Source organism: Lissotriton vulgaris, chromosome 4_1, assembly GCF_964263255.1.
Source record: "Lissotriton vulgaris chromosome 4_1, aLisVul1.2, whole genome shotgun sequence".
NCBI lineage: Eukaryota > Metazoa > Chordata > Amphibia > Caudata > Salamandridae > Lissotriton > Lissotriton vulgaris.
The window spans coordinates 685406163-685478251 of NC_141691.1; the positions used below are offsets into that span (position 1 = coordinate 685406163).

The window sequence follows — 72089 nt, forward strand, 5'->3', positions numbered from 1 at the left end:
TCTGCTCCAAGGTAGAAACTTACAAGTGGATGCCTCAGTCGGTCCGTTCCTGCTGGGTCTTGGTGGAGTTTGATGGTTGCTTGCCAGGTTGTGTTTCAGAGTCTTCTCCTGTCCCGGATTTTGGCGGGTCATTCTGTGATGGTGCCATATCTCTGGAGGTTAGCGGGTAAAGAAGCCTACAAGGGATGTTTTTTTTCTACTTAGTCTAATATCTGTAAGCAAACATTGGTGGTAAGCGCTAACCAGTAGATTACATCAGGCTATTTCAGTAGTTAAATTTACTTATTTCAACTTGAATAAATCTGTCAAAGAATATTTCACATGGGTGTAAACCTTTTAGAACATACATTTATAATAAATAATTTCTTAGAGGGTACACAAGACTGTTACGTATATTATCAGAAATCCACACATAACGTCTGAGATTTATGAATCATTTGTTGTTATAATCATCTCATAGTCACTGATGTGGACATCTATTTCAAACAATATACACAAAAAGAAATTGTGACTGATTAAACAGAAAACAAATCCTTTAGTGAAACAATTCACAAAGAAAATAGGTGTAATTGTCAACGTTTCTGTCTAGGTAGTGAAGCCATCTGTTAGACCATCTTCAGGATGGTAGATTCATATGTTAAATGACCCTTAGAAAACTACATAGTTGACTTGAAAATTGTAAATGTTGTCAAATGTGTTAAAATCGAGTGCTCAACGTCAAAGAAATAGCTAATGACTATCTAGCTGTAGGATCACATTTTTTAGGTCTTTGTTGTGTAACGAGCATTGTGCATTCAGAACGCCATGACCTAAGGCATTCTGAATGACATGGGGTAAAGTATTGGAATGTATGGGTGGCAAGCTGGGAGAGGAGCAGTTGGTGAATGACGGTGTTTCTCTGCTCGGTACCAGTAGGTATATTTATGACACTTGAAAAACTACTTTTATTCTACTTCTTGACTTTTTGAAATTACTTGAACCACGTTACTACAACAGTGATGAGTGATGGTTCATGTTGTCTGCTCACTGTCAAGATCATCAGAAAAACCAGGAGTTCTGTCTTGTGAGGAATTTTGATATCAGTGGTGAAATATTTGGAATGTCTGGGGAATAGTAGTTTTCAAATGCACTTGGAACATTCTGTGCATATTTGAAACCCGTCTATGCAGGTATTGTACATTTTAAGTTACCTGTGGTCTGCATGTATATTTGAAATTTGGTGGCTGGAGATCACATGCGCACTACGCTGTAAGGCACTTAAGTTAGCCGCTTGAAGAGCAGTGTTCTATGCTCGTATACTAGGAACAACGTCATCATGCCAAAGGAAGTAACACAACGGCCATCTTGGATTGGGATCCAAGCAGTATTTTTAGGAGGCACAGCATCAGTGATGAGCACACTTCTTTAATGTAAGCAGCGTCTTTTTTTCTAAGCACAGCGTATCAGTGATGCCCACACTATCTGTTTTGAACCACATTGCTCTGATCTGTGATGTGCACATACATTCAAAATTAACTGTAGGCAGTGCGTGCAGCGTCAGTGACATACACACTTCTGATTAATTGAAAGTTGCCAGGTGTTACTCAAGGTGACATGCACACCCTGTTTGAATTCTGACTCACTTGTCCACGCATCTGCCTTCTCTCCAACACTAGCATCAGCATCAGAATCAGCATCAAGCTCAGCACTTGTTGAAAAATGTGCACACGCCTTATGAGGTCAGTGATGCACAAACTGTAACACTGGTTTATTTACATAATCATGTTTAAAAACGTTTTCTCATTATACTTTACGAAATACATTTTGCATATAATCCATTTTTGTTTACACGTTGTCATGGCTAATCCACAAATGTTAAATCAGCCCTCCATATTCTTGCAAGTGTCTGAAAAAACCCAATTGATGTGGAAAAAGCAGTTTAAAACCTTTGAAAACTATGTTGTTTCTATTGATGGCAAAGCATTACCACTTGAAATAAAACCTTAGTTTTCAGTATTTTAGGTACTGCAGCAATGTAAATTTCTGAAAATTGACAACTTATTCCGGCTTCTGGGGGTGAAAGAGTGCCTTAGAATGTATTTTTACAGGCAATTGCAATACTTGAGAAACAATTTGTTTATGAGCCTAATGTCATGATCGAGAGACATGGTTTCTTTAAAAGGAAACAATTTGTAGGGGAGTCAGTGGAGGAGAATGTAACTGCATTAAGGGTGCTTGCAGCAAATTGTGTGTTTGGCCCTAATATAGATACTTGCATTACAGATCAGTTTTTATTTAACTATGAATCTAAGAAAATTCAAAAGAAACATTTGCCATGTTTCTATCCTAAGGTTTCAGAAGTTCTTGATATTGCTAAACGCATTTAAAGGTCTATGTTATCTTCAAGAGTGCTAACAGTGGAAGAGGTAAAAGTGAATTCTGCAGTATGTGCACTTCAGATCAAGAGGAAGATTACCACAGCTGATAGTACCAAGTCGCACACTATCTCCTACAGATGTGGCGCAAGATAGCATCTTGATATTTTTCCAGGCTTCCCAGCAATTAAAAGGAAATGCAATTAATGCAACAAGGTTGGACATTTTCAGGGTGTATGTAGAAGTGTGAGAATAGGAAAAGGGGTACGCATGACTGCAGTGAACGATACTAGTTATGTTTTGCAGAACATGAATTGAACAGTACATAATGAACAGTATGATTTTTAATGTAAATGCCATGAAACCCTTTTTTAAAGCACCATTGGCTAAAGTTCATATTGGCATGGTACCTTTAGATGTCATTGCTGATTCGGGTTCTCCTATCACAGTATTCGGGAGAAAGTTTAAAAAATAAGTGGAGCAATGTAGAGTTGAAGAAGTCAGATGTGAATCGGCAAATGTCTTCCGTGCCCTGATTGGTTAAGAAATGGTCACGTGTGATCGCGAGTGTTCTTGAGCAAGAATAGCTATCAAGGTGTATTTAATCCAAACAATGGTCAGCGTAAGATAGCGATAATGGTAAAATGATAAAAAATACACATAAAGTTTTAAGACTTTCACATTATTGCGGAGTCACGTGATCAACCGTACAGCCTATTTCGGGCGAGACACTTTTTCCACAGCACACAAGAGGCGCACTTTATCGTTTCTATTTTTTATCATTTTACCGTTATCGCTATCTTACGCCGATCATTGCTTGGATTAAATACACCTTGATAGCTATTCTTGCTCAAGAACACTCGCGATCACACGTGACCATTTCTTAACCAATCAGGGCACGGAAGACATTTGCCGTATCACTTGACCCGGCACATCCATTTAGAGCACAGCATCTAGCGTACGAACAACGTCGGAATCCTGAACTCTTTTTGAATTCACGAGCGCGGAACACCATATTCTATTACTTTCCGGTAAGCTACGCTTTTTAGAAAAGGACAACGTTAGTCCATCTGCATATAACAGCGAACACGCCATCGCGCTGATTCGCTAACTTGACCAGGTCTACCCTTTTTTTACAGGCTCATAGTTACATACATGCCAACAGACCCGATTCAGGCGGGAGACTACCGATTTTCCAAGCCAAAAATGGCTTTATTTTAGCTGTCTCCCGCCTGAAATTGCATTTTTTACAATAGAAGTCAATGGGGAATTTTCATTCTCCCGATTTTTTATTTTAAATCTCCCACTTCCCTGTCCTTAAATGTTGGCATGTATGTAGTTACCCGCTGAAAGAATCTGATTCACAGTTTTTATCAGGTTTGAAGCGCCGTCTTAGTAGTCACTGCATACTATTCACTGTCAGAAAGGGAGCACGTATTTCCGAATAGTACCGTCACACCACGCGCTCACATCAAAATCTCCATTGTTTCACGAATGGCACCCTCGTGGACATATTCAGTTCATGCATTTTGTTACTCTTCGTGTCACACAGTCACATTTTCACCTCTTGATATGCATGATGATAAACGTGTTATACCTCATGACTCACACTGGAATCCCCCTCTCTCTCCCTTATGCATGATGACAAATGCTTTATACTTAATTAACCTGTATACAACCATGTAATGTGAATGAACATTTCATTAGATATTGTACTTGGTCACTTTCAGAAAACCACACGGCCCCTGAGGAAGGGCAAAGCCCGAAATGCATTGTGCCACTGGGCCACTTGCTTGAACATTATGAAAGCAATCATGTGATGAATCAACAAAAAAACAAAAAATAGAAAGAATGAAATCAACCACATAAGAGAACCTTGATTACCTTCTTTGAATAAACTTATGAACATTTTTTCGAGTGCCCTGGAGGGACACTGATCTCGAGGGAAACATTTTTCATCATGCCTGACTGGCCCGAGTAAATTCCAAAAATGTTGACCTTTATGAATTCAACCAAAATGTTCTGCTTTCACTTGACTACACGAGGCATGGTTAAATTATAAAGTCCTAAATTCCACAGATCCATTTCCGGCACCAGGAATTCCTATGGGTAGGACATCCTGGTGCAGAAAATTGTGGAAAGAAGCTGCACCCTCCCATAATCATCAGAGAGATATGTCGAGTATGGCAACAAAAGGGGATAGAGCAAAAGGCAGGCTGATACAGGATGTGGGTGGTGAGCCAGCGCAACTGGCAAAGTACTAGATCTGATGAGGTGTGTGGCACAGGAGAACTAGGCCAATGGCCAAGCAATAAAGCAATGCATACAGTGGATAGTTGTCAAGCTGCACCTGTCAGCACATTACTCAGACTGGTCCCTCAGGGACAGGGCACCATATTCCACTGCCAAAGAGTGCCCAACACTGCCTCTCTTTTTTTCAAAAACCTTCAAGATCTTCATGTATTTTGCAAAGCTTTTAAAGTTCATATACTATATTCATGGTTGGAAATCAACATTGTCACACATTCCTATTATCAAATGTACATGATAGCTCTTTTTATGTTTTAATTCTAATTAAGAACAAAACCATGTTGCAGGCGTACAATACGGAATAGAATACAGATTGCAATGGGTAGTGAAGGGAAGGAGCGGGGTAGAAATAAGATTGCATGATGCAAGTAGTGTTGACAACAACGTGAATTGTACATCTACCGTCATCAGCTGTTGGTGGTCCAACATCCCCAGTGGGGAAGAGAACATAGTCAGCTGTCAGAGAGTGAAAGGGTGCCCTGGATATCAGTGTGGGGGAGTGAAGGGGTAAGAAGGGGTAAGAAGAGATGGTGGAAGCAAAGAGCGAGGTGTGACCCATGTCACCAGCCTGTAGTGCCCCACAGTACACTAGGAAGATGACACCCATGTCTACGCACATGAAAAAAAGGGTCGGGAGGCAGCAGAGGCCCATGGGATGAGAAGGGGTTTAAGCGTGTCTGAGGGAGAGAGCAGGAATGAGAGAGCAGAGGCAGGAGATGAAGAGGGTGGCACAGGTGTGGAAAAGAGAGGGAGAGATATGAGTGATTGAGAGATAGTGGCGGAGGCTAGGAGACAAGGAGGGGGGCTGTGAGGAGGGAGGAAGATGAGAATGCAGGAAAGAGGTGCGGAGTGGGTAAGGGGTGACAGAATGAGAATGTGCAGCTAAGAACTCCCAGCAGGTCTCCGAGAGGGATCCTTGTGGTCTATAGACATACAGACACTGTCATTTAGGGTTTTAGGGGTGCTTAGATGACGCATTTGGGTATCATTCTGCAGGAAAGGAGCCCACATCTGCTTGAACACCTCTGATTGGTCTTGCAGGTTGTGGATTATTCATTTGTGCATCGCTGTCTGTATTATCGCCACTGCCAAGTCTTCTTTTGATGGAGGCGTGGGAGACTGTCATTGGAGGAGAAGCCAGATTTTAACTGTTGCCAGCACTGTGTGGGGGAGGTGACATCACGGGCAGGAGAGTTCTGACAGGTTCGCTACATCATGGAGGAGGATCAAGGGGGGAGTGAGTGGGAGTCACAGTGGCATGGATGCCCCCAGTGTAGCCCCGACGGCCGTCCAAAAGGGTTGGATTGAGGGGCATTCGCTGAGGGTGTGGGTAAGATGGCATCTGGTGGCCATTCATCTCCAACAATTCCCATGAGGTGGCAGCCCCACTCTGTTCAGTATCACTTGGATCAAGTGTCATTCGTGGAGCACCTCGAAGAGGCCGTTTGTTTGTTTGTTTAAACTTTATTGTTTAGTTAATTAAAACCATAACAATTTTAAATGAGTTAAAATACATCTTCAAAGTTTGCATCTAGATAAAATTCAAATACTCATTTTAAAAGGACAAAGAAATGAAGTTTAGAAAATCGCAGTACAGTTTTAGAAGTATTTATTAATTATCAAGCGTTTTTCAAAGGCAAGCAGAAACTTTACAATCTTACAGTTGATTTGTGTGTCCGTAGAGTCCAAGCAGCCTATAATAGCTGACCTGCAGGTGCGTAATCCCTTAATCAGAAAATGATTCTTTAAAAGAAGCATTTGCTCCTGTTTCAACTTTGTACAATGACAAATAATGTGAATTATATCCTCTTTGGTATAATCACAGAGCCGACAGGTAACGGATCCCAGATGTTTCCAGGCTGGTGCATCAGCCAGCGTTGGGTATTTTCCGAATCTTAGAGCCATCAGCCTTTTTTTGGTAAAAACTGAGTATGTAGAATCCAATTAGAGCGCCGGAGTAAGTAGTTTGTAGCTGTTAATTACAACCCAAGAGTGGGAGCGATGGGAGAAGATTTCCTTATCAATGAGGAGAGAATGTAATGTGGCGGCTCTGTTTATTGCCTGTTTAAATGAATTATATGGCACATTTTTATCCCATAGATGGGCGGTACATGTTAATTCCAATGCTTTGGTCAGGAATTTGTTTGCCTCTGATCTGTTTCCCGTTTCGACTTATTGCCACAAAAATGTGTTTAAGTTATTGTCAGTGGCGTTCATTTTGATGCAGTACCAAGTTTTAATGCACGTGTATAGTCTTCCCACTGACTCGTTCATGAGACCAAATTCTAGGCGCATTTGCGCTGGTGAAGCAGTGCAGGGAAGTTGAAAAACGTTCTTATAAATTTTGGTAATCAAGTTATTTAACAAGGCACCATCTTTACCGTGCATTGCTGCACTTGCGTATGTTAAGGTTGGAAGGGCTTTAATAGCAATAACCGTTAGTAGTGGTTTGAACGAGGGGCCCTCTAGTTTTTTATACAGGGAGCTAAATGCAAAGATCAAGGCTCCAGTTTGTTGTGTAAGGTACTGTTTCTGGGCTTTAAGAGTCATCTTATCGTCAATATAATATCCCAGATATTTATAACTTGAGACCTTTTCAAGCCTTTTACCTTCTATGCAGATATTGTAATCTATTGAGCGTCGATTGGAAATTAGCAATATTTTGGTTTTAGATAAATTCAAAGTCGGTTTGTTAGCAGACAAGAAAAGCGAAAGTTCTGTTAATAGTCTAGTCATACCGACTTTTGTTAGGCTCATAAGTACAATGTCGTCCGCATATGCAAGATGTGAGAGTTGCAGGTTAACTAGTCTCAGGGGGTGAGCATTGCAGGTGTTTAGTTTGCTGGAAAGATCCGAAAGAAATAGGTTAAACAAGTGAGGCGCCAGGACGCATCCTTGTTTTAATCCGGTTCCTGTAGACACTTTTCTTGACAGTCGCGTACCATCGCCTAGTTTTACTTGTGTCCATGTGTCGGTATAGAATAGCAACAGGCCCCTTAGTAAGCTCTCAGTTATGTCCCATGATCTTAATTTAGCCCATAGTAGATCCCGATCCACACTATCAAATGCGGCTTGCAGATCAATAAAACATAAGTTCAGCTCCTGTTTGTTACGCTGGCATTTATCAGCTATCAAGGTTATTGATAGAATATTTGAAATAGTTCCGATGCCCGCTCTGAACCCCGTTTGATTGAGTGGAATCAGATCTCTGTCGCCTGAACAGGTAACCAGATCTATTAATAAAAGAGATGCAAAGTATTTTGCTTCCACATCCTGCAGTGTTATTAGTCTGTAGTTAAGTGGGTTGGTTCTGTCACCACCTTTGTATATAGGCGTTATTATGGAACCGTGCCAGCTTTTAGGTACTTGACTGAATGTGTGAACGTCAGCAAAGAGGTTCTCAAAAAAAAGGCTCCAGTATTCAGGTGCATGTTTATATACCGCGTGAGGAATGCCGTTTGGCCCTGGGGCCCCGTTACTCTTGCCCTTACTAATTACTTTTGTAATCTCCTCCGTAGAATAGGTTCCGAGTGATATGTTCGAAGTTGATGCTTTGCTTGGATTCGTTGGCGACTGTTGTGTACTATTTTCCGCCTCACTTGTCTTTTTATTATGATGTTGCACGTAGGGTTGGTTCCCTGGTATTTTTAATATATTTCCTTTAAATTTTAGCTGGAGGAAAGAAACCCATTCATTTTCCTGCACATTTGATGTAAGAATGTTCAGCGGTCTGGTTAGTTGATTTATGATTTTCCAGAATGTGATTGCGTTCGAGGTTTTAGCACTATGGAGCAACTTGGTCCAGAATTTTTCCTTCGTAACTTTTTTGTGCTCCCAGACATTCTTTTTATAGCGCTTCTGTAGGGCCAAGAAAGCGTCCATTTGACACGAGTCTGTATTATACGTTTGCAACTTCTTATGTGTTTTTCTCAGTTCCTTCCTTAAGTCTCTCAAATCTTTCGGCAATGTGTTGTTTACGTTCGTTCCTTTGACCTTCGTGGCTGAAGATTTCATTTTCAGTTTTAGACACTCAAAGAAGAGAGACCATGCTTCTATGGCATTCGTTGGGATATCACCTAAGTTGTTCATCGTCTCCACTATTCTCGAGAACCATTCTAATTTATTTGAATTACACCAGTTTATTCATTTTTGGTTAGATGAACTTAGTTTGCCTTCAAGAGTATATGAAGATTGAAATCTTTCTACGCGCAGATTGAATTTAATGTGTTGCATTGCGTGATCGCTCATAGGCGAGTTTTCAATATAAAAACTGTTTAGTAAAGGAAATAACGAAAGACTTGCAATTGTATAATCCAAAGTTGATTGGGAATGCGGGCAATAGAAAGTTTTTTAGGGAGGATGATCTTCGTTGGTCCTGCCATTCAGGACACGCATACCTAGATATTCTAACTCTGTAACCAATTTTATTCCTATTCGGTCGATTCTGGTCCTGGCCCCTCCTTGAATCTGTTCTGGAACACTCCAGTGCATGTTATCCGCTGTTAGGATGTCATCCTCCTCCAGGGAGTGTATCAGATTGGAATTAAAATCACCAGTTATTATCTCATTCCACGCTGGCTCAGTACTACGAAGGTCAGTTATTACCTCGCATAATAAAGAATTTTTTATATTTTTCACTCGAATTTTTGGTTGCGTGTAGTAATTGATCAGAATAGTTGTCACTTTGTTATTTGCAATTAATCCTGATAATTTGATTATTTGAATACTAGGGTCTGGAGATTCAAGTTGCTCTGAATTAATTTATAGAGCGGATGATATGTAAACTGAGAGGCCTCCGATCGCTCTACCATAGGTTTTACATTTTTCTGCGGCTACCGAATGGTCTGTAAAGCCTGCCAGTGCAATTTATTTTTGCAGCCAAGTCTCTTGTAAAGCGATTATATCGCAATCCGCCTATTCATCTCGGGCTATTCCCTCCTCCAACAGTTTTTTCGCTCCAGCGATATTCCATGATACAATATGTATGCCTTTTTTGTCAATTTGCTTCATAGTATCTTTATTCGGTCAATTTTTCCGCTTCGCATTTAACAAACTGGGAAGCCATTTCCAATCCTCTGTGGGAGATCTAATTTCTCCCCCTCTTTCTTCATCCTTCTCTTCCTGGGAGAAGGCTTCTTTGCTTCTACCTTGGGCATTGTGTAGAATTGAGTAAACGGGCTTTTGGAGAGTCACTTTGGCCAATTTCTTGATAAATTGCGGGCTTCTGTTTTTTTTTAATGGAAACGAGTAATGCGGGGTTACGGGCTGTGATAATCGAATACCCCATTTTTGAAATGAATCTGATCTTTCCAATATTGATTGTGCAATCCCGGGGGTCTTCCATGTTGTCAATGTTTGTTCGTTTATTAAGTTTGTAGATCCTGCTAGGAATTGCACTCATTCAAGGTCTGTAGATCCAATATTTCTTAGCTCGCTAATCTCCGCTATTAGTTTCAGGACATTGCATCTGTTAAAAATGTCATGACATCCCTGTGTCTTATATTCGGGTGCCCAGATAATTTGATGACTCTCAAGATCGGGCTTAGATGAATCTAACATTTGCTCATTACAATCTGTTTGAGTTAATTGCCTGTTGTCCTTGTTCGGTATATTAAATCTTAAGTTACCCTGGGTCGAATAGCTCTGTGATCCATTTGCTGATGTTATATTATTTTCAGCCGTACCCTGATCTCTCATTCCTAGCTCAGTTCGTGTTTGGGAGATAGGGTTTAGTTGAACTCCTGTTTCACTTCGATGCTCCGTGTGTTGTCGGCTGATAACGCTGGCTGAGACCCCTGCTTTGCAGGCAATTTGATTTGTTATTTGCAAAATTTGTGGTGTTGATTCAGTTTCTATAGCCTTAGTTTTTATTGGCCCCTCTGTGTTGTCTTTTTCCGGTATTGGAGTGGTATCTTCTTGGTGAGTACTTGATCGACTAGTTTTTGGCTGTGTGATTTCGTTGAGGTGAGTATCACTAATTTTTATCAAATTTACGGTTTTAATGGACTTATTTCTTGTGCCGGTGTCAGGCGAAAGTTTCACCCTTGGAAACCCGCCTTGCTGATTTTTGCCTGTATGTAAGGATGGTCTCACGCTTCCTAATGACTGGGAGCTCTTGATTTCTTGTTTGTTCAATAGTTGGCCATTAGCGTAACTGGTGTCTTTTTCAATTTCTTCTGATAGAATCTCCGAAATGTCCTCCTCTTTTATTGATCTTGCCTTTGGATTTAAAAAGATGCGGAAGAACACAGGGGCATATTATCAAGGGGGTGTATCTCCGCTTTTTTGGCTTTAAAAGCCAAGAAAACGGAGATAAAATTATCTCCCTATTACCTAGCTGTCCCTAACACCAGTTAGCGACAGCTAGTAGGAGATAGCGACCATCTTGGGCCCCACTTTGCATTTCAGTGATATTTATCACTAATGACATGCAAAGTGGGTGTGCCAAGATGTTAGCGACTGAAAACAGTTGCTAACATCGCTATCTCCTATTACCAACTTTTGGAGATATTCGCGCTAAGCGTGAATATCTCCAAAAGCTAACACCTGCCCTGAGCAGTTCTTAGCCATGTTATCCAATGGGAGGTGGATAACATGGCTAAGAGCATTAGCTCGGTAATGCATGAATATCGCTGACTTTTCAGCGATATTCATGCATTGCGGCGATTTTTATCGCATTTGCGATAAACCTTGGTAATACCAAGGTTTATTTGCGGTAAAAATCGCCGCAGCTCAGCGGTAAATTTTTGTCTCTAACCAAGCAATAGCGATAATTATCGCTATTGCTTGGTAATATGTCCCACAATTCCCGTCTTTGGGTCTTTTACGCATTTCTTGTTCCTAGCCTTCCTTTCCTTTTTCTTTGTCGCTTTGATAATCCTGGCTTTGTTGATTCTAGGTAGATTGCATCGGTTGAAATTGCCTCAGTTGAAAATGTAGCATTTGAATCATCAACTGTAATTGCGCTACCAGCCCTGAGTGTGTTATCTGCTGGTTGTTGATGCTCTATTGTAGGTGGGCCTGTTTGATCTCACTCCAAGTTGTGGCTGATAAAGCGTTTGTTTAACGTGAGTATCTTCTCTAGTACAGTTGGTAATGAGCTTAGCTTTTCTAGGACTGGACCACAGGTACAGGTAGGTTCTAAATAGCGTGAGTCAGCTTGTGCTCTTTTAATTAGAGAATTCAAATTATCTAATTTGGTATTTATCCCGGCTATGTAGGATGCAATAACATTCATCAGATCGATCTGGATGTCCAGTTTATCAGACTGCATGATTAAGGTTGCTGTGGATGTCTGCAATGCTTGTAAAAGAGGAGCGGCCAAATCCAAAGGGCCTGCTTCCACGTAAAGTGCATTCTTGTCCCCATTACTCAGTGATGTATCCTGCCTAACGTTTGCGGTTGATGATGACATTTTGCCATTGACGATCGATCTCAGTAAATTCCCTGAATTGCTTGAGGTAACTGATTGCTGAGACTCTCCATAACGGCCCTTTTCGTCGGCTGCTAACACCCCTGCTTGGACTGTACTTAAGTCAGCCAAAAAATCATTCGCTTTACTGCTAACAGTTGGATTATTTTGGATAGGGCGTGTTGGAGAGAGCTCGTCAATGCTAGATTGCGATGATTGTAAGTGATTTTGTTTTATATTATGAATTTTTCCCAAACTTTGGCTTTGTTTTGTTGGACTTATCGTAAACGACTGTTGAGTGGATGTCGTGTTAGGATCGTCAGCTTGAAAATGTACTGTGGCAATTGTAGTTAGGCTGTTCTTTTCCTTAAATAGATTTTTATTGCTGTCTGAGTTCTCCAGTTGATCTGTGCCTATGGGTTTACTGCGATTATTGCTGAATTGAGGCTTTGGTTTCCCTGAAATGGGTATGTGAAAGGCATCGTCTTCTTGCCTCAGTTCGTTTACTGCGTGGTTTATTGCAGGAACTATAGGTGTTGATAGGCCAACAACGTCCCCTGTTAGGGAGAACAGTGCTGACCCTGGGTCCTTCAAAAATTGAAAGCGTGAGCCCCATTGATTGTTTTTGTTTAACACAGTTTTTTCAAAGAGCGAAGCTATTGGAGAGATTAAAGGATTTTTCAGATTGATGTTTGCCTTATTTGCTGTTATTTTCTCAATTCTTCTCCGCTTAGCCGGCCCTTTTGGGGCAGATGACTTTTCTCCGGGGGCTTTCCTTACTTTGCCGGACCTCATGTTGAGACTGAAGACTGATTGTAACTCTTTTTGGTTGACTAATACGCTGGATGATTTGTTTTGCTTGACTTGTGCACTGTAGAAGAACGCAATCGGCTTATGATCTTATGGGCTACGCGCTGCAAGCTCTCTCCTAACGTATCAATCCGTGGGTATCTCTAGAGTGTCCAGAGGAAGGGGCACAAGCAGGCACTTATCCCTCTTCGCCCACTTAGCTGTTGGCTCGGCTCCAATTCGAGGATAAGACAGCCGATACACACTTATTATGTTTGTCGCCACTATTTACAGCTATTTCCTGCGCTTGACTATTGGGTGGACTTTTGGATGGGGGATGGGGGAGGCGAGATATGGTGAGAGTGAAGCTCGAGGGGGTAGATCTTAGAGAGACGAGCGGAGAGCTCAGAAGGAGCCTCCAGCCAATTAGACTTAGTCAGATTGGCCTGGGCTGCCCCCCTGGCTCTTACTTGGCACCCGCCTCTAACGCGGTCCGCGCTCGTGTTGTGGTCCTGGCCCCTGCCCTGTGTTCGGTCGGCCAGCCTCACTCGCTTAACCTCTCCCTTTGCCCTCCTGTGTCCCGAAGCAGTAAGGCTGAGCTGAGCTTTTGGTCGGTGATAACAGAGGCAGAAGTTACACTATTACTTGCCTGCCCGCAGTAGACACCGGGCTCCTGACACCAGTCGCCAGTCCCTGCTCCTTGCTCCTCGAGTAACCCGCTCCTCGCCCTCCTCACCTTTGCGGCTCCGAGTGAACAGCAGTCAGGCAGCAGACAGGCAGGTCCCTGCGAGGTGAGGGTGGTGAGGGGCATCGTGGGAGGCAGTGCCAGCCTCTTTCTTTGCCGCAGCCGCTTGGGTCGGGTCAGCTTTAGCTTTCTTTGACTAGTATGAGGCTATTATGAGGCTGTGAGTCGATTACAAGCGGGCCGGCCCCCCCCGAATTTGGACACGGTGGGAGAAGACCGGCACACTCCTTTCGACTTCTTTTCGGCTCCGACGCTCAGGCACTGCTCCGGCACTACTCTGCTCTGTGCTGCTCAGCTCTATTGCTCTGCTGTGCTATCGCCCACGCTATCCGTGAATGACCAAGCTCACCCCTCACTGCCACTCACTGTCCACTCACTGGCCGCTGACCGCCGGTCCTCTGTTTCAGCTGGGCCATCCCCGCAGCACAATCCTCGAAGCTGGGGGCCATGCTGCGGCAATATCGATGCAGGGAGCAGGGAGCCGCAAGGTAGCGTTCTGTAGCGTTCGGCGGCTTCCGTACTCAGCAGCAGCAGTCGGTGTGAAAACACGGAGCAGAGTTTCCTCGGAAGTCAATACTGGGAGTTCCAGCAACAACAATGAACATCCAGTGATGAAAAGCGCCAGGTGTGTAGTAGGAATCTCGAAGAGACCGAACATCTAAAGGTGCCTCCACAAGCTCCCTTATCCAGGGCTTCCAGGATGTCAGCCCAATAGTCCTCCTCGAGTGCTATCTGTAGGCTTGTCTGCCATTTGACGCAGAGATTATGGAGGAGGGGCTGTGAGAAAAGGTGGCCCGTACTTGTGCTGTAGAGTCCCAACATCACTCTCCTGTGGCTGCCTCAGGTAGTGAGGCAGGACAACACAGGTGACTTCTGTAGACGTGATCCCAGGCAGCATCTCAAACAGTGTTTCAGCTGCAGATGACACTAACCTGTTGAAGCTGGAGGCCGAATTCTTTCCTCTTGTGCCCGAATGATTTGAGTTCACTGTCAGTCAGTCAGTCAAAGAATCTTTATTCGATTTAGTTAAAAATCATACAAAGAGAATTAAAACATTTGTGTACAAATAAAACACAATTAAACAATTTCATACCAATCAAATTCATGTGGCGAAATATTTGAGCTAAAAAAAGTTTTAAAAGAATGTTAAAATGTAATTCATATGGGGAAATCTTATAGTATCTTGCGTGATCTAGATCTAGCCGCCGCCACTAAAAAGTTTGCCATACAAAATGTGATACGGATGTTACACAGTGATTGAAGATAAAGCATGGCTGGCCTCACCTGGGAGAAACCAGCTTCCCTTAAAACAGGTAACAAATATCTTTTTCTATGATCTGAAAAGAAACCACAAAACATAACAAAATGCAGGGTATCTTGAACAGAAAAATTATCACAAAATTATCACAAAAATGTATAAGGTTAAATCTGAATTTAGTCAAAAGAAACCTATGAAATGGCCTGGTGACAAAACATAAATAAGGTTCTAGTGCGATGGAATTCACTAGCAAATAATGTTGTCTCACTGCTGGCTTCTGCAGTTCCCTTTCCTCACGACACACTCTTGCCCTTATCATGAACTGTTATCCAGAACCTGGTTCAGGCTGTGTATGCTCACCTCTTTCCACTGGTCCCATTGGAGGGTCCTACTATTGATGTGTAGTCCGTCATTTCCCCATCGTCGCGCCTTGTCATGCATGTAGGGGGTCCACACCGAAGAGGTGGTGTGTGTGTTGCCAGGCCCTTTGTGTGGCCTGTAGCAAGGGGTGGTTAGGGTGAGACAGGAGGGAGCATCTTCTGTATAGAGTGCTGAGGCCCGGACTACTAGATGGTAATAGTCATTATATTTGGATCTATTGTGGCGGGTTTGTTGTGTCGGGAGCAGGTACGCAAGTTGCGAGAGGTGTAGGGCCAAAGCATAGTGTTCCACTGACAGGAGGGCCAGGCCCCTGCAGGAGCGCCATGCCATGAGTTTTACAGCCATCAGCCGGTATCACAATGAGCCGCATATAAAGGGAGTCTATAAGGCGTAAATCGGCCAGAGGCACAGTCAAAGGTACCATGCTGAATGTATATGTGACACATGGCAGCTTAACCATCCTTCAACTGCCTGTACTCTGCTCCACATGGAGAGCTTCAAATGGGACCATTTCTCAAAATCCAGCTACATTTGTGCCTCTTGTCCTAGTATACTCTGTGACCTGACAGTGCCTCAAAGCCATTGGCAACCTTCGGCAGGGCTGGCAGGGAATGATGTAGGGCCGTCAGGGTGAGTAGGATGTTGTCTGTGTATAGGTAGATCTTGGTGTATGGTGGCTGCCAGGGGTTTCATTGCCAAGAGGAACAGGAGGGGTGAGAGGGCGTACCCATGGCACCTGCCTCTCGGATCTGGAAGGTGTCCAATAGGAATTCCCCACAGTTGACTTGGGCCATTGAGCAGTCATACATCAGGTAGACCCTGCCAGACCTTTTCAGGGTTGTGAAGAGGTATCCTCACTCAATGCAATTCAATGCCTTTCTGGCCACAAGGGATAGGGCCAAGGTGTCTTTAGGCAGATCTTTGGCCACCCAGAGGTTGTGGGTGAGGGTACACAAATGGTTCCTGGAAGAGCTTCCTGGGAGAAATTCCACCTGCATGTAGTGTATCAGAGGGGGGATGACTTTACTGAGGCGTGCAGCTAGAATGCTGGCGAGGATTTTAATGTCTCTATTTAGTAGGGATGTGGGCCTGTAGCTGCCACCCAGAAGACAAGCCCTCCAAGGCTTGGGGAGAATCGATATCACAGCTCTGTTGGAGAGGAGCCCTAGAACCCCATCTGTGCTGCCTCATGAAAGGCAGCATGCAGGAGTTGACAATCTCCTCGCCAGGCCATTTAAAAAACTCAGTGGGAAATCCATCCTCCCAGGTTCTTTGTAAGAGGGCAGTTTGGAGATTGCCTGCGCAATCTCCGTTTTGCTGAACTCCACATTCAGTAGTTCCCTACCCTGGTCCGACAGCCTGAGAAGGCAAATGCCCTCCGGGAAGGGCTCCACCTATTATGCACTAGCCTTCATTTCTGGGGTATACAATGCCTGATAGAATGATGCGGGATCCTTAGCAATGTCCTGCGGGCAGGTGAGGATCTCTCCACTCTCCGGGCATTTGGCTGGGATGGACATAGCTGCCTCCCATTGGCCCAGTTGGGCAGTAAGTACCTGCAGCGCCTTTACCCCATGTTCATAGTGACGTCCCTTTACTCATTGCAACTCATATTTAGAGGTTTATAGGCTGTTGAGGACCATAGAAACCTGTTCTAAATGAGAGCGGGTGAAAAGAATAGGTCAAGCAGAATAGAGGCAGGTTAGGGATGCAATCTTCCCCTCCAGTTCTGTCTGGCAGAGAGCAGTCTGCTTGTTTGACAAGTCAGCATCCCTCATAAGCTGGCATGGTATTGTTGCTTTTGCAGCCACCCAAAGTACCATATTGGAGACCACCAAGCCTTTGTTTTCTGTCATGAACATGTGTTTTCAGTTGGGACTTCTTCAGAGGGTGCAGTATCACTGTACATTCAGGTGCCAGAATTTGTTTCCTGGAGAGACCAGGCCCATGCCAAGGGACAGTACGACCGGGGAGTGGTTGGACAGTGCATTGTCCAGTATCTGGGACTTCTGAACAAGGAACTCTGCCATCCAGGAGATGAGGAAGTTGTCCAGTCTGGGGTCTGTGCCATGGACCGGTGAAAGGAGGGTGTAATCCATGTCTGTCAGGTGACCTAGTCCGAAACCACATCCCTAGCAGAGGGCCTGGAGGGTAATCCCTCAGACATAGCTTGCTAGGAGCACCCCTGCAGCGGCCCCACCCAGCAGCTCCATGTTGCAGTCAAAGGGGAGGGTTGCTCCGCTGCGTGCTCCACAGACTCAGGGGTCTAACCTCCAGGGTCATGGTCTGCAGGTGTTAAGGCGTAGGATGAGAAGGCTCAACTTGAGATGGGTGTAATGCTATCTGGGCCGTTTGAGGCAAGGTTCCTTGGAGGTCTATTTCCTGAAGCCTTATACAGAGAGGCACTAATCAAGTGCCCCACTGGGTCCCCCTTCAGGGTGCACCAAGCGCATCACAGGATGGTCCATATGTAGCGGGCAGCGAAAGTGGGGTCACTTCTGCCCATCCCTCTTGTGCCAGATGGGGGAGTTACTGGTCCATGCCCTGTGTCAATCAATAGGCCTCTGCGGGTGGAGGCCTGGTGTCCTGCGTGAGAGAAAGATGGGCAGGTGCCTTAGAGCCCCAGGTGCAGGCAGGTCGTGGGCAGGGGTGGGATGGCCCTTTCTACAGGCTGCGGCCCAGGAGGAATTCTAGTTTCAGGTGAGACCCCTCAGACAATTGCAGGGTCATTGGAGTGGCTAGTGCATCTGTACAGTGGGGCCTTGTTGTAGGCAATGGGCCCTCAAGGACGTTGGGGCCCTCAGCGCAGAAGCACCAATCTGATTAATTCCGGAGGCGGGGGTACAATGGCAGGTATCGGGAGGATCTGAGGAGTGCAGGCTGGTGTCTCTGATATTCAGTCTAAGAGCTGGAGGCGGGGTCGAGCGCACATGTTGGCGGTGGGCCGCGGCTGACGAGGCGGAGCCTGGTCATGAGCCGAGATTCCACCCATGCCTCTAGACCCGATGCGGGCTCCAGTCCCAATGCTCCTCCCATGCCTCTGTGTCTAACGTCATCTGCCACGCACAGAAAGTGCTGGCATACCAGCAGACGATGGCCCCTCTCACCAGGTGCAATCTGCTGGGTAATTCATGCTGCCCCCGCTGTTAGTGAGGGTGCCACTGCCACCGTCCAGGGCCCGTCGGTACGCAGAGCTCGGGCCGCAAGTGGCCATCACCTTCCATGGCCATACCACACCCCATGATAGCTCTTTTGTTATATCTATGTATTGAGCAAATTTGCTACTGCGCATTTTGGCATCTTCATATACTTATAGAGGGTCTTGTTCATAGGAGAATGGTAATGGGTGATTCTACAAAAAAGGTAGATCTTCATCTACTCCTTTAGTGATTGAAATACAGTATTGTTTTCAAGGTGGACATCATCTGGCCCCCTAGCATGATGCTAAATTCATCCACGATGGTGGTTGTCTACTGCCCATCTGCCATTTCAGATTCACCTCCAGATTTGTCAGGGTTGGCCTGTAGAAAGATCTCTATGGAAAGTGTTGCAGAGATTCACAGAATTGTAGGTTTAGAGTTTCTAAAAAGTTGGAAACGCTTCCCAACATGTTAGTGATGCAGCATAGGTGGACACAGATGAAAGAAACATGAGAATTGATGGAATTTTCACCTGAAGTTACTCTTTTTAAAATTGTATTGAGCAGCATCATAACAGAAACCATACATCATCAAAAAATCAATATCACTATGAATGTAACTAATTATAGCTCATAAAATCAAATGCTTCTTCTTATCTTAAACCAGTGAATCAAGCATTTTAAAATTGTATCCCTTGAAGAAGTGGTAACGCCAGAAATTCAGCCTAACCAAAGTGCAAATAGTAAAGTGCAGTTCTTTCCTATCCTTCAAAGTGCCAGACCAACATATAATATGAGAATTCCCCAAAAAATTATACAGAATCTATTAAAGTGGTTCATGTCATATTCCGCTCTTATCCATTCATGAAGTGAAATAATAAAACTAGTTAATTGGGATATTGGATCATATTAATTACTCAACACAGAGAAACATACACAATAATTATAAATTATTGGGCAGAAATCTAGCCCTAAGCTGCATTTAGAAAACCCCACACCCCAAAAAAATAAAAGCATCAGCACTGTCCATTCAATCTTATACACGAGCACACTATTAGTTTCATCTTTATATATGCTAATCTACTTCATACTATTTAGAGCTCCTATTCCTACAATATTACGATCATTATTACCTCTTGTGCCAAGGCAATAAACCTTAAAGAAAAATAAATTTTTTAAATAGCTCTTCATACTAAAGTGCTGTGCTTTGAACTCCCATAAAGTGCTTTCCTTGACTTTTTCCGATGAAGTTAATCTATATCCTACTTCTGTACCCTGATACCCAATTTCAACTCATCTCCTTCCTCCCCATACCTGACTATGAATAAACACATTTTTTTATCAATAAAGTGCAATGCTTTCAACGATTCCATTGATATTTGTATTTCTACCATCTAACTTAACTACTTGATTTGATTTAGAAATTTATAAAGCATGCGATTGCCCACAGGCGTCTTGGCACTAAGTCCGATGCACAGAGGATTATTTACAGGATAATGTGCTGCCTTAACAGGTGAAAAGCCGTTTTTTAAGGCTTTTCTGAAATGCAGAAGCGAAGGACTGCTTTTTAACGTAATAGCGAGAAGGTTCCAGTGCTTGGCAGTCCGCAGCAGAAAGCTTCTCCCTTCCCACCTTAGGAACTTGCAGAAGTTTTGTGTGGGCTGATCTCAGACTTCTGTCCAGCACATACCATTTCAAATTTGTTCTCAAGAAATGTGGTCCTGACCCATGCAGGGCTTTATAGGCCAGGCACAGTGATTTGAACATAATCCTTTTTTTCCATGGATAACCAATGGAGGGCTCTCAATCTGTGTCCAGATGGCTCAGCTATGGGAATGTCAAGCACCAAACTTGCAGCAGCAATCTGCAGACTCTGCAGTTTTCATAGATGTTGGACTTGGATCCCTGCATACAAGGCGTTACCATAATCCAATCTGGGCACGGTCTATGTCGTAACCAACGTTTTGCGTGAGTCGAGGGGAATAAATGGGCATACTCTTCTAATCATTTTTAAAATATACCAGATGGTCGAAGAGAGGTGTTTATTTGGGCTTTGAAGGTCAGTTTATTGTCAAATATGGCTCCCTGATTTTTAACCTTGCCCACTGGTTTTGGGCAGTCGCCCAGACTGGCTGGCCACCATTTGGGAGACCAAAAGTCTGCCTCTTATCCCAGCAACATAACCTCGGTTTTATCACCGTTCAACTTCAAGCAGTTTAGCTGCATCCATTGTTCAACCTGCAATGCTGTACCTTTATACAGTCATTGAAGCGCTCAGCTGTTTCCTTCCTCCGCATTACCTGCGACTGACACCACTATTTGGGTATCATCAGCATATGATATCTGTTATCGGTAGAAACCCACACTGCCTGGTAATCGCTGCCAGAGGAGCAACATAAACATTAAAGAGCGTGGGGCTTAGGGGGGAGCCCTGAGGCACTTCACAAGGTGATTTAATGGATTTGGATGTAAATTCTCCCAGTTTGACTGAGAAGGACCTATCCCTTAAAAAGGATGCCATCAAGTGAGTGCAGAATCTTGGAGCCCCAGTTCTGCTAGACGAGCATAAAGTGTCCCGTTGTTCACAGTGTTGAAGGCCACCGAGCGATCCAATAGAATCAGGGCGGCCTTCCCTCCTGCATCTAATATACTCCTGAGTCGCTCTGCTGCCATAACCAATGCAGTTTCTGTTCCATGCTCCTCCCTAAACTCATATTGTGATTGGTCCAAAAAGCTTTTAGATGCTATATATTCTGTCAATTGAATTATTAAGCAGTTTTTCAAAATCTTTAACTGGGAATGGAATTCTTGATATTGGACGGTAGCTGCTGGGTTGTTTCAGATCCAAGCTAGCTTTTTTAAAACGTGGGAGCACAGATTCTGTTTTCCATGTATCTGGAAAGTAGCTTGACTGAATTATTTTCACTACCATGGGCTTGATTATGTTGGCGGTCGAAGTTGCCTCCAACCCACAACATTGTGGACTCGGGACCTACCTCCAGTCGGCGGTCCCAACCGGGTAATTATGAAGCGACCGCGTATGGTATGGTCACATACTCCAATTTCCCTAAGGGAGCTTGTGCTGTAGCCGTAAACCGACCGTAGCACAAGCTCCCATAGAAAAATGGGAGTTTGTGCAAAACCATGCAGGCATTTACAGGGGTGCACCACAGGTGCCCCATGGACCCCAGCCAAACCTGAGACCGCAGTGAGAAGGGGGCCCAAAGTCACTTTCCAACAGGCTTTCCATGTCAGAAAGCCTGGCATGGAAAGCCTGTAGGAAACTGACATTGTAATCCAGACGGCGGAAACGCCATCCTATATGGATTTCTGCTGGTTCCAACTAGCGGACTGGCTCCTTGAACCTGTCAGAATCCAGCCAGAATGACCAGCCGGTTTAACTTTACCATCTACATTGTAATTAGGCAGTCGGAAGTGAAACCGTAGATGTCAGTCGGAAAGCCTCCAACCAACATCAAAATAGGCCCCTATGTGTTGTCCTCCTCCCGGCCGACTTACATCATATCTACTCCTGCTTTAAGCACTGTTTCAAAATATTGACATGGACTAGCAACAGACAGAAGACAGAGAAGAGAGACCGGTAGCAGCACAGAAAAATGAGCAACCTCTCCGGTCCAACTCTGGATGGATCTGAAACACTCAAACAAAGATCCTAAATGGGCTATAAAAAGGGTTTGAAATAACAAATCCCCAGGGGAAATGCATTATGATTATTTACTATCCGCCTGAATTCTTTGGTCTTTGATTCCTTCTTCTGACAGTTTGTTTTGCAGTCTTTTTTTCCTGCCGGTATTTTCATTTTTGGGCTATCTCTATCATATTTGCTTTTCCAATTTTAAGATGACTCCCATTGGAATCCACTTGTCTCTATGGGTTAACTTGGATCTCCTGGGACTTTTTCCTTTCACGCAATATGGGAATATATGTTTTCTTATTCCCTCGTTATGTTGAGGACCCATTTTTTGTGTGCATCTGGCACCTCCTTTCTGTTTTACTTTGTTTACCTACCCAAGAGGGCCGCCAGCTTAATCCATATCTTTTTCACTGAGTAAATGAGAGTCCCCGTGGCTCCTTCCCATTCCGATTCACAGGTTTATCTGCCTCTTGTATCTGGTTCTGAGTTACCCAGCCTGGACTACCCCTACCATGGCAGCAACCATAATGTGGAAAGATGTAGTCCCACATTTTAGGATCGCAAGAAATCTCCCTCTGGTAAGGGTGTTTGCGCTACGGTGCTGCTTTTGTTTTTCTCTCCCGTCTAGGACCGTTATGATAGAGGGATTTCCCTTCTGGTTTTCTGTATTCTATCCTTGGGTTCGCTTCCTTTATTCTTATACATCTTATCGCAGTCTTCGGACTTGTGAGCAGAGTGCCCCTACCGACCACTTATTTGACTGTTATTATCTCATGTTGTCCTAGCAGACTAAACTGTGGAAAGGTTTATCTCTGGGTCTCTGACGGGGCACCAGTCAGTATCTGATTGGTTCCACCAGCATCCCCGCTAAGTCTTATCTCTTTCAGCCTGAGTAGCAGGGTGGATGAGTGCTTGTGATGAAAGGTATAGTTTGTTTAACGTGGGTGGGGTCCATTCTAGCCTTTTTTTCATTTCAGCTCGCTGTCCCGTCTGAGTGTTGTTATTCCTGGGTATAGTTGTTTGGATTCAAGCCGTTAAGAATTGAAAATCTCCTTTACCCCCATATTAATCACCGAAGGCCATTATGAGGAGTTGATGCTGGACTGCATTTTTCTTCCATAGAGTTTATCCCATACCCATGATGGGATTTATCAAAACCTTTTTGGAGTCTGTACCCGAGATGGTTTTTTAGATACCTATTAGGCTGCTTTTGCTGTGCTTTTATGCCAGTGTCGCCTCTCCATCTCTCCCACCTTGAGTTATTTTCTGGCTCCTACTGATGCTATATGCCTTTGATATCGTAGTTGTAATTTGTGCCATTTTCCTTATTAAGTTAATTCCATCTTTTATTAGGTCTTCTGCATCTGTGGCTTGGTAGATGTGTTTGCATGGCCACGGCTTTATTTGGTCTTTTTTGCCTAGATATTTCCAATGTCCAGGTATCAGTTCCCTTATGCGAAATAAAATTCTGCCTTCTAGGGTTACATAAGGTATCCTTGTTTCAAACACTTGGATCATTTCCCTATCAGTCTTTCACTCTTAATAGATAACTATATTGCCTTTTTCATGGCACTCTCTGGGGTCTCTTCAAAAGTGATCTTTTCTCCTTGTTTTTTTCCCGTTCCTGTGACCACCCTTTCTAATAGTTATCACATAGGGTTATAAGGTGAACCCAGATTATATTGTTCTTTGCACTATGCATGGCTCTGTCCCCCTTCCCTTATCCTTTCTGAGGATTGAGTTTGTACTTCTGGAGCTTTAGTGTGCATCTCATAAATATGGTATTTTATCCCTTAAACCAATATGATTATGGACAAATTGTGTTGTTTTCGGACACCTCCATGGATTTATAGCCCCCCTTTTCTGCTGCCCCATACTAGAATCCTTGAAGCACCCCGAAGAAGGTGTGACCATGTCATATGGTCCTTCACCGAAACACTTTCCGGCACATTTCAATGAACAAGACTTGATGACAAACATGTTTTTAAAAAATGTATAAAAGCCCAAAAGAAAGAATAACAATAGCCCTTGACATTAACATAGTGATGCAAAGGAACTATTGTGGGGAAATATTATGTTGTCATGTTGTGTACGTATGGTAATTTATTAGTATTCTTTATTTGGTTTGTTGGTTTGACGGGAGTGCGAGTGTGAATGTAAGAGCTCGGTTTGATTTAATGTATGGAGCTGTGGGGCAGATCACTTACAACAACAATGACGTATGTTTTTGACTCATAGATGCACATGTCACTTTTTTCTAGGTACGAACTTTATTGATTGTATATGTTCATTGATGCACACTGAACTATGTTTCTTTTTTTGTATAACAAATATGTAAAATAAATTGATCGTATATGTTTTGATAGTATGAAATATATATCCTTCATCTGATTATTCTTAATGTAAAAGTCCTTAACTGCACACTTTCCTTAGCTCCATGCGGATGAGGAGTTATATATCCTTATTAGATGGTTGAGATATTCCGCCATACTAAAGAAATAGTTTTCAGGCAGGTGGATTTCCTTTTTTGATTATGAAGTCTACTGTCTGCACCTGTGCATGTGGTATAACACTGTCTCTCAAATGTGTTAGCATATATATTTCTCCTACTAATGTAATACTTTGAGACCAACGAGGTCTTCATGTTGTACTAACAGGTCAAATGGACAAGCCACATGCTTATGCGATCAGGTCAACAAATGCATCCATACTTTTTATATGTCCATATGGAAGGATATCCATTCACGTCCTTCTTATACATAAACATAGAATGTGTTAACCTTTGCTACTTTATGTAACCCTCTGACATGTCATTGCAGTTTTAGCACCATAATGTCATTGTAATTTAATTTATCAATGTGCATGAGAGGAGAGGAGACTTTGTTTTTGTTCTTCTTTATATCCAACCCATTACCATACGTTCATAATGCTTGTGTTCGGATGTCTCATTACTCTGTATATATCTCTTTTGCCAACTACATTGAGACAACAATCCTTGTCTTCAGTGCACCCAACAGCACACATGACAAGTAATCCAGTGTTGCAACCAAATAGCAGAGAAAAAATATTGTGTGGACAAAATACAGTGTCAACAATATGGAGGGCAAACATATTGTGATGGTAAGTTTCTATAGGTAAGCAAAGCTTTACTATGTATAACTCTACAAATATGTACTTTGATGATAAACATATCTTCAAGGTACATAGATGTGGAGTTAAGAATAGGAATCTATACTTACCTATTTGCATTCACTTTCTCAATATTTTTGCCTGCAATATTTTTGACACGAAATTCTGTTCACACAATATTTGCACTTCTGATGTTCTGTCAGTAATCTGGCAATTCAGTCCTTTGTCATTGGTTGGTCATGCAAGTGTATGCCAAATCTTCTTACATAACTTTATGTTATTATTCCCAGTCCCTCAGCATTATTTAGCATTTCTTTCCAATGTCTGTAGTTTGACATTGTTATACATTGAAAAGTTGTATGATCCATGTCTCATGTACATCTTTTTGCTTTTTATTTGTGTTAGCTATCAGTTTTCTTCTCTGTTCCATACTTTCATATTACTTTTCCCTGCAGCTGCTTTATCAGGAAAGATATTAACACCACTGTTTTCAAAGACACTGGTTAAGCAGCTGATGCTTCAAATACATTTTCAGTCACAGTATTATGTGAGGTTCTATTGCATACAAGTATTTAATTCATAGTCTTAGCCCGTCATAGACCGTCAGAGACTGGACTGGGCCAAGGTTCTAAATTCTACAGCTAAAGGTACAGTGGCAGAGAATAGCTGCATTCCAAGCATGAAAGGGGGACTATATCAACTGCAAATACAAACTGTGGACTTATAGTTCCTATTGTGTAACTGTTATATGGGGTAGTGCAGGGTAATTTAAGCTTAAATAGTAAAGTGCGGTTACTCCTATTAAGGAGACATTTGAGGATAAGAAAGTTATAGTGATATTACAGAAACAATGGGGAAGAGAAAAGCACTGAGTGTCCGGAATAAAAAGCAAAAGAGTTCAGGGATGCACCCAAGCCAAACCTTGCTTAGCTATCCCACGGGAGCCATGGGTGCAATTGAGCGACAGATTATAACAGTAGAGGAGGCTCTTAACCCAAGTCTTCCTGGTATGGAGGGGGATACCCCAATGGTTAATATTTCAAATGAGGGGACTGTTGTTCCTTTAGTGGCAACTAGCAGTTCATTAAGCACAAATGGTTCTATTGGAAATATACAGGATAATATATCTGGTAGCGATGAAGACTCGGATACTCAACCCCCGGTTAAGAGAGCTAGAAATCCGAATGGTTCTATCCATATTTTAGGGGACAAGAGTTTAACGTATAGTGAGTCACCCCCTAAAGTTCAGAAAAAGGACAATAAAAAGGATAAATTATCATCAGTGATTCACACTGTATTTAATAGGGGTAAACCAAATCCAAGCGTAAATCTGTGCACACAGAATGAGGTCATAAATGTAAAAACTAAACTGGATGCATTATATACATTTTGAAGGGAAGACTAGGTGGTCTTACACAAAGAATTAGACTAATAGAAGAGGCTCTATTCAAACGTTTAGTTAAACCGCAACCTTCTGGCCATGAGATCTCTGCTCACCTGGAAATTCAGGAATTTCAATCTAACTGCAGGAAACACCAGACCACTCGCCCTAATCCTGATCATCTTGTGGAAACAACACATGTTCCACATAACTCTGCTCAAAATATTCCCACGGTGTATATACACAGTATATACAGTAATGCCTGCCCCTATCACCCCTACACCATCTACAGCCCCTAATATGCCCAAACATCATTTAGCATGTAATAACCCTAATACTGCTAGTAATAGGTATAAAAAAGAGACAGATAGATACACAACACGTTTGGATTTACCACTGGCAGTTACACCATATGTGGTGGTTTCAATTAATGTCCCTAAATTACAGAATAGGTCGGACAATTCGTGGGAGACAGGGAGGAACAAGTCCCTGCATTGGCTTGGAGCAACGACTGGTCTCACTGGGAGACTAGTTGCTGAATTTAAAATGGTCAGAAGAGTGAGTTGGATGGGAAATGGATGAAAGAACCAGTCAGGGGACTGTGTAGTGTTGACCTTTAAACCGCCCCAGCTAGTGAAATTGATCTTGAGTAGAGCAGGTAACCATTGTTCTATGGGAAAAGGTGTCAATTTAGTTCCACTGGGATACTTTTGCCATCCCACGCCCTATGTCGCCCCAAAAGACATGGGATTTTAAATTCAATACCATAAACGTTGGTTCAATCTTCCAACTTATAATAGTTTTGACGCACTCGATAACCTTGAATCAGTGGATTGACAAGTTCCCACATAGCGTGATACACCTGATATAGTGAAGGCCCTACCTAATCTGAGAAAGATGGCGGCCCCAGTTAGTATTGATCATATTTTTCCACCTGATAAAGTTACATCAATAAATATACAGACCGCAAATGAGATAGTTGCAGACTCCCTGGTTGTCCCTACTCTCACCCCAGGAGTACAACCTGATAAAACATCAATGATTCAGGTTAAAGAATGGTGAGAAAGTCAATGTTCAGGAGCGAAGGAATATTGTCAGATTCTGTTTTGGAATGTAGTGGGTCTAAAAACAAAGGTGTCCAATATAATATGGCATGCTTTTGTGAGCAAGTTTGATATTTTTAGCTTACAAGAAACCTGGGAGGATGGGCCTATACGCATTAGTGGGTATAAAGCCTTCCATACGTCGGCAGTTTTGTCACCATATGGAAGAGAGAAGGATGGCCTCTGTACCTTTATCTCAAATTCTTTGAACTTAGGGAAAACTGTTTTTAATGTCTCCTATCAGCATTATCAAATCATTAGCCTTCATATAGACTAGGCTTTTTATGTAGTTCTATTGAATTTCTAGAATAATGCTTAATTTGAGTTGATTGAAGGATTAATGGGAAAAGTGAGCAGAGAATTAAACAACTTACAAACCCGTACATCTAAGGAGATGTGTGTCATTTGGGGCGGGGATTTAAATTCTCCCATATGCCAGTAAGTGAACAATGGGGTCTGCGGTATTTCGTTTGAAAAAGGTCTTAGCATCCCCCACTTTCCCCACACACCTAATGGCGACCTGCTGAATGACATTATGTTTACATTTGATTTTGGGTTCATTAACGCTCTATGTGTTCCCATCATTCCTTTCCAGCCTACTTTTAATAGTTGAGGCTTTTTTTCCACTATTGAATATGTATTAGTATTGAGAAGATTTCTGCTTGTTTAAAAGATTTTACCACACATGATATGGTATTAAGTGACCACTTTTCTATTAGTATCGGTGTGAAGGTGAATACTAGGATTGTTAACAAGAGAGAAGATTCTAATCATTTTGTGGAAAATATTACTCTGAGCAGACAAAGTGGTTACGCACTCAAATGGGAAAATGTGGATTCTGAGGCTTTTATCAGTAAGGTTGTGGCACATTGCAAAGACATGCTTTTAACTTGTTTAGATGACAGATCCTCTCACCAGGATATTTAAGAAAACTTTTCATTCATCTCAAATTTTATTAGAGAAATCCTTCATGCAAATGCAAGCAAGAAAAGGAAAGAAACTCAAGGGTGGTTTGATACCAGTTGTACAAAGGCCTATTCCAAGCTTAAAAATGTCCTACACGCAAGGGAGAAAAACCAGGATAATATCAGAGAGGCAAGATATGAATACAAGAGGGCATTGAAAGTAAGAAAGTTGGTGTTAAGAGAGGAAGCTTGGCAAAAGCTGCGTGATGCTTTGGTTAATCGGGACCCCTCAGCCTTTTGGAAGGCGGTTAATGCCCCCTTCTTGGCTGAAAATGAGAAAGCTACCATAGAGATCACTATCACTGAACCCGAATGGATACTACATTATTCCAACTTGTATAATAATTCACCACCTGAAAAACAGGGAACCTTAGAGACCGCGGCCAATACGATGAAATTATCAATACCACCAGCCTATCCTTACATTTTACCCTTACTTAAGTTAATTCTGCCATTATTTAAGCTTGGGAGGAAAGGCGGCAGGGCTTGACGGCATTCCAGTAGATCTTTTTAAATCTAATTTAGCTCTCTGGGGGCCATTTTTATCACAGGTTTTTGATGCATGCTGTTCCCAAGGCTTTTTACCTACTTGGTATGATTCAATCATAGTGCCTATTTTCAAAAAAGGGGACAGGGCAAACCCAGTATGTTACCGCCCAATTTCACTGCTGAACTCTACAGTCAATATTATGGGTTTCGCAAGGGTTTAGGTACAATTGAACAGGGGCTAAATTTACATATTACATTAGAAAAGTATACTAAAGCAAAAAGAGAAAGGCTATATGTAACCATAGTCGATTTAACAGCGGCATTTGATTGTGTCATCCATGATAAGCTCTGGTTGGTTCTAGAAGAGATGGGCGTAAACGTTTTAACAGTCACTTTATAAAAGCAGTTGTATTCGGGGGCAAGGGCTATGGTTCGTTATGGGAGAGGCGGTGAATGCACCAAGCACTTTAGTGTTACAAGAGGAGTCAGGCAAGGATGCATCCTTGCCCGGTTCCTTTTTTCACTATACATAAACAAATTGCAAACTGTATAGGTTCAGGAGTGCAAGGATTTACCTGCAGTGGCAAACCGTCCAATACCGGCACTCCTTTATGCGGATGATGCGATCCTGATGGCCCGCACATCGCTGAGTCTTCAAAGGGTTGTAAACGTTTTTGTCAATTTTATGTCTAGTTTGGGTCTCACTGTTAATTGTTACAAAACATTCACAATGAATTGCGGAACGGGATTAAAAAAGAAGTCTAAGACCATTTTTATTGATTCAAAGTCTATAGAATGTACAGAAACTTTTTCTTACCTAGGAATTTTATTAGATCATTGAGGAATGTGTTCCCCGGCGATCAAAGCAAGAAGGCTGTTATTTATCAAATCGCTGTGAAAAACTAGGAACACGTGCCACTGCAGACATTTTACCGACATACAGGGCAAAATGTGTATATATTGCCAGTTATGGAGCCGGAATTTGGGGTTTTATAGGGGTCAATGTTTTACAGCTCGCTGAAAATATGTTTCTGAGGTCCCTCTTGGCAGTCCCAGACAATACTTCAACCTACATATACCACAGAGAACTTGGTGTTCCATTTTTAGAGGATATAATCAAGACACAGCCCGTCCTCTTGTGGCATAGAGTATGGACTGCAGATGAGACAGATTTGAATCAGCAAATATTGAACGATGCCTTGACAATTGATGGGGTCAGAAACATAAGATGGCTAGATTATGTTATAAAGTTTGTGGTTAAACTAGGCCATCCTGAATATTATCAAGAGCCATACACTTTGTGAAACGTGTCTAGGAAAGACCTTAAAGCCTTTTGTATGGAATACTTGGGTGAAGCAAGAACCACAACTGAACTAAAGAAATCAACGATGCAAGCATACTATCAGGCACCATCGGCCCCAACCATACAGCGATATATTGTTTTGATTCCTGATGATTACAAAAGGTTTCCCTTGACACATTTTAGGCTGAACATTTTACATCGATTGTTAAGTTTCCCGGTAAAAAATGATTGGTCGAGAGCCTAATGCAACTTCCCATGTGATGATGTCTCGGTACAATTGACGTTACATATATCGTTTTTTTTTAAATGTTCTTTTATATCGAGAAGGAGATTGATTATTCCCGTGCTTTAAAAAATTGGTATTAGACAAGGTTACCCTGCATTCTTGACCCTTCAACAGCTAGATGAGGATTTTATTATTGTCTCTGTGTCTGCTTTAAAAAAAAATGTAAGTCACGTAGATCAATTCTGATGTGAGACAGTTGATTTTAGGTATACATCATTTTGAAAGCTCTTTTAATAATTGTGATATATGCATTGAGCTTTTATGGTTAACTGTAATAGTTACCAAATAAAGAACTTTTGATTGGTTGATTGAAATTCATATATGGATTCATCATTATCTTTATATGTTTAATTACTCTAGCATGTACCTAAGCATGTACCTAAGATAAGTGTGAATCCGTTCAGAAATCTGTTGTGAAACAAATCTGGTGAAATATTTTGTATAAACATTATAACATGACTTATAAAAATGTTCATCTTCCTCTTGCAGTTCTTGGGGATACTGAGCCTGCTTGTGAGGTGGGGCCATCCACAATTGGAGGATGGCAAGCAATCTCAAGAGAAAATTCGAATCTCCTTCAAGTGGCAATCTTGGCAGCCACCAATGCAGAAGAAGAAGAGAAGGAGGACCATATTGATCCCTGTATGTAAGACTCCCCAACACAAAACCCTTAACCTAAGGGTACCTTAGTTGGGTCTACTACATGCTCTTTTATGCAGGTGGAACTCTGATCTTCCCTTGATCATTTGAGGGAGAAGGGTTGGCCTGACTAAATATTGTCCTCTGGGATGCTCAGTTTTTCAGGCTGCAGTCTTCCCTGTAGGGGATATTCTTGACATGAGTGAGGCCCTGGGTGAGATTGCAGAAAGCCTTGAAGAAATCCTGCAGATATTTGACAACATTCGCCACTGAAAGACATTGAGAAATGATACCAAGACATGACAAAAATTCTGTGTGAACATCTTTTTTGAGGGAGGAGAGTGAAAGAAGCATGACTTGACCATAAAACTGGTAAAGGCAATTGCAAATAAGTGCAAATGTCAATATGCAGGGTCAAAGAATGCACAAGGCTCTCCTGAGGCACCACAACAAACTATCACTCCCACACCACCCACAAAACTTGATTTAACACCCGGCCCTAACTACAATCCCACCAGCTCCACCCTTGCTCCTCCTCCACAACCCCAATCACAGCCACAAGCGTCTATGCAACTGGATGTGCATAGTCAGAAATGTGGATGACCTCTCTCCCTGCCCCACCGTTTCAGGGGACGTTAAAAACTCTCATAACACCTCACTTTCTGAGCCCCATATTTTGTAGTAATTTTGTAAGCATCAGTCATGAATCATTTTTCCAACACACTATGAACACCTCTGCAAGTAAAGCTAAATAGCAGCTAACTTACACATATGTGTGCTCATGCTGTCACTTAAAGTGATAGTGTAATTTTCATGTATGAAGCTATTCTATAACAACATCTATATACCTTGCCATGCAATTTCATACAGCTATAGGCACACCCACTTACTCAAAAAAGATAATCTACCCATCTTAATATACATTTTCATAATATATATTTGTAAAACAATTTCATGAAAAGTGTGACTCTAGGGGACAACTCTTGGTAATGATTAAAAAGAATGAAAATATCTTTCTTCAAGTGGGAAAATTGAATTTGAAGGCGGGAAGATAAACATTAAAACACATTGAGAATGTAGGGAACTAAGTCTATTTACAAGAGGAAAATGAAGTAAAACATTAATGAAAATATAAGCTCAACCTAAATGGTCTTAATACATACTAAAAATAGCCCAAAACAAAGTCAAATGTGTAAAACTAAGTCAATTGCCATATTAATTTTGAACTTCAATCTCTCAATCCAGATGGAATGTCTGAGTTTGTTTCCTGGTTTGGGTCAGAAGTTCCTGCCCATCCTCTTATTCCAAGTTCACAAAAGCAATAAACTTCTCCTTTTATCCATAGCTGGATGGTCTACTATACCCTGGAGGGAGAAAATAAAATGCACCCGGCTCTTTTGTTTCCGCTGTAAGCATCAGTGTGAAGGAGGCTGGCCATATATCTTTTATTCTTGTCCTGGATTAAGTGCCTTCTGGTCTAAGCTAGCATGCATGTTAAATTTGATTTTCGTGGAACCAATTGAGGTCGATCCAGCTTTGCTATTTTTTTGCATTTTTACATACCGGGCAATCTCGGACTGTATCTAAATTAGGGCAGAGGTTCTTGGCAATAGTTTTTACTGTTGCTTGCTCTTTTGCAAATGTGGCGAACCTCTAGTTATCAAGAATGGTTTAGTAAAATGATCAGAACAAGCCGAATATATCTCTTTACATCGTGGATTTTACGACGAAATGCAAACACAACGCTGTTGTTACAACAACCGCGTTTTCACAACGCACTACCTTTACAACGTAAATCGTTAAAACAACTTGCGCTAGATTGCAAGCTGGACTTAGGAATAGTATGATTTACTATTCCAACTCCAGTGTGTGCAACACTAGGGAAAGTGTTGGGATAGTAAATCATACTATTCCTTATCCTAGAGAGCAATCTAGCACAAGTCGTTGTAACACTTGCATTTTAAAGGTAGCGCATTGTGACAAAGTAGTCGTTATAACGACCGCGTTGTGTTTGCATCGGGGAGTAAAATCTGCAATATAAATGTTGTTTCCCAAACAAACCAGTTCTAGGAAGCATATGCTAAAAGGGTTGGTGGTCTAAAGCGATTCAATGCCTCTTGGCAATATTTGGACTCATTTATAAGTCAAGACTCTGTGGCCTAGTATGGTCCAATGTGTAAGTGGATCACCACTACGGGCCTTACAATCCTCGGACTGAGACTGTGCTGCTCCACTAGGAATCCTGAGGACATGATTATAAACTTCATTATATGGCCAAATACCTTGTAATAACCTTTTTCTTTTTGCAACCTAATTAGGAAGGTCTTTCGAGACAGCATAATTGTCGATTAACTGAATGTATGGCAGCACTTTGTATTTTTCTTTATCCAGTTAGTTAAACATAAAGATGTAAACTTAATCTAGGAATACAACTCTATGTACTAGGATCCGTCCACTCTGCACCAAGAGATTGTTTAGACATTTTTGTACTTTATAATGATGTATTTATGGTTGTTGTTGTTTTATAGTGTTATGCGCTTGTATTTATTGATTTTTAGAAATATTAGAAATCAAATGAAATATCTGATCTAATTTTCTTAACGTTATTAGGACGTTCCTCTTATCTATAGTTGGATTTCTACTTTTTATTAAAAGTTAAATTAACATTTTTTCTTATGAACTTACATGCACATTGCTAGAGAATCTTAAAAATGCATTTTGGGCTCTATTGCACGTTTAAGCTGCTATATGTTTACATAATGAGAAAATTACCTCTGATCTGTGCATTTTTGTATATTTATTCTGGATCTGCTCAATAAAAATATTTATTAAATAAAACAAGAAACTTCTCCTTGAATTCAGCCATGTGACTGGCCTGAATATGATGCAGCACCTCATGAGAAACACATTTTAGAGGGGTAGTGAAGGAACCAAGTTGTATTGACAAACCTGGAGATGTTACAGTAGAATGTGGGAATGGTTGTGGTGGGCAGATGAAACATACTTCCTATAATCAAGGAGGTCAGGAGGGAGCCTGCATGCTTATTATTTTGTGGGGGCATCTCTAGATTGTCCCTAAGATCCTGCTAGGATTCTTGAAGAGTTCACATGAAGGTTTGTGTGCTGATTAGTGGAGGGTTAATGCACAGATACATTATTGGTCTTTGATAATCATAACAGAGTACTAAGGACTTAAGGTACAAAGTCATTTTGTGGTAGAACAGTTTGTGATTTGGGGACTGCAGGGTTTACAACCAGAAAATGGTTTTTAATGCACTAAACCCATTTTGTGATTTGGCAACAGGTTAGCAAATTGTAAAACGGGTTTGGGAAAGCATAACATGGCATATTGTTATTTGAAAGGGACATATTTTGAGCCTTTCTTCAAAAAAAGCAATTCATTATAGTATGTATCAATATTTTGCAAACAAAATCTGGTTGCAAAACATCGAATAGTTACTGAATGATGGTAAAATCAATAGTTGCAATGTAATAGAAAGTTTGTTTGTGAGTACACAGTAGTTAAGAGGACCACTGTGAACTGAACTCTCAAACAAACTTCAAAAAGTACCAACTTTTTTTCAAAATGCAGCCCCATTTCCTCTTACAAAAATGAGCTGCATTCAAAAAGACTTTACTTTATTTAAAAAGCAATCACAGACATGACTGTCTACTGTTCCCAGGAGCCCACTTTCCCTGTGATGGCATCCATCTACCACTTTTTTACTAAATTAAATATTGTACATCAGGCCCATACTCTCCTAGCAAGAACTTCTAATCATGAACCAAGCTTAGATATACAACAACTGATCCCAGGTGGTGATCCAGGGTGAAGATTAAGCAAGTCACTTCAGTGTCTTTAAAAAGGAATTCCTCCAAAGGGGATGTCCACAGTGTGGGAATAATTCATTAGGGATATCTGGTCTAACATAATCTGGTTGTTCTGATAGAGGACCACTTCACAGAGGACTCACACTGGAAAGGGAGATCTCTGCCCAGGGTACGAAGGTCCTATGTATACTAAAAAAACAAATGTTAGGGGGAAGTTATAGTTAGGACATTTAAATAAATAAAACCTAGAAATTCACTGAAAAAATAAAGGTTACAGGGATGTTATAGTTACGTTCTTATTTCACTTATACAAAACCAGAGCAATTTAGCAGGTATAGTTTGCTTGCTAACACCACTGATTACGTCATCCAGTGATTGTGAATGTTTCCTAAATGTAGCTGAGTGTTAAACATATATAGTAAGGTAAGTGGCTGTGGGAGTGCCTGTATGGGTGAGTGGGTGAGTTTGTAAGTGGTGTTTAGAAGAGTGAGTGTGTGACAGACTGTATATATGAGTGAGTGGTTGTGTGAGTTTTTATATGGGTGAGCCACAGTAGCGGCTGGTGACATTTGAAAGTGGTGGGTTGCAAACGGATTTGCATACCGCACCGTAGCGAGAGAGTGCAGCAAGCAAGCCCGAAGAAAAATCGTGCATTTTCAAGCAAATTTGAGAAAGCAGGAAGGCTAACAAAGCAATTGTGAAAGTGCAGTTATTACATTAATAGATGGCATAACATAGGTAGCTGCTTATTCAGTATAACCACAGAGCTTCATACATTCATTCAGCCAGAAGTAAATATTTGCACTGTAATTATATGTTTTGCCTGCATCACGCAAAACGTCATCTATCTGAATGGACTATTATCCGGGAAGAAACAATCTGCATGCCTTGCATGTTCACATGTGAAAACATTCTCGACATTCACAGCACTGCATCGCAAAGAAGTTCTGCAGTTCTGCTGAGCCATAAAGGGCACCCAGTTTGAGCTTGGGAAAATCACATTTACAGCGATCCATCTAGGCTACTATCAGGCACTCTGACAGCCCAATCCCAACAACTCCCTCCTCAGTCCCCTCCGCACCCCAAAGGTAGACACAAATGTATTTTACGATGCTGCTTTTCCTGGCAACCTCTTAACTTACGTGCCTGACTTTTGAGTGATTGTCCTATGCAAGAGGCACAAGGGGCCAATAATCATAACTGTGCCAGGACAGGACAGGCTGCTAATGCTACCAAACAAACCTCTCTTCCTCCATTGGAGTTTACAGGGCCATCCCACACCCCCCATGAAATACAGAAATATTGGGGATAAAAAGTGCATATTAAAGCAGCTTGCACTTACATTTCCTGAAACGACCTAGGTTCCAATTGGAATTGGACACTAGTAGAGCTTCAGTCGGGGTGGGGGGAGGGGCTGTCAGGGTGAGGCGGCCACAGGTGGGGGGCTGACTGGCGTCTACTGGGGCTCAGGCTGGACGTCACATGCAGGGGCCGGTTTAGGGGTACCGGCATGGACTGGGAGGTGTCATGGTCCAAGCGTCGTCGTTCTAGATTAGAACAATAAATTACTTCACTGTAGGCCTATGGCCTGTAACCTACTCAGAGCTCGGGTTCCACACGAGTAGCTGTTCTGAGAAGGAAGGAATGGCCCCTCCAGCAGCCACAGTAGGTGGGTGAGGGGTCGCATGCATGAGTGGCAGTGGTACAGGATGCGTCTCAGCCCCTCCAGATGCTCAGCCTGACCTGCCTGGTCCCTCGGCCTCTATCTACTGCATCTAATCGGATCCAGAGTTTTCAAGGCCGCGGCGTACAGAAGGAGCCCGGCCTCTGGGGCAGGAGCCTGCCGGAGCCATGGCGGCCTCTGAGAGAGAGTGAGACACAACTCTGCCCAGAAGGGGCTGAATGAATCAACCCATTTTCCAGGATATGCCAAGGAGGTGCCTGGTGTGCGATGGGTCACGCTCTTGTGTGTTTACTTTGCCAATTCTTGCCATGCCCGGCCCGGAGAGCGAATATTGTTTGTTAATGCCCAGGGCTGACTGGAGGAGCAGCAGCGCCCACTCGCGCTCTGTGTCTTGCATGCCAGAGGATTAAGGGGAGACCAGCGAGAAAGAGTGCGGGTGGAAGGGATTGGGAGGGGCGGCTGAGAAAGCCTGCAAGGCCATAAATCAGTAAATAACGGAGATTAAACCTTTCCATATGCTCTTGAACAGGGAACAGGTGATGCGTGCATGAAGCAGGGCAGTGCACACAGCAGGTGTGCTATAAGTGACCCTGGCACCGAGGGAGGCTCAAGAACAGATGGGCAGAGGCGGCAGAGTAGACACTGGGGGCACAGAGGACACTGCGCTGATGCAAGCCTAACATCAGTGAACCTGGCACTGAGGGGGCGGAAGGACAGGTGGGCAGAGGCGGCACTGCAGATACCGGGTGCACAGAGGGCACTGCGCTGCTGCAAGCCTACGTTCAGTGATTCTGATACCGAGGGGGCAGAAGGACTGACAGGTGGGCAGAGGTGGCAATGCAGACACCGGGGGCACAGAGGGCAGTGCAAACAGCGGGCGTGCTAGTAGTTATTACTATAACTATATCAACTACTGAAGGAGGTACTTGCCTCGCGTATATGTAACAGTAAGAACTAACTGATACTCACTAAAAAGAGACTAGTACTCACTGTAACTGAAGTAGTCGGGTGGTGATGACGACTGGTCGAGACTCGAGAGAGAAAGCACAGGCTGGCTGATGCGCACACACCACAAGGCGAGTCCCAGGGCCCCAGAACCGGATCCGACGCCAGCAGCGCAGCGCGCCGCAAATGGCCAATCACTGCATGACTACATGAAGTCAGACACAGTGATTGGCCATTATGCAGTGCGACTGAGCCACCCGCGCGCGGCATCCAATAATGGATTGCCCTGCCCTGCTGCGCGGTGACCAATGCAGTGCCAGGATTGGCTATGGGGGCACACTGACTGCTCTCCCTGGCCCCCTTTCTAACGCCGGGGGCTGCCGCCCGGTTTAACCAGCACCGCCCTGTAAAATTCGCTAAAGGGGGAACTTAAATGCGCATGCTCGGTCTAGTTTCAACCCCAAGCTTCACTTGCGCGCTAGGTACCACCTAGTGTCTGCGACTGATGCTGCAGCTGAGTGAGTGCATGGACTGTCACTCAAGCTGTGCAGCAGTCCAGCCCCCCTGCGAGCAGCGCACGCCCGTTTAAGTCGGGTGCTACCCGGAATCCCGGCGGCGCTCGGATGATCATGATGATTATTTTTAAAAGACAGTGAGAAATTATTTTCCTTGCAGCCGCGGGTCCATGGGCTAGTGGGGCTATGCCCCTACGCCCCAATGGACGCACCGTGGCTGGTGAGCCAGTGGGTGTGTCTGTGGCTGAAAATGGTGAATGTGAGGGTGCATGAGTAGCTGAATGGGTGACTGAGCAGGTACATAAATGTCTGTGTGGGTCAGTAACAGGGTATATGAGTGACTGAATGGGAGCATGGATTTTTGTGTAAGTGTCTATATTGGTGAATATAGACCCATATAGGTGTATGGGCGAGTGAATGTGTGAGTGACAGACTGTATGGGTGGGTAAGTGAGTGTCAGAGAGGTATTATGGGAAAGTATGTGCCTGCTCAGTCACTGTAAGTGTCTATATGGGTGAATGAGTGGGTGTATGAGTGGCTGTATGGGCAAGTGAATGGGTGAGAGATAGACTGTATTGGTGAGTGAGTGTGAGAGAGGTTGTCTGGGAGAATATGTGCATGCTATGTCACTGAATGAGTACATGTGTATGAGTAAGTGAGTGGATTTGTGAGCAACTATGGGTGAGCAAGTGAATGTGTGAGTACCTGAATGGATGACTGATTCAGTGTGACAATCGTTGTAAGGGTGTGTGAGGGGATGTGTAAGTGTTTGTATGTCTGTATGAGTGGATGTGATAACTGTATTGGTCACTGAGTAGCTGCATGAGTGGCTGCATATGTGAGTCAGTGGTTGTCTTAGTGGCTGTATGGGTGAGATGATTTGTGAGTGGCTCTATGGATCAGTGAGTAGGTGTCTCAGTGTTATTTTAGGTGTGCGAATGGGAATGTCAGTCGTTGGATGTGCTGGGTGTATGAGATGTTGTTTGGGGTGTAACTGGTTGTCTGAATGATGTCATCAGTGATGTCATTTCAGGTGTCATCAGTGATGCCACTGACCATCTCACAAGTGTTTTATTATGTGAGAAATTGCAGGGGCGCAAGTTATAGTTAGGTCAGCTAACTATAACTGCTGAATTTCTCAGGTTTTGTATGTGGGAAACCTGATCCTAAATATAACGTACCTGTAGCCTTTGGTTTTTTTCAGTGAATTTCGTAAATTTTTCAAATTCCATTTCCTAACTAGATTGTCCCTGTAACCTTTGTTTTTTTGAGTGGATTTCTTAGGTTTTTAGAATCTATTTCCTAACTATAATGTCCCTAAAACCTTTGGGTTTTTTCAGTGAATTTATAAGGTTTTTCAAATTTTATTTCCTAACTATAATGTTCCTCTAACCTATGATTGTTTTATAGAATTTCAAAAATTTTTACATTGTATTTTCTATCTATAATGGTTCTATAACATGTATTTTTATAACATTGTATTCTCTTTAGTGGATTAATAAGCGTAGTTTTTTTTGTTTTGATTTTTTATGTTCGTAACAACATCGTGATACCCGCTGTGATGGCGCAAAAGGTGCATGTTTTGAGGAGCTCTTAAACATATATATATATATATATATATATATATATATATATATATATATATATATATATATATATATATATATATACAGATTTGACTTGGCAATTATTACACCAGAGTGGATCATACCTATTTGAGTAAACTACAGAATAGGGTACACCTAAATATCCGCGATTGGGAGAATAAGAAACTACTGAGTTGGGATGAGACTAAATTCCTCATCATTGAAAATCCCACTACTCCTACATTCTACCTGTTACCACAGGTACACAAAAACCAGACACAACCACCGGGGAGACCTATTGTGTCCTCCATCAACAGCCTTTTAGAAAATGTCTCGCACTATGTTGACTACTTTCTTAAGACCTATGTCAAAGATTTGACCTCACACCTAGAAGACACCATAGACTTCCTACAAAAAGTAGAGAACATTAATTGGGAATCTCACTTCTGGCTTGTGTGTTTAGATGTAGAAAGCCTATACACATCCATTCGACACAGGGATGGCCTGAGGGCTTGCGAATACTTTCTAAAAACGAGAAGTAGACATTTGGAAGCCCACTCAAAAATGTTACTCCAAATGATTGAATTGTGTCTTGAAGAGAATGTCTTTCTGTTTAACGGGTCTTTATTCAAACAAATCCATGGCACTTCGATGGGCACCTGCTTTGCCCCCAGCTACGTCAACCTGTTGGTAGGCTGGTAGGAGGAGCTGGTGCTCAGTAGTGATGACATGGAGCATTGGACTACCTGCGCGAATGTTTGGCTCCGCTATATAGATGGTGTTTTCTTTGTGTGGGAGGGGAATTAACATGAGCTATTGAAATTTGTGGATGCACTTAACTTGAATAGTTTGAACCTGAGATTCACTATGCAATATAGTCAGAAAACCATTGACTTTCTTGACATCAAACTTAATATCAATGACAACAAGATTGAAACAGAGATCTTTAGGAAAGAAACAGCCGGAAACTCTGTGCTCCACTCCAAAAGCTGTCACCCCCCCAGTTTCAGGTGGGCAATCCCTTTTGGCGAGTTTCTACGCGCCAGGAGAAATTGCAGCACCGAAGAAACATACAAGAAACACAAAAAAACTATGCATGAAAGGTTCACTAAGAGGGGTTACCACCCTAGTATGCTTTAAAAAGGTGAAGAAAGAGTGGCCCTCCTAGACCGGAAGGATGCACTGTTTAAAAACTCAGTAGCCGGACAACTAACTCCTAAAACTCCAATAAGACTTATAACCACCTACAACACACAATCCTCCGCATTCAGCCAGATAATAAGAAAGAGGTGGGACATCCTTTTACAGGATAAGGTGTTAAAAGAAAGATTATATCCACACCCTTCCATAACATACAGAAAAGGCAGATCCATCAAAGACCTTATAGTGCAAAGTCACTTAGATAAGAAAAAAACATGGCTGACAGCGATGGGCGGATTTTTCAGGTGTGGAAAATGCAAAGCCTGTAGCCATAGCACCAATGTAAGGGAGGTTGAACTCAAGAGAGTGAAGAAGAAATGGAAAATCAATAAAAATATCCAATGTACCACTGATTATGTTATCTATGTAGTAACTGCCCGTGTGGCAAATGGTACATCGGTTCAACTACCTTCTCTGTGAAAAAGCAAATCTTGGAACATTGGCGTGCAATCACGCATAAGGATTTCGCTTACAGCACAGCCAAACATTTCCATCAATATCATGATGGAGACTGGACCAAGGCGAAATTTTTCGCTCTTGATTCAATCCCAAAACATGTCAGAGGAGGAGACCAACTAACGGCATTACGCAGAGCAGAGTCCAAATTTATTTTACAAGCAGGCTGTATTGTACCTTTTGGGATGAACATTGACGAGGAGATGTATGTACACTTATGAAGTATTAAACTGTGAACTTCCTAACCCCCCTTAGAGATACTCAGATTCCATGACAAATATCTGATTTTAATGCCTCACATATGATTTATATTGATAATGTGTTTTGTTGATGTACCTTGAGTATTATCGTCTTGATTGCCTGTGGAGATTAGACAGTTTGAAAATATTGAGAGAGGACATGATTCTAACATGTTGTTAATTTTAATAACAAAATATCTGTCAAATTGCCTTGAACTAATTACTTTTTCTTTCCATTTTTTACTTTCCCCTTAGAAACAATTTGTCCTGAAAGGAGTGACAAACCACAAATAGTGAATACTGTTACGAGCACTACTACTTCACGAAAAATTACAAATTACGACTAAGAGCACGGGATAGCAAATATTTGGCAGATATCAATTTGATACTTAGAATTTGACTTTTCTGACCAGATAGAGATAATAGTTACCTTATGAATTCCAATGAATGAGATATAGATATCAATAGATATATAGGCATGAGGATAACTAATTAGAGATGGACATAATGGTGAAACGGGTACTAGACCCAATCGATATGGTTATTCCCTTACCAAATTTTCCATCTCTCTTCCTCTTATCTTTTGCTGGCCCTTCTTCACATCTACTACTTACTTTGACTTATCTATACCTCTCTTGAACCTCCTTTGTCCCTTCTCTCTAAACCTGTCTTCTCTACAATGCACAAATGGGTACTATACCATCATGCGAATCAATCGCGTTTTTTCTGAAAAATATTTTCATTTAATACTTGAAAGGCATATAACTAAACACTTGGGAAATGTGCACTATGTATTTTTTTTTAAATGACTCGAATTAAGAATCTGCACTGTTAAAATCTCCGTGCGATGTTTGTAAACACGGATACTTTTTCCCTTTCTATTGTTTTGAATCACTATAAAAACAAAGTCAAAAAAATGGTGGTCATGTGACCAAGAGCCCGTGAGCTCGAAACGCGTCTGTTTATGCCCAAATAAACAAACTTTCCGGTACCTGGATGGTGTGGCTTGTCGTCCTTTTGCCTGAATCACAAGAGGAAACCGTGGATATATATATATATATATATATATATATATATATATATATATATATATATAGACAGATTTGACTTAAAAGCAGGCACCAGTTATTTAGTTATGTAGAGTTTATGTTTGAATGTGTGTGATTATTTTGGAGAAAACCACTTCAATGTGGTGTTTTATATATTCACGGTGACTCTGTAGACTGCGGTGCTGTTGGTAGCCTGTACAGTGCGCTTTTTACACATACTTACACATATTTTAATTAATATTTGACACAAGATGTTTACTGGTATACTCTTTTAAACGTAACTTTCGTAAGAATTTTTTAATTAATAGTCTCTTACTCAGTGTTTTGCAGGATCGGGGCGATGCCGGAAGTCGCAATGATGTCGCTAACCGCGATGAATGCGTGTTTTTGGTGGTGTATAACACATATTACTTTGTATGATTCACATTTGGGTTTTAATATGAGTTGATTCACACTTATGTTTGAGTACTTATTTTCAAATAAAATATTATTCTGTTCAATTTCAAGTCTTCACGTGGACGCCGATCATGGCGAAGATCATGTGACTGGGAAACAAAGGAATATGATTGGATGCTACTCTATTCACCCATACGACTAGGAAGAACACACCCATTTATCTATCTTGAACATTTTTAAGAGGAGTTTATTGTGAGCAGCTCACTAGCATCTTTTGGAGTGTTTTTTTTGGCATATTCTTGCAACAATGGCAACTTAGCAAAAAGAGGGAGATCTGATGGAAGAGCATGTGGACCAGAAAGTCCAAGAGGTGGATTCTGGTGACTCTGAAGATGAGGGACCTCCACAGAAGAAATCAAGCATTGCCCGGGATTTCTTCCGGATTCCTTCTGAAGAATCAAAACCAGTTGTCAAATTATGTGACAAGACATTGTCAAGGGGTACAAGTAAAGAATACTCTTGGGGGATTACGTCTTTGCTTTACCATCTAAAAGCATACCATGGCAATACTCTAAAACCAGCAAGAAGGCAACAAGAGGCTGAAAGACCCTCAACTTCAATAGCGGTTGCAACAACACCGGGCAGGGAGTCCCTTCAGAGGTCCATTCTCAATTTGAAGATCTGGCTCCAGAGTTTCGCTGGATGGCATCATACTGCATTGATTGTGGAGTTCTAGTGAGTGCAGGAGAGCAGTCCATAACAGCTGATTGCTGCAAAGAATCATAAATGTTGATTTATTTTATTTTTTGCCCTTCATACATTTTTGAGTGTGTGTTGCACTCACAGTTGCCATTTTTGTTTCCAACAAAAAAAACAAAAAATGTTGAACTTTAAAAGCCTCTAAACCTCATTCCCCCATCTTTTCAGGTAAAAAAAAGATAGGCTGAATGAATCAGTGTATGAACATGTGTATGGTGATTGAATGGGTGCATGGGTAGTGCATTCATGATTGAATCAGTGCATGTGTGGTGTATGGTTGATTGAATGGGTGCATAATCATGCATAAGTGGGGCAAGGATGATTAAATGAGTGCATGAGTGGTTGGATGAGTGCATATGTAGTGCCTGGGTGATTGGATGAGTGCATGGGTAGTATATAAATAAATAAATGAGTTCATGTGTAGTGCCTCAGTGATTGAATGAGTACATGGGTAGTGCATGTCTGATTCAATTAGTGCATGTGTTGTGCCTGGGTGATTCAATGAGTGTATGAGTAGTACCTAGGTGATTGGATGAATGTATGAGTAGTGGCTGGGTGATTGGGTGAGTACATGGGTGGTGCCTGGGTGATTGTATGAGTGCATGGGTACTACGTGCATGATTTTATTAGTACAAGCGCAGGGCCTGGATCATTGGACGAGTCTAAGTGTAGGGTCTGGGTAAATGGATGAGTCCAAATGTATTGTCTGGCTGAATAGATGAGTGCAAGTACAGTGCCTGGAGAATGAATAAGAGAAAGTGCAGTGCCTGGGGGATTACATGACTGCATGGGTAGTGCTTGAGTGAATGGATGGTTCCATGGCTACCGCCTGTGTGACTGGATGAGTGCCTGAGTGGTGTCTGGGAGATTGGATGGGTGCACATGTAGTGATTGCATAACTGCATGGGTAGTGTCTGAGTGAATGAATGAATGAGTGCATGCGTAGTGCCTAGGTGATTGTACGACCACAAGTGCAGTGCTTTGATGATTGCATGAGTGCAAGTACAAGTGCAAAGCCTGGGGAATGGCGGAGTGCGAGAGCAGTGCCTGGGTGAATGAATGAGTGCACGTGAAGTGCCTGGGTGATTGTATATTTGCATGGGCAATGCCTGATTGATTGTATGAGTGCAAGCACACTGCCTGTATGACAATGCGTGTGAGTGAAGTGCAGTGCCTGGATGATTGGATGAGTCCAAGTGCTCCGACTGAATGAATTATTAAGTACAACTGCAGCATCTGGATTATTGGATGAGTACAAGTGCAGTACCTGGATCATTGGTTGAGTGCAAATGCAGTTCCTGGGAGAATAATAAATAAGTGGAAGTGTAGTACATGGGTGAATGGATGAGTGCAGTGTCTGAGTGATTGCAAGACTGCATCAGCAATGCTTGACTGATTGCATTAGTGCAAGTGCAGTGCCTGGATGATTGAATGAGTAGAAGTGCACTGCCTGGATGATTGAATGAGTACAAGTGCAGGACCTGGGTGAATGATTACTGTAGGTGTAGTACCTGGGTGAATGAATGAATACAAGTATAGTGCTGGGAGATTAGATGAGGGCAAGTGCAATGCCTGGGTGAACAGATGCGTGACTAAAGCTGCTTTTCCCTCGTGAGGCGGAAGCCGGGAGGTCTCCCTCTTTACTTTATGCTAATTGCATCTTTTTAGACTTCTGTTATTACGTTTTGCAGACTTGATTTTAATAAGTGTGTGAGACTTCCTTAGCGCTCCCTGGCGCTCTGTGTTCATTCCCCCCCCTCCCTTCGCCTTCCACCAGCTCTCGGCTGAGTATTGACGCCGAGGGCTGTGTTCTTCGGTTTTGGCCGCCATATTGGGTGTGGGTCGGGCTGGTGATGCGCTCTAGCAGCGCTTTAAAAGGGATTGTCAGGTTAGAGCGAGTGATACCCTGACTAAAGCTGCTTTTCCCTCCTGAGGCGGAAGCCGGGAGGTCTCCCTCTTTACTTTATGCTAATTGCATCTTTTTAGACTTCTGTTATTACGTTTTGAAGTCTTGATTTTAATAAGTGTGTGAGAATTCCTTAGCGCTCCCTGGCGCTCTGTGTTCATTCCCCCCCCTCCCTTCGCCTCCCACCAGCTCTCGGCTGAGTATTGACGCCGAGGGCTGTGTTCTTCGGTTTTGGCCGCCTTATTGGGTGTGGGTCGGGCTGGTGACGCGCTCTAGCAGTGCTTTAAAAGGGATTGTCAGGTTAGAGCGAGTGATACTCTGATTAAAGCTGCTTTTCCCTCCTGAGGCGGAAGCCGGGAGGTCTCCCTCTTTACTTTATGCTAATTGCATCTTTTTAGACTTCTGTTATTACGTTTTGCAGACTTGATTTTAATAAGTGTGTGAGACTTCCTTAGCGCTCCCTGGCGCTCTGTGTTCATTCCCCCCCCTCCCTTCGCCTTCCACCAGCTCTCAGCTGAGTATTGATGCCGAGGGCTGTGTTCTTCAGTTTTGGCCGCTATATTGGGTGTGGGTCGGGCTGGTGACGCGCTCTAGCAGCGCTTTAAAAGGGATTGTCAGGTTAGAGCGAGTGATACTCTGACTAAAGCTGCTTTTCCCTCCTGAGTCGGAAGCCGGGAGGTCTCCCTCTTTACTTTATGCTAATTGCATCTTTTTAGGCTTCTGTTATTACGTTTTGCAGACTTGATTTTAATAAGTGTGTGAGACTTCCTTAGCGCTCCCTGGTGCTCTGTGTTCATTCCCCCCCTCCCTTCGCCTTCCACCAGCTCTTGGCTGAGTATTGACGCCGAGGGCTGTGTTCTTCGGTTTTGACCGCCATATTGGGTGTGGGTCGGGCTGGTGACGCGCTCTAGCAGCGCTTTAAAAGGGATTGTCAGGTTAGAGCGAGTGATACTCTGACTAAAGCTGCTTTTCCCTCCTGAGGCGGAAGCCGGGAGGTCTCCCTCTTTACTTTATGCTAATTGCATCTTTTTAGACTTCTGTTATTACGTTTTGCAGACTTGATTTTAATAAGTGTGTGAGACTTCCTTAGCGCTCCCAGGCGCTCTGTGTTCATTCCCCCTCTCCCTTCACCTTCCACCAGCTCTCGGCTGAGTATTGACGCCGAGGGCTGTGTTCTTCGGTTTTGGCCGCCATATTGGTTGTTGGTCGGGCTGGTGACGCGCTCTAGCAGCGCTTTAAAAATGGACATAGATGTCTCTGCGCAGCGGACGCGTACAGTGGACGCGCCGGACCTGCGCCGGAGTCGTGCCAGAGTCCTGTCCGTCTGCGCCCGTCCACATCACGGCAGCGGACGGCGCGGCGGGGGGCTTTGGCTCTAGGCTCACATATACCGCAGCTGAACTACCGTCTCACAGGAAAAGTTGACAATTGTCGGTCTGTCTTTCCAGGGCGTTACACAGGTAAATGTTGTTGTCCCGGCTGTGGGTGGCACCCAAATATTTTTCGGGTACCCGAAGCATCTCGGCCTCTCCCCGCTGTCAACTATAAGTGCCTGTTACTTAATACCCGCTCCTTGTGTAGACATGCTCTGGACATCTTCGAGTTGTTGACAACGGAAAAACCATTATGTTTAATGCTCACCGAAACTTGGCTAAGTGAGTCCTCCAATCCGGATATTGCTACAGCTATCCCGCCGGATTATGTACTCTATAGACAGGACAGATCTATAGGTAGGGGTGGCGGGGTTGCAATTGTGGTCCAAAGATCTGCCACCTGTGTGGTCGTACCATCGATGCCCATTTCAGGTTGTGAATCCCTTGTTTTTTCCATTGTTTTGTCCCCCCATCAATCTTTCTCAGGGCTCTTGATTTACAGACCTCCTGGTCTGCGGGATCCCTTTTTTGATGAGTTACAGTCTGTAATTACAACACTTTGCTTGAAGACAGAACACTGCATAGTGCTAGGGGATTTCAATATACATATGGATGCTGAGATGGACGGTGACGCAATCAAAATCAATGACATCACCGCCCCTCTAGGTCTTACTCCCTATCTGTCGGGTGCGACCCATGATAAGGGCCACACTCTTGATCAAGTGTTTTCCACCATTCCTCTTGTCATGATCTGTCCCATCCCTGTTCTGTGGTCGAGCCATTTTTTGATCTGCTTTCAAATTCAGGGTACGAGCAAATCATCTTGCATTAACTCTAATCATCTCAGGCACCCCAGTAGGCCATACCATCGGGTCACTCCTGAAAGTTTGGCCCAAGCCTGCCTGGAACACCCCTGCATTCTATCAGGTGATTTAGATAGCGACCTTGACACGCTACAGAAATGGCTGACTGAGTGGCTAGATGAACTTGCTCCACTCTCCATGCCCCGTTCATCTACTAAACGGAGCTCGGCGCCATGGTTTTTGGAGTCTTTGGCTCTATCCCAGCGCAACTGTAAGTTAGCCGAGAGACTATGGCGCAAGCAATATGATGCGGAAGCCAAGGTTGCTTACAAGGCCTCTATTAAGCTATATCATACTGATATTCTGGCTGCAAAAAAGAGTTATTTTTCCACCAGAATTGAGTCAGCGTCCAGTTCTTGTATGGAAATTTTCACTATTGTCAAGGATTTTGTCTCCCCCAAGGCTAGTGCAGTTCATCACGAGTTTTCTGAGCCATGGGTCACTTCGCTGGCAAACTTCTTTACAACAAAAATTAAACAGATCCAAGACTCCTTTCCCTCCTCTGGCCTTAGCACAGTTTCCAACTTTAGTAACCCATCAACTTTGTCTATTGAGTCCAGTCCTGTTCTCTCGGAGTTTCCAGCTATGTCTGCTTCCACCTCTCTGGATCTCCTTCTCAAGATCAAGTCAGGCTCCCCTCTGGACCCTTGTCCTGCTACCTTTTTGGCCAGTACCGCCAAAATGTTGAACCCTCTGATCAATCCTGTTCTCAATCTATCGTTGGCGTGTGGCACTGTCCCTCTGGCCTGGAAACAGGCAATGGTTGTTCCACTTCTTAAAAAGCCTGGCCTTGATCCTGAGAATCATGCAAATTATAGGCCAATATCTCTTTTACCGGGTTTGGCAAAGATTGTGGAAAAGCATGTCCACTCTGTACTCTCCACTTTTCTTGAAAGTCATGGTTTGCTTCACTCCACCCAGTCAGGCTTTCGCTCCAATCTGAGCACTGAGACCGCTCTCCTGGAGGTAAATGAAGCCATCAAGGAAGTACTTGACTCAGGTGGAAGAGCTATGCTGGTGATGTTAGATCTGCTGGCGGCCTTCGACACCGTCCCTCATGAGGGTCTCCTCAGCAGACTCTATGAGATCGGTCCGAGAGGGACGGTGTTGAGCTGGCTCAGATCTTATCTAGCGGGTCGTCGACAGGTAGTCTGGGCCCCCCGTACTCTGCCAAAGTACAGCCTTTGGAGGCCGGAGTTCCTCAAGAGTTGGTGCTTAGCCCGACCCTTTTTAACATCTTTATGACTCCCTTGGTGGTGCTGGCAGAGTCTTTTGGAGCCCAGATCATATCATACGCTGATGACACCCAGCTTCTCTTCACCTGTAGAAAGGGTGCTGAGTTCGATGGAGAGAGCATCCGTGGCTGTCTTGGGGCTGTTTTTGACTGGTTTCAGCGAAACAGCCTCAAGTGCAACCCTGATAAATCAGAGGTGCTTTTCTTTGGGTGTCATGCAGACCCGCCATGGCAGGATTGGTGGCCTGTGAATATGTTTCCTCCCCCATCTTCCTCCTCGGTGGCTAAGAACCTTGGGGTTAAAATTGATAATTATCTATCATTGAAGTCCCAGATCATAGGCCTTACTGGCACCTGTTTCGGTCTCTTGAAAATGTTACATAAGTTCCTCCCTCTGCTTCCTCTGGTCCATAGGAAGACGACGGTTCAGGCCTTAATTTGTTCCAGGCTCAACTACTCTAACATTCTATATTTGGGTCTTCCGGACTGCCTATTGCAAAAACTTCAAGTGGTCCAAAACTCGGCCGCGAGGGCCATTTTTGGCCTTCCCCGCCATGCCAGAGCCTCGGATCTGTTACTCTCCCTTCACTGGCTTCCTGTCAGAAAGCGGATTATTTTTAAGGCACTTACACTGGCCCACAAGGCACTTCATGCTGTTGGGCTAAGTACATCCAGAAACGTCTTACCTTTTATAAACCCACAAGATCCCTCAGATTAGAACCCCTTGGTCTGGCAACTGTCCCCATTAGCAGGAAAGCTAGGATAGGGGGACGTTCTTTCAAACATCTCGCTCCCAAGCTGTGGAACACCCTCCCCCAGGCACTCCGTTGTACTACTAACCTGCTGGCCTTTAGAAAAGGTTTGAAAACTTGGCTCCACAGTCAATGATAGGTCTGCTTCTTTTTCCTTTTCCCTTTCTGTTTCAGCTATGGGTCAGAAAGCGCCGGGATACTCCCTGGAGTAGCCGAGCGCTATATAAGACACCCATAACATTAACATTAACATTAACAAGTGTAGTGCTTGGTCGATTGCATGACTGCCTGGGAAAATGCACTGCCAGGCTGATTGGAGGAGTGCAAGTGCAATGCCTAGGTGAATGGATGAGTGCAAGTGCCCTGCCTGGGTGGATACATGAGTGCACGTCCAGTGCCTGGGTAATTGCTTGACTGCATGAGTAGTACCTGAGTAAATGGATGACTCCATGGCTACCAATTGGATGAATGCCTGAGCAGCGCTTGGTGAATGAATGAGTGCAAGTCCAGTGGCCGGGTGATTCATAACTGCATGGGTAGTGCCCGAGTGAATGGAGGAGTCCATGAGTAGTGCAAATGCTCTGCCTGGGTGAATGGATAACTGCAAGTGTAGTGCCAGGGTGAATGGATGAGGGCAAGTGTTGTGAATGGGTGAGTAAATGAGTTCAAGTGTACTGCTTGAGTGATTGCTTGACTACATGTGCAAGAACTGAGTGAATATATCACTCCATGGGTTTCACCCGGGTGATTGGATGACTGCAAGTATAGTGCTTGGGTGAATCGATGAGTGCGATTGCAGTGCCTGGATAAATGAAAGACTGCAAAATGACTCCATAGGTACCACCGGGGTGATTGGATGAGTTCATGAGTAGTGCCTGGAAGATTGAATGAATGAAAGTGCAATACCTGATTGATTGGATGACTGCCTAGGTAGTGGCAGGGTAATTTAATGAGCAAAATGGTAGTGCCTGAGAGATTGGATGATTAAATGAGTAGCGACTTGACAAGTCCATTTCTAGATTAGTGTATTAGGATTTCATTTTGAACATTAGGCAAATAACACACAGTAATATGTACAAGTTGCTGTAGCAGAAACAAAATGGGACTTAGATGCAACTCAAGGCTATTGTTATGTTATGTTATGTTAAATGATTCTTATTAAGCGCACTAACACCCGGGGGTTTCATGGCGCTAGCTGAAGGGACATGTAAGTGAGCAGAAAAAAAGTTTATTCAGAAAGGGTAAATAAAAAAGTCTTGAGAAGTTTCCTGAACTGAAGGAGGGATTTACTGGATTTGATAATCAGAGGGAGGGAATTCCAAAATTTGAGGGCAAGGAGAGCAAAGCGACGGCCGCCAAATTTGTGGAGTTTAAACTTGGGGGTAACAACCAAGTGATGGGAGGCTGAGCGAAGAGAGCGGGCAGGTTGATACAGAGTAATCAGAGATTTCAAGAAAGCAGGGAAGGAACAATGAAGGGATTTGAATACCAAGCAGCCCATCTTAAAGGCTGCTCTCTCCTTCACTGGTAGCCAATGAAGCCTGCGGAGCAAAGGCCTCGCCGATTGCCACTTAGGGATCTTAAATATGAGGCGGGCTGCCTGGTTCTGTACAACCTGGAGGCGGTGTGAAAGAAATCGCGGGAGTGCATGATAGAGGGAATTAGAAAAATCAAGGCGCGAAATGACAAGGGACATGACGACCTGACACAAGGCCGCATGTGGAAGTAGGTGCCTGATCTTCTGGATTTTTCGGAGTTGGAACATACACGAAGAAATCGTGGCCCCCACTTGGGCCTTGAGTGACAATTCAGCGTCGATCGTCACCCCCAGGCTCCTGACGGCCTTGAGTGGTGTCGGAGGGGAGCCCAGGCCGGGAGGCCAAAACTGCGGGCCCCAAAAAGCGACACTGGAACCAGGAAGAAGTAGCTCAGTCTTTCCAGGGTTGAGTTTTAATTGGTATTATTGGTATTATAGTACCTCCATTTAGTTTTTATCTTTAGTAACAAAATGTAGTCCTCCAATGTTTTTATAAATTCCTTTCCCGCAGTTAAAAATAGTCTTTTGTTTCTAACAGCTTGCGGTAGACAAAACCCTAATGAGCCAAATAATGTTTCAGAAACCCATTCTTTTATCTACTTTTTCTTTAATAGAATTTGTAAAATGAAACAAATGTTACAGTCCATTTAACACTACATTTGCATAACAGTTCACTTTAGATTTGTTATCAAAGTGATTGCCTTCTATTTTCTCATTGTACTGTAGGTTTCTTTACTTAGGTTCTAGTCGTTTTTCTTTTTGTTCATTCTTCTTTTCAGCTCTGGTAAATGCTTTGATATATTTTCTGCTTTTGAACACATTATCGGTTTTTCAAACACAGGATACTGGCCTAAATGAAGAACATATAGGCCTCTTAACCGATTATACTCCCTTACACAGTTCACATCAGCACTTACTTTTTTCCCATCAAAGTCAATCAGAAATAAACCAGACAATGTTCTCGTGACAAAGCTACATATGACATTCCTTCTTTGAATGTACTACTACCAATATGAGCAAGAGCTGTATATACACTTAAACCTTGTGATTTGTGGGGAGTTACTGCATACGCTAAAGACACTGGGAACTGCTTTTGCTGTGTATACAAGTCTCTCATGAGTAGGAAACGTACAACGCGTCTACCAATATGCCTAACTTCACCAACATCCTCAAACGCCATGGCTAAGTATTCCACGTCATGTCTGTTTGGATAATTAAAACATTTCATACCTTTATCCATAGCGCAATTCACTAGTTCTTTTTAAACATTTAATTTACAGCGTAAGATTACACAACAATTTTTACAGATACGTAAGTGTATCTCTAATCCTGCCGTTTTTGACACAGACTTTTGTAAACTATCCAATTTTGATTGCAGTTTTTCTCTTAGTTGCACTGTAACTCCTTCATGTGCCATTTTATAATTTGTTCTAATTTCGATGATCTCTTCTTTTTCCAGTTGCAATAACTGTTCATTGAATTTACTACTCTCCTCAAGAGATGGCATCAAACAAACAATATACTTCTCTTCCTTAACAACGTTGTACATTATTTCTGCAGTTGAAACATTACTTGGAAACAGATTTTTGATGATACAGGTTTTTAAAACTCTCTTTCCCTCTTTTGTGAGGACTCCCACTTTTATGTCCTTCAGTATATCTCCATTATGCATATCTGATGCTTGGCTCCTGTTTCATGATTAACTCTGTGTTTTGAAAGTTTTCCCAAATGTTTACATTTCCAATACTTCCTCGTGAATTCCTTGTTTCATTATGTAGTAGTTTCTTGAATACAGGTTGTCCTTTTACTGGAGTTAGTTGTAGCAAGTCTCCAAAAACTATTACTTGTTTTCCTCCAAAAAGCACATCATAGTCAGATTTTAATATTTGCTGCATTCTTAAATGTATAAAAGGTAGCATTAGGTTGGACACCATGCAGATTTCATTAATAAATAGTAGCTTAAATGTCTTTAATACTCCTGCCACTTCATGACAAACATCAAATAATTTGTTGTATTCTAATTTGTTGTCAGGTTTAACAGGCAGCATTAATATTCGATGAAGGGTAATTTCTTTAATATTATGAGCAGCCTGAGCCTGTTGGTGCAGTAACTACACAAAACACATTTGAATCTGCTGTCTTCTGTAGATAACTTGTCAGGACTTTAATTACAAAACCGTTTCCAGTTCCAACTTGACTGCTTATGTACAATAGAACTGGTTTATATGTAGAACATGCACACTCTTTTTTCTCATGCAGAAATCCATGTTACACTTTACCTTTTGCATATTCAAAAATGTCTTTCTGATTGGTATTCAATTACTGTATTAGTTTTTCTAGATCCACAGTTTCCTGTCTTATTTGCTGCAGTGCATTCTCCATCTCATTCATGGCTATAGCAGCTTAATTTTGAATGAGTGGCTGTCCAAGAAGATCTTGAATTCCAGGTGCTGAACTTTGACTGCTCTGAGAACTCTTTCTTGCTATCTCAGCAGCAATTGCTTTTTCTTATTCAATCTCATCGCTCAACGTTTGAAGATACTCTGAAAACATAGAGTGCTCAATCCTGTCTTTTACAGTGTTGAATGAGACTTCATAACAGTCACATTCTCCAAGTAGCTCACTTCAGTTTGCCATGGCTTAAACAACTGTACTAGTGCTTAAGAGAAAAACTCTCTTTTGTCTGGAGTTTGGCAACTTAGCTTTCGAAGGTTGATTACATTTCCTTTGTTATGTCTGACCAAACATCCGTTACATCCAACTACAGCAAGTTTTCCTTCTATGTTTTCACTGACATTAATTCTGAATGTATAATGTTGAAGTATTTCAACAAGGCACATCTTTTCCAGAGGGGGGCTTCTTCCTAGATAGTATGTATCTATCATGTTACACTTCAGAATATCTGTCCTGTGTGGCTCAAATTCTACAAGATATTGGATTTCATGAAAAGATATCAGTACTCTGGGACGAGTATCAGCAATCCCTAAACTCACATAGAACTCCTCTGGTTTTAGAAGCAAACCAGCTATGCGTAGCAGGTCTACACATTCATAACAGTCTATCGCTCTGTGAGAAAGCATTTTCAAAATAAAACTGTACAACTTCATTGTAAGACCCTTTTTTTGCTGAAATCTCCTTCATCTCAGTTTTCTATGACTTTGTTATATAAGAAGTAAAGTACCGAGCAACAGCTATTGAGTTGTCTGCAACAAACTGTACATCCATGTTTGCATTCCACATCTTTAGAATCAGAGGGCTGTAGTCAGTAATGTACTTGAAGCCCTCTGTTCTTCATAGGTATTATGTGTTTTTGGGTGATTTCTTTGTAAGTGTATGTCTGACTGCAAACTAGAAACTGTTGACTCTTCCTTGTGAGATGACAGGTCGTGGGAATCCAAAATGACATCTTGTATAAATTTTACATTTTGCTCTGTATTTTCGCTGACAGTATTTCCCCGCATATATGATTTTGGAATCATAGAACTTGTTGTCTTAATATTCTGTCACTACTCTCCTTTGGGATAGAGCAAGTTAAATACTGCTAAAAAAAAAACAACACCGACTCATGTCTATTCCAAAATTCTGGGCAACTTTTACCTACAACAGCATGTGAATATAGGGAACACCTCTGGGTTGGTACTCTCTGTGCCAAAATAAATCAGTCACTTCACCAAGAGGAGGATTTTGTTTTGTTCAGGATGAAAGCCATCATTGCTTGAAATCTATGATTAAAATATCTACAAACATTTGCAAGGTCTAGTGAACACAGTTCTCCTGGCGTCTTCAGATGAATGTCTTTTATATTTGAATTTGCCTCCTGCAAGTATTCTAGCAGTTCATCCCATGCATACAACTGACCTTCGGAAACCAAGTAGGTGCTCCAAGGTTCCTCAATATGCACTTGAATTCTCCACAACGCCAATACTAATATTCATTAGTCCCATGTTGACATACCATTAGGTTTATTCATTTGTATTTCAAGTGATCATATTTTTCTAGAACTTTCTCGATGAAAGTCTCTTGCTGATATATTCTGCAAATTAACTCATGCTTTTAAAATGTGATTCACAGCATATGAGAGTTTGGTATCCAATTGGGTTGACCAAGTATCCCTATGAACCTGGGCAGTAAATTAATATTATAAACAGTTGGTTCATTTGGGTGCAAAGTATTTCTTTTACTGTCTCATAAACATATGTAGCGTTCAAACATCTCTTTACTCAAAAGTGATTCCAGCAAGAAATGTTTTAAGGAACAGAATCCAAACCATCTATGTATTCATGTAAAGTTTTATAAATTGTAGTCATTCATAAATACTTCCAATGTATATCATTTTACAAAAAGGCTGTGAAGAAGTGAACAATATGTGCAATTCGTGACTTTGAGTGCTCTTGGCGCAGGTGTAACATACAAAATATATAAACATTATTTACAAGGGGGTACACAAGAAAGGTTTATCTTGGCCTATGCTATTTCCACTATACAACTGTACACTGCAATTGTCAGTATTAAATACAGGATTTTCATACAGTAGGTCCACTATATTATTTGTCGAAGTTTCGACCCTCTGGAAGAGCACTTGGGGCTTCTAGGCGGGTCTTCCTCAGGACTGTGTGGGGTGGAGAGGACAGCCTAAGTGATTAAAGGAAAATGGCTTTAGGAGTGGATTATAATATTGGGTACAATCCACAGATTGCCTATAATAGTTAAAACACTCACCTTCTCATAAACCCAGCCGGGCATTTTGTGGTGAGCAAACTGTACAAATCAGTTCTGTTGGAAAGAGGAGCCTAATTAGTGCTTCATTGAGAATTTAAGGGCATATGCTGGTGAGAAAGCTCTTTTCACCATGCTTAACTGTCGGTGCAACAGCTACTTGTGCCTCCGACGATAGTCCTGCTTACTGACTCGCAGATATTAACAATAGCCAGTACTCTTTCCCAGCTGAAAGGGAAGGAGTAACGTATTTAATACTAAGATCCATACCTTTTAAAATCATATAATAACGATATCGATAACCGGATCCCTGGGCTCACCTGTGTGAAGGTATGGTGAATCTACCAAACGGTGCTCCGCAGCGGATGCTCAGAACCGATGCTGCTTAAGGGTTCACAGATTTAGAACACAGTCAGTGCTAATTCCTAGCTGTGAGGGAAAGAGTCACATATGCGTTATGAGGTTATTCTATATGGGCTGCTTGATAGTTTGCAGATTTAAAAACAGATTATAAAAAGGACAATCCGGGCTCGTATCCCAGCTGTGTGGGAGAATGCACTGTCAATGAAAATACCCCTGATTTCTGGGCTCACCTTTGCTGACTGATGGGTGCTCAACAACGGATGCAACAGGCCGGTGGAGAAATGTCTTCCTTATCGGCGTTGCTCCTGAATAGTTTTGCTCGAAACAACTGCAAAACCGCTGATATTAGTCAGCTGTGACATGCGTGAGGACGTCGACAGCAAAGCACGTCAGCTACCAGACGTGACGCCTGTTGCTAGGCAACTATGAAATTCGACCGCCCTGACGAAAGCGGAAGCTTTGCAGACAACCAATCACGCCTGGATGAATGTATCCGTCAGACGTTGTTGGGCAAACTTCCATGGTGTCAAATGTTATTTTCACGAAGCCGACATACTCAGCTTTAAAGTTAGTGAGGCGCCTGTACTGGACATAACTTAATTTAGAAAAGTTATTGTTATTGTTCGAGATGAAAATCATAATTACAGGTTAAAACTTGAAACATTTGTTAGACACCAACAATCCACAATTTTTAGTTTCATATATACATCATTGTCATACACAGTTCACTACGTTGTATTACAATACTCTGTCAACTGTGGGCAGGTGTATAGTAGTATTTTGAATTACTCATGATCCCATTACCATAATTCCTTAAGACATACGTCATGGTGCACCACCTATCGATCTTCCTTGTCTGGCTGGTCTCTAGTAACAAACTGTACACGGGGATTTAGAAAGGACATTGTAAAACCACTTAAAGGCCTACAGTTGCCCCATTTGCCTGTTGGTTTCTTTAATTTCATTCAGCCCGTTCTTCAGTGAATTTAAAGAGTGAATCCAGCGACACTCTTTATATTTCAAGGAGTGTGAAGTGGAAGCCCCTCTGGGGTTAGTATGTATTCTTTCTAACACCCACCACTTTATGTCTTGCGGTATATGTTTTTGGTTGGAGAAATGTTCCACAAGGGGTGCTGCTGGTGTTTTGCATTTCACCCCGCTCATGTGCTGTAGAATGCATGTTTTAATTTTCTCTGTGGTTTGGCCCACATATATTTTGGCACAGGGACACATAATTGCATAAATAACATTGGTACTATTGCAATTACTAAAGTCATGGAGTTTGTAGGTCCTATTTTCATGTTTGAAAGTGTCACCTTCCTGACAGAAGTCACAGGCCTTACATGATCCACATTTATGGTGGCCAGTAATTGGTGGTAGGTTCAGCATGCTCCTAATGTCTGGTGGCTTTTGCGGTTCCAAATAGGCGTGTACCACTTCATCCCTCACATTCTTTCCCCTCTTGAATGCAAAGATAGGATTCTCTGTAGTTTTTAGTTCGCCTGCAACCAAGTTCCAATATTTTGATACCATTTTTTTTGGTGTTAAAGATAGTAACACACACAATATTCTTTTTTCTCTTTGACCTCCAGTAAGTCTTACCTGGGACTGTACCAAGCTCTTTTCTTTGCACGCTTTAATAGACTTCTAGGATACCCTCCTTCCGTTAGACGGCTGGTCAGTTCCTCTGCTTCACGAAAGAAGTCTTTTCTTTGACTACAGTTTCTTCTTATCCGAAGATACTGGCCAAACGGCAGATTGTCCCTCAGATTGCGTGGATGATGGGACCCATACATCAAAAATGTGTTCCTTTCTGATGGTTTTCGGTAGAGATCACAGTATAACCTCCCTTCTTCTGTTTTGAAGGTTAAGTCCAGGCAGTCTATTGAGACAGTACTACTCGACATCGTGAATTGTATATCTTCACTCCTCTGATTTACCCATGCAAAGAAGTCGTCCAGTGACCCCTGACCCTTGATCTCCGTTCCAAATCATGATAACATCATCGATGTATCTATTCCATACCTCGATGTTATTGAGGTATGGGTTTGAGTCAGTATATAGATGATCTTCCTCGTACTTGTCCATGAAGATGTTTGCTAGACTCGGGGCATATGTAGCCCCCATAGCCACTCCCTTACACTGGAAATAGAATTGATTCTCGAATACAAAATAGTTCTTTTTCATTGCTATTTCCAACAGCGTAATCAGGAAAGATGTAGGTATCCAGTGTGGTTTTGATCTTTGATCCAACACATTCATTACTGTCTGAATTGCTTTATCTTGAGGGATCGAGGTGTATAATGATACATCCATCGTCACCATTATATTCTTCTGTTGGTCAAATGGAAAATCCTTCAGCAATTGAATAATATGCATGGTGTTACACACATAGGATTTAGTCTGTGAGCCAAACGGCTGTAGGAAATAATCAATAAATGGATTCAGTGGCTCTAATACTGAACCACATCCCGAGACGATTGGTCGCCCCGGGGGATTTTCCAGTCGTTTATGCACTTTTGGCAAAGTATAGATTGTTGGTGTTTTCGGCTCCTTTTGGTCCAGGAACTCAGATTCTTTCTTTCTCAAAAACCCATCGTTTATACCCCACTCTGTGGCATTCTTTATTTGGGTTTTATTTTACTCATTGGGTCCTTGGAGATCCGTTGGTAACTTTCTGTGGCTCCTAGCTGTTGTTTGATTTCATTAGAATAAGCTTCTCTGTTCTGTACCACGACCGCCCCGCCCTAGTCAGCCGCCTTTATAACAATGGACTTGTTCTGTCCCAGAGCGGCAAGGGGGCAGGCGCTCTTCCTTACTGATATTGTAAGGGATGTATTTCTTGATCTTAAACAACTGCATTACATCCTCTAGCACGATTTTTTTCAAAAGCGAGAATCCTCTCGCTCATCATAAAGGATGCAGGCGTAAAATCTGAAGATGGCTTGAATGGCGTTGGCGCATTACTTGGGCTATATGTAATTTTGGAAAAGAAATATTTCAGCCGGATTTTTTGAAAGAACCTTTGAAGTTCTAGTTGCATCCTGAAGGAGTCCGGTGTTACTGTTGGTACAAACATGAGCCCTTTTGCAAGGATGCTGCGTTCTGCACTGTTCACCACATAATTGGATAAGTTTATAATGGGATCCAAAGGTGTGGGTCTACTTCGTACCATATCCACGATGTTGATCTGTTCCGGCTTGTTCAGTGTAATAATGCTCTGGTCCTGGATACTAGACAGTGTTAAACATACAGATGCACTGAGATTGTCATTGTCACATGTAGTGTGTGATATATCACCGGCAACTCCGTCAGTGAGGCTGATAAACCGCTCATTCTGATCACTCATACTGTGTCCCACTGTTTGTGAACTATGTGTTTGATCTGTCAAGTGTGCCCCCAGGTCTACCATCTGTAAGTCTGTTTCCTTGTGGATATCTCGCCATGGGTCTCCGGTTGGTAAAATTTGACCCGGGACGTTCCTTGATGTATATTCCGTCCCCTGCCCCATCTCCTTGGTCTTTCCCAATTCTGTGCACAGCCCCTCCCCTGTTCCCTCGGGCGTGACTGTCCCCTAAAAAAGTGCCCTGGTTAGATTGAGTACTGGTGGAGGGTCTATCAGAGTCGGAGCTACTACCGACAGATGAGTTGGAGAACGTGTAAAACCTTCTTGGACCTTGTCTTCCCCTGTTTGTGAAGGTACCCTGACTATCCTGCTGGTAATAGTTATCACTGATATAGGGGTACGTTACTTTCTTATCGTAGTTACGCACGTCCTTGCTGAGTTTATCCAACTTCCTATTCAATGTAATGGTGTTAAATTCTACTAATGCTTTGTCTGCACGCTCCAAAGCTTCCTTCGCATTCGTTAGTGCAGAATCACCCAGTATCTCTCATTTTAATTCTTCAATTTTTTGCATTAGTTTCTTCACATATTCTATTGCAGTCTCAACCCCAAGCACCATCCAGTGCCTAGAGCAGTTGTTAGTCATGTAACTGAACCCTTCCCTAATTTTAGGCACGTCTACAAAAATTGCGGGTTCATTACGTACCTGCAATCCTTTTGGAATGAGATTTGATTCCAAATATTTTGTTAAAACATGTCCATGCAATCGTGATCTTATTAACTTTTTTTCTAGTCTTTCTAGTTTCGCCAATTTTTCGCTTAGTCTAGCGTCTGCAGGTGGCCTATCCGTCCCTAATAAGAAATTGGAGGCTGCCTGCTCTTCAATCAACTTGGCTATATACTCTTCACTGTAAGCCAGCGTTTCTGTCTCTGACATCATCAACAAAATAATACCAAATATAACAAACTTATACGCACAAATCAACACAAAAATACACTTAATGAGAGTAAACCCTCGCAGGCATGCACCTGCACTTAAACTAGTTCAGTATCCAATGGGGTTGATCCAGTATCCCTATGAACCTGAGCAGTAAATTAATATTATAAACAGTTGGTTCATTTGGGTGCAAAGTATTTCTTTTACTGTCTCATAAACATATGTAGCGTTCAAAGATCTCTTTACTCAAAAGTGATTCCAGCAAGAAATGTTTTAAGGAACAGAATCCAAACCATCTACGTATTCATGTAACGTTTTTATAAATTGTAGTCAATCATAAATACTTCCAATGTATATAATTTTACAAAAAGGCTGTGAAGAAGTGAACAATAAGTGCAATTCATGACTTTTAGTGCTCTGTGCTCTTGGCGCAGGTGTAACATACAAAATATACAAACATTATTTACAAGGCGGGACACAAGAAAGGTTTATCGTGGCCTATGCTATTTCCACTATACGACTGTACACTGCAATTGTCAGAAATAAAAACAGGATTTTCATACAGTAGGTCCACTATATTATTCGTCGACGTTTCGACCCTCTGGAAGCGCACTTGGGGCTTTTAGGCGGGTCTTCCTCAGGACCGCCTAAGTGATTAAAGGAAGATGGCTTTAGGAGTGGATTATAATATTGGGTACAGGCCACAGATTGCCTATAATAGTTAAAACACTCACCTTCTCATAAACCCAGCCGGGCTTTTTGTGGTGAGCAAACTGTACAAATCGGTTCTGTTGGAAAGAGGAGCCTAATTAGTGCTTCATTGAGAATTTAAGGGCATATGCTGGTGAGAAGGCTCTTTTTACCATGCTTACCTGTCGGTGCAATGGCAACTTGTGCCCCCGACGATAGTCCTGCTTACTGACTCGCAGATATTAACAATAGCCAGTACTCTTTCACACTGAAAGGGAAGGAGTCACGTATTTAATACTAAGATCCATACCTTTTAAAATCGTATAATAATGATATCGATAACAGGATCCCTGTGTGAAGGTATGGTGAATCTACCAAATGGTGCTCCGCAGCGGATGCTCAGAACCGATGCTGCTTGAGGGTTTACAGATTTAGAACACAGTCAGTGCTAAGAGTCACATATGCGTTATGGGGTTATTCTATATGGGCTGCTTGATAGTTTGCAGATTTTAAAAAAGATTATAAAAAGGACAATCCGGGCTCGTATCTCAGCTGTGGGGGAGAATGCACTGTCAATGAAAATACCCGGGATTTCTGGGCTCACCTTTGCCGACTGATGGGTGCTCAACAACGGATGCAACAGGCCGGTGGAGAAATGTCTTCCTGGTCGGCGTTGCTCCTGAATAGTTTTGCTCGAGACGACTGCAAAACCGCTGATATTATTCAGCCGTGACATGCGCGAGGACGTCAATGGCAAAGCACGTCAGCTACCAGACGTGACCCCGGTTGCTAGGCAACTATGAAATTCGACCGCCCTGATGAAAAGCGGAAGCTTTGCAGACAACCAATCACGCCTGGATGAATTTATGCGTCAGACGTTGTTGGGCAAACTTCCATGGTGTCAAATGTTATTTTCACGAAGCCGACATACTCAGCTTTAATTGTAGTGAGGCACCTGTACTGGACATAACTTAATTTAGAAAAGTTATTGTTATTGTTCGAGATGAAAACCATAATTACAGGTTAAAACTTGAAACATTTGTTAGACATCAACAAACCACAATTTTTTAACTCTACATACGTTTATGAGACAGTAAAAGAAATACTTTGCACCCAAATGAACCAACTGGTCACAGGATATGAGAGGCCAGATAAGTCACTCTCAAATAGTAGGTGAAATATATATGGAATACACTGACAAAATGTAGGGTCTTCTGAATAAATTCAAACAGATCTATACTCAGCTGCAGGTATTTGCAGAGACTGGTCATCATACCTGCCACCTACTCCAGTAGGAGAAAGATGTGGGAAACACAGAGCTTCTAAACTTTTCTCTCACACACCTAATGGTGCCTTTCTCATTTTAAACTTATCAATGGCATCACCAATAACCTCTTAAGAATGCAAACGGTGGATACTAAAATGTTCATCCATTTCTTCTATTCTGAATGGATACACCTTATCAACATGACCTGCTGATGGAAATGTTTGATCCTCCATATGTGTGATATCTTCCAGGCTTACTACATTTCTATAGTAAAAGTTATTTTGTACCAGGATATAAAGTTGCTTTTTTATCTTTGGTAACATCTACTAACTCCTGTCGTATCTTTTTGTTCTGAATAGGCACACCATTTACAAGAATTACAAGTCCTTCTACTAAATCTCTACCTACCCCTACAGTTTCAATATTTTTCTTGAAATCTAATGACAAAACAATTGGGGGACTTATATAACTCAGTCCTACTGCCTACTTCCTAAAAAAAGTAAGACCTGTATACCTGTACATTCAAAATGTAACCACCTCACTTATTTTGAAGGGGGGGCTCAGCCTCATAAAGGCACCATTGCTGCACTTCTTCAAAACCCATTTTACGTATCATCTACCCTAGAAATGGATTTCATGAATTCTTCTACCTCCTCAACTCTCCTCAAATTATGCATTTTATTCTTATACATTACTCGCATAGAGGCTGGGAATTTTAATTGTGCAGTAGCGCCAAATTGTCTCAGAGGTTCTAACATTTTCCCTAGTTTCCATTGCTTATTTGCAGTTATTTGGAAGACATCCGATCTTATTAAAAAAATTGTTCCATCCACCTTAGGGGATTCCAGTTTTAATAATACCTTTGCAAGAATTTCTTCCTTTAAATTATTTGTCAAAATATTCACGAGAATATTTTATTTCTGGGCTTCTCATGATTAGGGTTCCTCCTGTATGGGTCTCTGTGTAGACTCTGAATATCGACAATAATACATTGCTCAGCACAGTCCACTAGTGCCCTGATTTTAATTAATCTTGCAACAAAAGTTTTCCAATCTTCTCCTTCTGACCCTTCTGAAATTGTTAAAAGATGGAAGTTATTTCTTCTTTGATTATTCTCTAGCAGTTCCAGCTTCTCTTGCATACCTGCCCCACTATCTTTTAACAACCTAATGCTTTCAATATTTGCTACGTCTTGCAAGGTTAAATCTTTAACAATGGATTTTAAGCATTTGAGTCCTAATAGTAAGATCATAAATGTAATCTCTAAATTAACACATGCCTTCCTAATCTCTTTTTGATTTGCTTCTGATGATTCAAATCTACTTCTTATCTCCACAGTTAATAGCTGGATCATATCTGTAACTGGGTGTTGTGCTATATTGCTCCGCAGTAATTTTATCGATTCTATTGGGTCAATCTCTCACTGACTGCAACCTTGTGCGGCTGACCCTACACCAGCCAGCCCTCTACTCTATATCCCAGTATATGGTGCAATGTCTTGAAACTCAGACTCCTCATCCTTCTCGCCTGTCCCATTTTGCGTTTCTTCATCTACACTGTTGCACTCTTCAATACACAAGACTTGGAATCTATTTCTGCTTCTCAAGTCAGAAACTTCAACATTTATTATTTCACCCCCTGATTTCTGGGTGCAGCCATCGCTCATACCCACCCCTTTGTTAACCAGGTCCTTCAAACACCCCTGGATCTGCTTTTCTTCCATTTTTAAAACCAAAGTTTTAGGCACTACCTTCAAAAAGGCTCTGAGTGAGGGGGTCATCTTTAGCTTTTGCCCTTGAGTCGCTACCTCCTTCCTTTCCCTCTTACCTCTTCCACTTCCTCTTTCCTCCTTTGATTGTTTTCCTTGCTGTCAAATTTTTGTGGGTCTTACTATCTTGCTTTTTGTTGACTCTGGAATCAAAAAAGCCTTTAACTGCCCCTCAGTTGTTGTGCTTCTTAGTGAATACCTACTGACTACTTCTAGTCTTCCAGACTTTTTCCCCTCCTCAGATTGCAGTACCATGCTTGTCTCTCCCGCCACCAGCTGGTGGCTTCTATGTCAGGAGCCCCCTCTCCTCCCGGGCTTACCCGTGGAGAATGCGCGCTGATTCCTCTACTCTTTTTTTTTCTGCCATGTAAGTGTCCTCCGCTCCTCGGCAGCCTCTATGCCTTCAATGGACTCTTCCCCGCTACAGACGCTGGGTGAGCAGTCTCTGCCCCTCCCTCCCGGAAGGGAATTCGTGCCGCGAATCCACAGCCTCTACGTTGGCCACAAACGGCTTCAGCCCTGGGCGAGCCGACGCCTGCAAAGTCTACGCCCGCCGCCTTGCAATATTCCCAATGGGGCCCCTTGTCCCCTTACTGAAGGCTGACTGACCAAAACACTCAAGTGATTTTTAGTACGCGTCTAATATTGTAATTACCTTGCCCCCGGTATACCTCAAGTTTAGTTAGTCCGCGATGCGGTGGCTCCCGCGACCGTCGCTAACCAGCCGCCATGTTCTCCATCCAATGGCTTATTTTGGTAATTTTTTGTAATTGTATTTTTTGGATTGTCATTTCACTGACTAGGATTTCAGCTACAAAATTGTGATATTTTCAGTTTTTATGTTATAGGGTGGGCAATGTTATTTTTTTATTTTATTTTATGGGTGCATTACGAGTTTGGTGGTGCACGAGCGGGCGGTTCACCACTCCCGGGTCTCTCACCACCAAATCCAAACACTGACTGCCCACCAGATTACGATAAAAAACATTGACTGGCGGACAAGTAGAGTGGATGTCTCTCTGTAGTGCAGTAAAAAGCCTTAATGAGCCTTTAGTACTGAACAGCATGGCATGGACTATAAAGTGCTGGAATAGGGGCTGTACTTGCGCACATGGAGGCACAACATATGCCCTCCTGTATGCACTTACCTGCATAGGGTAAGGGGGGCCCAGTAGGCCCACTTTGTTTCCCTACTGCCAGCTCTTGCATGGTAGTGCTGACCGCCCTGTAAGGCTGGTGGTCAGGAAACTCAAAGTATGTGTGGCAGTGCCGCTGCAGCACTGCCAGCATACTCTGAACTGCTGCCATGGTTCCCTAATGGTGCGGTGGTCAAATGGTGGTCCAACTGCTAAACTTATAATACGGTTGAACCACCAATGCAGCACCTTTCAGCGAGTTTGGCGTTCCATGAACAGCCAGATTCGTAAGAAGGCCCTAATTTATTCGCTATATATTTAATTTTTCATGGCATAAACATATTTTTATAGGTGGTAGAAAGTGTTATTTTTTTTATTAAAATGCGGGTTATTTTGCCAAGTATATTTATTTATTTTTAATTATTTTAGTACATTTTAACTATCACTCAGAATTTTTGTCTTCTGAATTATATTTTTTACACCAATTGGGATTTAAATTTGCCTTCATAATATTTAGAAATAAATATTTATAAATTACATGGGCCCAATTCACAAAGGTAAACTTAGGCCTGAATTCTAAGTTCACCTTTGTGAATTGGACCCTTAGACTTCAGGGGCCACACTATGCAGAGTGGGGACTTTCCCTGTTTGCGCCACGGCGCACCTTAAAACAGGTGTTCCAGGTACAAACATGAAAAGTGTTCCCTATTATATTGAATGCACTGCCTATGGGCAGCCACAAAGTCATGTCTGCATGGGGGCAGTGTATTCAAGTGAAAAACAGAAAGACTTTGAAGCAGCCGCTCTGTGTTTCAATGTGCAGGCGTCAACCTGCCTGCACTTTTAAGATGGGAGAGGGTTATTCTTGCAGGTGGGTGCAGTGAGTGACTGCACTGCCTGTATTTTGATTTCTGGAGGGTCCATAGGACACCCTACTCCCCCTCCAGAGGGCTGTCATTAAGGGGCACACTGACAGTGTGCCATCATGTACCATGACATGTATGCCACACAGTGCAGGCATGACTGCACACTTTTGGGTGGCACATCATGTGACCCCTGCACGCACCCCAATGAGCAGATTTGAGATGGGGCTCTTTTGAGGGACCCTTTCCATGCCTTTCTGCCAAGCATTTCATGGTGGGCTCCCCGCCATGAAATGCTTGGAGGAAAGGCACTTCAGAATCTGTTTGGCCATACTGCCATCAGCACCGCCTCGGTTCCCACCTGGTTTCCCCACTGCCACTTCTGCGGGATACTGAATTCTGGCATTGGTGGAAGTCTTGTGGCAGTCCTACTGCCATAATCGTAATACTACAGTCGGACCAACGGGGTGGTGGAGGTAGGATCGCCACCTTGAGTACGGCGGTCTCAGGACCACCGTACTCGTACTAAAGCTTAGTGTCCAGAAATGCTAGGTTAAAAATTATCCTATTTTCTATTCTCCACATAGCTAATCTCAACCCTGCTAGGCTGAATCAGATAGTCCCAAAAGTGCGACTCTCTTGCTCCCGCTGTCACTTAGATGCTGTTGACCTATGTAACACCATATGAGCTTGCCCCTCTTTAGGCCTATACTGGCAAGCGTTACTAACTACTATAACTCACATTACCCACTGTGATTGTCTGGACTCTTGAGAGGCCGTTGTTCCCAGAAATTACCTACACTCTAAAGAAAACAGAGTGGCAGCCCCATTTGCAAATCTCACACTCCTACTTGCCAAGAGGGAAACCACTCTGCAATGGCGTGCACATCTTCCCAACCTGGGTGTGTCCAGGTGGTGCACGTTAGTTCACTGGGCGGAAGCCTTCGGCACAGCAATTTTCAGGGTCTCTGCAAATATCCCATTTCGATGGAATGGGATGCCATGTTGATCTAGCTTCAGGTCATTATTAAGGATGACAACCTCATTTCCTAGACCAAGAGATGCATGCTCCCCCTTAGGATGTCCAATGCCACTTGCGTGTAGGTCCCCCCCCCCCCCATATTAGATGCCCTGACCTACTGTTTCAGTTCCTAGGAGCATAATTTCCCCTACAATCTCTTATCATAACACTGATCCTACCAATTAACACCTATGCTGGTACTTCCACTGGGCACACCCTGATGTCAGAACCATTCTTAAAGTTCTCCTACCTACGTCACTCACATGCCAACACTACTGTTCATGTTCTGTTTACTTCTCCACTAGTTCTGGCAAGTTAACACAGCAGTATGTTAATTGTTAAAGATGCCTGAAGCATTAGAATGCACCTTCTTTTCCTGTGATATCAGCTTACTAGTAGGACGCGCTGCTTTAACTGCCAACTACTTTTTGATTGCACTTTACTGATGTGATGAAAAAATGTTCAAAAAAATTAAAAAAAGATAAGTTCATAAGGTAGTAGTTAAATCCCCCCACCAATCACTATCTAAGAAAATATATATATACAAATTTCCAACTGGAATTTAACATTTATTTTTAATGGATGTATGTTAAGTTTACTTCTGGGCCTATCTAAATAGACTTGACTGTTCACCAGGGGATCAAGCATCTGTGTCCATTGTGTTACGGCTCTCAACAGTCGACTTTCAAGAACCAACTGTCATGTAGGAAGCCTTATTTATTCTCATTTTCAAAGGACCGCCAAACAAGCTGCCACATTCTTCAACCCAAAACCAGAATTCAAATTTTTGGAGCACCAAAGACATACCACACTTTCACAAACTATTTTAATTTGATTGCCACCTCGAACAATATTTAAGAATTTTAAATCAATACTTCAATGATACTTCAACATTGTTACTTATTTTGGACCTATAAAGAATGTATTCTCTAAATAACGTATAGAATAACTAAAAGCAAATGTATATAATTTTTTAATGTTCTTTTAATCTGTTCTCATTGGGGTATATTTCATAACGCAATTAAACCAGAACTGTGGGGGATATTCTCAATAATGTGTGATAATTACTGCAAAATTAGCTTAACGCAACTCTCCTTATCGCTGGAAAATAATGCTGTGTTAACGTAGAATTCACAACACTGCTGTACCATGCGATAGGCTCACATAACTCGTCAATTGTTCGCGATAAAGTCAACGCGACGCAGCAAAAATGCGAAACACGAACTCAAAAAAAGTTGAGATGAGGCCAATCGCAATACAAAAATCATCAAAAACCAGCAACAGGCCTGCAATTCACACACATCAGGTGGGAAAAATCACCATAAAAGAAGAAAAAAAACAGACAAACAAATGACAAACAACAGTGAAGCACAATGGATGTTGCTGGAGCAAGTACGGAGAACACCCTGAACCCCACAAGCCCCCCAGAGGACCAGCCAGGGACCTCGGGTCAGGGAAGGGCAAGGAGTAGAAGAGTAGGAAGAAGCAGCACCCACCACCACTGCTGCCTCCCAGGACTCCACAAAGAAGACATGGCCTTCCAACATCGTGTGTTGGGGTGCCAGGAAAATCTGTCTGAACAGGTGCGGGTGGGGTTTGACCGCATGGCAGCCAAACTAGATGCCATACGTGGGTGTCTAAGTCCCATCAGGGACCACTCACAAGGCCTGGAGCTGATGCATGCTGTTGCTTTCACTACATCCACCTCTCCGCCCCCTGAAGTGTCAGTGCCACACAGTTCGGCAGACATTCCACCTCCGGCCACTGATGTGTCACTGCCACACAGTGCTAGAGACAGAACACCACCACTCACAAGTGAGGCACATGAAACAGCAGAGGAAGAAGATGTGGATGAATCTGCCATTATGGTAAGAAGGACGCAGTAGCATGCATCTCCGCCATAGGGCCTGTTTCTGCTTGGTTCTGCCCTCTGAATCCTCACCTTCCACTGTCCCCCGATACACTCTGCAACACTCACCTTGGACCTTGACATGGACTGCCATATTCTGTTTGATCGCTAATGACACAGCAATCAGACTGCGGACTGAACTCTTCATCTTCTTTCGACTTGTCATTCCCTGAAGGACTCTGGCTGGCCCCTCCACTGGCGAACATTGTAAAGTGGGGTTTGCATGGCCCTGTTCTGCTCCAGCTTCAACACTCCACTGAATGTGCATTAAACATTCATAATCACACAGATGTGTCATGTCTATGATCTTTCAAGATCGGAAGTATGGATGAATGTAATCTCAGTAATTCCCCCTTACGTCCATGTTGCTTATGACGTTGGACTTCGGACACAGGGTGACACATTGCCAAATGCGGTCCGGATGGCGCCGACACAACAGGGACACACGCATTAGTTACTTCTTTGTCCAGCTCAGTACGGAACCACGCCCAGAGCCCCGGGGACATTGTTCAAACCCTTACGCTGGCATGGCATACACCAGGCCAGCCCATTCCGCTCACGCTCAGATTGGAGGACTACAACACTACATGTGCCAAGTCTTCCCTGTAGTGATCTGCAGATCACAGGTCTGGTTGTCAGCATTCCACAGCTACTCTCTAACGGCTGGTTTACACCCACACCACACCCATCCAGCACACGCATCACAGGACATGTGACCCTGCCAATAAAAATTGTCAGTCGCACGTGCTCTGCACCATTTCCACTCTACTTCTGGGTGTATCCGTGTGGTGTTAATGTAGGCATGAGGGCCTGGGGCCCTGCAACATCACATTCCCCTGGGCCGGTGGTGACATGCTGTCATCCCCACCACAATACTCAATCATAGAGGGTCTATTACTTGTGGGGCACAGACTTTGTGGCACCAGATACACTGCAACCGGCACAGGCACACCACCATGGTATGGTGACTTTCAGTTTACTGAGGTAGGGGCACCTTAAGTGCTGAGCGGGTGTGCAGCCTACGATGATGCCCCGTCCTGGCGGTCCGGACTGGTTATAATCGTTGTGAGCCCTGCTAGACCGCAGTGTAAGCCTGAGCCAGCGGGCAGTGCATGCCTACCGCCACTTGGCGTTGCCTCGTGGGTCACAGAGTTAGTGGCACCTTAAGGGCTGAGCGAGTGTGCAGCCTGCGATGATGCCGTGTGCACTGGTATGTCCTCTGCCATATCAAAATCAAGACCCAGAATCAAGTGTTAGACCTGGTGGCCTGCGAAGCAGGGCTGCATGACGTGGGGGGTGCCACGTTTGCGGGCCCCAGACTTGGGGCTTGCACTGGCACGTGGTGGGCCCTCTTTGCGACATGCCGGTGGCGGAAGGTGAGCAGTGAGACCTGGGTGCACAGGGGTGGGCATGCACCGCTGGACGGCGTGAGGGGCTACGGTGCAGCTGCCTGGGTGTGCAGGGGCAGAGAGGCAATGATGGCATGTGCAATTGTATGTACTTTGCCATTCATGTATCTGGACTCCGTTTCAGATGAGAAATCTGTTTCAGATGTGGGACCTGGTGAACTGCACTACATACCGGCACGTGGTTGGAGACACACCGGTGGCAGCAGGTGAGCAGTGAGGCCTGGGTGCACAGTGTCGACACTCTCTCTCTCTGTCCCTCTCTTCTTTTCTCTGTGTCTCTCTCCTCCTCTCTTTCTGTCTTTCTCTCTCCCTCCCTCTCTTTCCCTCTTTCTCCCGTCATCCCTCTCTTTCCGTCTTTTGCTCTCCCTCTATCTCTTTCCGTCTTTCTCCCTCCCTCCCTCTCTTTATGTCTTTCTCTCTCCCCCCTCTCTTTCTGTCTTTCTCTCTTTCTCCCTCTCTTTCCGTTTTTCTCTCTCTCTCCCTCTCTTTCCGTCTTCCTCTCTGTTTCCCTTTCTTTCTCTCTCTCTGTCCTTTGATGAGCGCCTGACACACCTTCTTATCTGGATTTTTGTCTTGTAGGCTGTGACCTACAGATTGTCCCGAGGAGAGCCGGCATGTGTCTTCATTTCTGTTCTGAGTTTTTTTTAATACATTTTTGTTTGGTAATTCAAAAGGTGAATGTGTGATGCTAATTTTTGTCACAAAACATGCATGTTCCCTGTTGTGATTGTGTGACATCAGGCAGATCCTTTGACACATGATTTTGTGAAGTTGATGTGACATGACTTTGCCTGGGGGGGGTGCCAGGAGGGGTGCCCAGGGGGGGGATCTGGGGGGTGGTGGCAATGGGTGTTGTGGGCCTGTTGGGGCTCCGAGCTGCATGATCAGTGGCTCCATGGCATCTGTTGTTCTTCAGGTGTGGCTCTGGGTTGGGCTCCCTTTTCTGGTGCAGGCTGTTGTCCGACTTTACACCAGGTCATAGCAGGTGTTAATTTCCTGCTG

The 72089-nt window shown here is 42.9% G+C and overlaps 1 long non-coding RNA gene across 1 annotated transcript; it reads left to right on the forward strand.

Moving 5' to 3' along the window:
• The first annotated feature begins 3280 nt into the window (after positions 1-3280).
• Positions 3281-42784, forward strand: LOC147722445 (uncharacterized). The gene is made up of 3 exons (XR_015309877.1): positions 3281-3385; positions 31188-31340; positions 42049-42784. It is a non-coding gene; the product is annotated as an uncharacterized LOC147722445 (long non-coding RNA).
• Positions 42785-72089: the final 29305 nt, after the last annotated feature.